Raw genomic sequence first — 72,089 nt, 5'->3', positions numbered from 1 at the left:
GAAAGTTTCCTAATCCAGACTTATTACTTTGGAGGCAAGAAGACGAAGGCACAGATCAGAGAAGTAACCGGTCTTGAAGAAAAACATTATAAGCTGTGGATTTTGTTTTCATTTGTTTAAATAAATTTTATTGTGTATATGTGAGGTTTACAGCATGGTGCTATGGGTTTTGAGTGGCTTGAACTCTCATTTTTCATATGGTTTATTATAGTGCATCTAAGAGTGACGACATTGAGTATGAACACAGGAATAGACTACAAGTGGGGAGAAGGAGTTCTGGGTCCTGTCCATCCACCTGCTGCTTGGCACTTCATGCCTTTGACATTCGCTTAGCTCCTCTGGAACACAAAGAACAATGGCTACTGTTTAGGTAATTATAAAGGCCTTCCTTCACGATCTATAATATCCAGTCTTGGTTATTCTGTTTATTGAGGTTGGGACTATATTCTACAAAGTAAAGTACCTGGCATAGACGACATTGTCTTTACTTTTAAGAAGTTTCATAAAGAGTTCCATGCTGAACACACAAATGTACACACATGCACGGACACACAAACACACACTTCATGAAACCAAAGACAGCACACTGATTTTATGCTGAAATTCATGAAAATGATAACTTATGTTGTACAAATTCAGAGGTAGAGACATACTTACAGGTGGCATTATCAGGTCAGTCCTCACCATAAAGCCAAAATTTAAAGTAGACTTTGATGGACCATGTTGAAAAGCGTGGGAGAGTGGGGACCGTGGCCCAAACAGAATGACCAGTACAGGCAAATGCACAGAAGTGAGAATGAGCACAGGTAGGATAGGTGTATTAGTCCATTACTGTTGCTTATAACAGAATACCTGGAACTAGTTAATTTATAAAGAAATACAGCAGTTATTGCTTATGGGTCCAGAGGCTAGGAAGTCAAAAGTCCAAGGAACACATCTGGTGAGGACTTTGTTCATGGTGATTCTATGCAGCAATGCAGGGTGCTACATGGCAGATGGCAGAGCAGAGAGAGAAAGCTTCTCACATGCTGTCCTTTTAAAGCCAACAGAACCATGCCCATGACCACCATTAAACCATCAATCCACTCACTAGGGCATGCTCCTAACAGTATAATCACCTCTTTAAGGTCCTACCTTTCAATTACCATAATAGGATTTCCCACCTTCTTAATACTGTCACAGTGAGGATTAAGTTTGTAATACATGGACTTTGGGGGACATAACGCAATCCATCACAAAAGAGATAAATAAGATACCATATGACTGTTATAAAAGCCAATTTGGATGACAGAGATTAAAGTTTTTGGGAAGGAATATTAACGTTGATTATTTTATTTAATAAATATTTATAGAGTTCTTACTATATGTGGGGTCCTGTGATAAGCTGCAAGATACAGGGCTTGCACAGCAGATGTAGTCCTTGTCTGTACAGATCTGCCACTCCAGAAGGGGGACCACTAACTATATAAATGATTAAAAATTAGATGAGATAATCATCACAAAGGGAAATCCCCAAAGACTGGGAGCAAAAACAGGGGATCCAATCATGCTGTTCTCTGGAATATCTGCCACATGACCCATCCCTCTTATCTTCTCCACAGTGTTTAAGGCTCAGAGATGGCCACTGCCCTGCAGTCCTGCACAGCTCTTAAAATATAGCTGCGAAATCACGTCTTTCTACTCTACTGTATTTGAATTCATGGAGACCAGGGATAATGCTCTACTTATCCTTGTACCCTGAGTGCCTAATCCAGAGCTTGACATATACTAGGTAAAGTAAGGAAGTGAAGTATCATCTTTCTTCCTTTGTGAAGATCGCATCACCATCCACAGCTTTATTCTAAATAGACCCCACCATAACGGTTTCAGTGGTTTTGTAAAGTTTCAAGCTAGAATGAATTCATATAGGGGCCAGCCTTCTCTGTCCTGATACTATATGTATATTGTTGCTCAGCAATTCTGTGCTGGAAATGTTACTCGATCTTCAGGCAAACACAAGCTTGGTTTGAAAAAAGAGCACAGATGTTTAAGTTGCACATGGACATTGGGGCCTGCATCACACAGCAGCATCAGTAACTGCAAATGGGCATGTAAAGTGGCATCAGTAACTGCAAAGGGGCATGTCTCCGATTCTTATTTTGGAATGTTGCATTGTAATTCCTCCTTTTTCTTACTTGAATCTTAGGTTTGCAATGATGAGTGGATGGGATTTCGGAGGAGGATTAAGTAAACAAGTCATATTAAAATTTTAAAAAATGGGTAAATAGAATATAAAATAGAACGAAATGTAAATTGGATTTAGACGAACACTTTTATACAGCCTTGCCATCCAACCCTATCCTACTGCTTCAGATTCCTATGGTGGCTTCCACGCACGGTTCTATTACATGTTCCCACTCAAGGGCATTTGATGTTTTCTCTCTCTGGAAATTCATTTGCATTTAAATGATTTGAAATAATCATAAAAGCCAAGTGCTATGAAGTTTGAAATTAGTTACTGTCTATAAATTGCGATGCCATTAAAAAATGATTGTGGAGAGCTTTGCTGTCTCAAATGTAGGCAGATTAAAATCTAACAAAGTACACCTTGTTACAAACCTGTAAAGAATGATAGGATACAGAGTTAAATTGATTTATTCTCCTACCAGTGCGTATAAACTTGATGCACTTGAGTTTATTCTCAGAGTAACAAAGTTTTTTTATCTGGTCTATATCTATCCTCTTTAGATCTATGGCTGTTTTATAGAACTTACTAGATTTCAATCTTATCCTTTATGAAAAAATGAAAGGAGGGGAACTGGGTTGCATTTTCCTTTTGAACTAGAGAATCTGGGCAGCATATTTCGGAAGAGAAGCTCAGAAACTAGCAGGTGCCTGTGTGAAGACCTCGGGTCGTAGAAACTCCTACTCTGCCCATCCTGAAAGACCCACGGAGCAGTATCACACTGGCTAAAAGCGAAGGCTCAAATTTCAGGCATTTTGGTTTCAAATGAAAGTTTTGATGATTAATTAGCTGTGTGATTTTGGGCAAGTTGCTTAATCTTTCTGATTCCAAACTGAGGATAACAATATCTCTATTATAGGATTATGATGAGAGTAGAAAGAAATAAGGCACTGAACCATTTAGCGGAGTGCCTAAAGCATGGGAAGTGCTCAACAAGGGTCAGCTGTTACCTTTTGTAAGTTATATCCAAAATGCTCCATGCTTGACTCTGTCTGCTACCCTTCATGCTTGGGATGGTTTTTGCACATGGCCTCAAAATTGTTTGATATTCCTTCCATCAAAAAATAAGGTTCATTTTCCCTCCCTTTAAAACTGGCCTCTTGGTTTTTGACCAAGAACTCAGAGGAAATGACACGATGCTGGTTTTCAGGCCCAAGTTGGAAGAAACTGGTGGTTTCCACTTTCTTGTTCTTGGAATGCTCATCCTTGGTACACAGCCACCCATGCTATGAGAAAGCCCAAGTCACCCCAGGGAGTGGCCGATGTGAATACAAACTAGTAGTAGCTGTATTTATTTGCTAGGACTGCTGTAACAAAGTACAACAAACTGGGTGGATGAAATGACAGAAATTTGTCTCACAGTTCTGGAGGCTACAAGTCTGAGATCAGGGTGTGAGCAGAGTTGTTTCCTCGTGAGGGCTCTGAGGGAAGTCCCTGATCCAGGACCTTCTCCTTGTCTTGTAGACGGCCGTCTTCTCCCTCTGTCTTCACATGGTCTTCCCTCTGTGCATGCCTGTGTCTAAATTTTCCTTTCTTAAAAGGACAGCAGTCATATTGCATTAGGGCCCACCCAAATGACTTCATTTTAACTTGATTACCTTTATAAAGACTCTATCTCCAAAGAAGGTCTCCTTCTGATGTAGTGGGGGATAGGACTTCAACAAATACATTTTGGGGAAGAAACAGCTGAAACTCATAACACTAACACTAGCTTGCCAGTCATGTGAGATCTTGAAAGTGGATACTCTACCTCCCATTTTACTACACAAGCCCTATACAGATCGCTGATCCATGAGGAAAATAAGTGACCGCTGGTGTCTTAAGCCACTGAATTTTGTGTAGGTTGGTATGCAGTAATGTATAACCCAAAGCATGCTGTTCTTTGGACTGGACACCTGTCACTAATTTTTGTGACATAATCAAGAATTTTGTCTCCAACTGACCCTTTGTTTCATTTTATTACTGACTGCCTTAAGTAAAAATTATAATCCAGTTGTGGCCCACAAACTCCAACTCTGTATGACATACAGATAGCAAAAATGACATGACCTGCTCCCTCTTCCTCTTCACACCCAAAATTAGAGTTTAGATACCTGTCCATAAGACAGAAAGTACCCTTAACGTCACTTAATGGTGCAAGTTGTCTTGTGACAGGAGATGGCAATGAAAGAAGTCATGAAGAAGGTATAGGGTATCAGGGAAGAAGTGGGATTAAGAAGAGTTTTGCAAAACGAGTTGCTGCTGCTGCTGACCTTTGCTCTCCCAATGTCTACAAAAGCCTGTTCACACAACTGGCCTGACCAATCCCCTCCCATGGAGGTGACCTCCAGTGACATCAACGTGAAGCCTCTTCAGCTCCATTCTTGGTAATGTTCTATCATCTTTCTTATTTCTTACCAATTCCACTTCTACTTAAATGTCTGCCTCTGGGGGGGATCAGGCTATGTTTTTGTTCCCAAACAAGAGTGAAGATGGGTTCTCATACATAAGGCAACCAAGAGTGGGAGCATCCCATGGGAAATCATTCCAGGCTTTAGAGAGTGCCAGGGTGGAAGGGAGGAGATCGAGATCACATATCGAGACCAAAGGATGGGGCCAGAGTTACACTGCAAGAAAAAGGGCTAGAGACTGATTGCTTCTCCACTCTTTCTTTGGTTTTCACTGTCACCCTTTCAATTTCCCTTCCTCACACAGACACTGAAGTAAGATGGGAAAATCTAATTAACTTGGAGGGCCTGGACTGGGACTCCATGCAGGGGAAATTCTGGCACCTCCAGATACAGAGACTTTTATCGTTGATCCCCTGTGGTCTTCAAGTGCCAGCTCAGATGCAGGAAATGTCACAGAGACTGTAAGATTGATAACTGCAGACGAGGTTAATGCGCTTTGCAGAGTGGCTGAAACTACAGTTACTGATTAGAAGATACACCTTTGAAACTATGGAAGATGTTTTTGCAAAAATATGTATTCTTAATCTCAAAGGCTGGAGCCATTGCAGGTAAAAAATAATTAAGTGATTCACAGGAATCGGGTATGTGTGATTACCAGCATGACAGAAATTAAGGGAGAAAAAGGTGATTTTCTGGTTATGTTGATCACTTTAAGACTGTTGACCAGCTCCTCCAAACCTAAAACCTTCCTCTTTACAATGAGCAAGTTGACTATATAATGTAAGAATCCCCAACTTAATCTCTGTTTCAAATATATAAGTTCAGACCCCGATTAACCATGTAGAGTATTTGTATACCTTTTTTCTTCCTAGCATTTTGTTTTATTTAGCTCATCTGTCCCCAATTGAAGATATAGCAATTGCTCCTGAACCTGAACAGCAAAAAAGCTCTCCATTTTAATCTGATAGGTTGGAGTTGAAAAGTTCATTATGAGAGCCAAACTCAAGGGATTTGCTTGCTGACAGATGGCATGATTATACTCAGCATTTACATACCTATAGACTTTTCTTAAACTCAGACACATCAACTTATGTGTGATGGAATAAACCACAGGATACAACAGAAAGAACCAGTGGTCATGTGCCCTTTCTTTAAGAATTAACAGAATAAAATGTGTATTTCTGATAAGAGGCTATACAATGCCTGTTTCCATTCACCACAGAGCCAGTGCTGTATAAACATGCAGAAGGATAAAGGGGATGGTTTGGAGATGAACTTGTGTCACCGACTTCAGAGGGAAATAAAACAAGAGCCGAAATGCCAATTGTTTACTGAGTAGTTAGCCTTTCCTTTATTAAATATTTGCTTATGATATTTGTAGACGTGTGGTCAGGGCCAGGAGATTAAATCATCTGATCAGAGTTACAATCAGGGCTGCAATTATATGTAGATATATACAAAATATACGTGATCGTACCATTTGAATTCCTAGCCTCACAATCAAATAATTTGGAATAAAAGCAATGGCCTTTACTCCAAGACAGCTTCATTCTTCTCCTGTGGGGACAGGGCAGGGGTGGGGTGAGGGTGGGCAGGTATTTATTTAATGTCAACGCTAGACAAATTATAATATGTGCTATAAAAGAGGTATTAAAAATTCATGAAAAATGAAATCAATCTGGGAGGGCCTTATAAGATGTAGAGGAATTCTACCACAGCCTGGAAGGATGAGATTGCTTCTAACACTTAGTATCCAGACTGTAAACTCTTCCAAAAGATGACAGGGAGCAGGGCCTATGATGAGCTCGCTTTGGTTTCTAACCCACAGCACTGTGCCTGGCTCATGGTAATTGTTTATACCAGTTACAGTGATTTTGGCTGCAACTAACAGAGGACTCACTTTAATTGGTTTAAATAATAAGGGACAAGTTGTCATAGCTCATGTTGATGGACAGAGTAGTTCTATGGTTGGTCATTCAATACTTCAGCAATTTTATCAAATACCCAGTTTGTTTCATCTTTCAATTTTGGCATCTTCGTTAATTTGAATTTGCTTTTCGTGAGATCCCCATATGATCATTTTCAGTGCAAGAAGATGTACTGTTTCTTCCTACTGTTTATGTAGGTTTTGGATATTTCATGAAGGATCCTCCAGCAAACCTGATGCCCATGACTCATTGATGATAACTGGGTCACAGGCCTCCCTCAACCTATCATTGTCAATGGGAAAATCATTGCCATGTTTGAGTGAAATAAATCGGAATTGCCACTGAGCCATGTGGGAAGGGGGGAAACAAGAACCCCATATACTTTTTCCTATACGTACACACTTATGTTAAAGTTTAATTTATAAATTAGGCAAAGTAAGAGATTAAAAACTAATAATAGAATAGAATAAATATGACAATAACTGTAATAAAAGTTATTTGAATGTGAAAAAAATAAAAGAAGGGGTGAAACAAAATCAGATGTTCTTGTTGGGTAGGCAACCAACAGTGCCTGACCCATTGGTCAATGTACATTAAATTGAAATAAGATGGAGCAGTAAATTCTAGCAAAGGGATCAGCATTAGCAAAGATAAAAGAAACTCCCATCTCATCCTTTCTGGACTATTTCCATTTCTCCCTCACTGTCTTTAGTTTCTTCCTCTCCGATCTCTTCTCCAAATGACGTCCAGAGTTCTCTTTCTAGAATGCTGAAGCTGTCTGCCTGCTTTTAATCATATAACTAAATAGTAAAAAAGGATTTGAATTTAGGTTTTAAATTCTAGTCCAGTGTTCTTTCCTACAAACTATGATGTCTCCTTTATTTATTTTTGTATTTTCACAGGGGAACTATAGCATGCCAAAGTTCATAAAGGAAGGAACATGAGTTTTGGCAGGACACTGTAGTGTCATGTACACAGAATTAGAGCTTATATAAACAGTAATACACTGCGCTGTTACTTCCAAGGGGAGTCTTTAATGGTGTCACATGGAAGGGGCATACATTAAAAAGATGGAGCATTTGCTTTTGTTTTAGAGTCCAAACTAAAGAGACTACTCTCCAAGGTGATTTTAGAACCTGTCTCGTCAGCCTAGTAGGAAGAGATGGTGGCTGCTGAAGGACGGCAGTACTGATCTCTACTGAACAAAGGGAGATGTGGCAGGCTTCGTGAGGAGAGAGCCGCAGGATCACACAGCCATTGCCATGATCAAGATTCAAAGATGGTTCAATAAATCAGGATTTAATGATTAGTTCTTTTTAAAGCTCTTTATTTTGAAATAATGGTAGATTCACAGGAAGTTAAGTTACAAAGGTTGTAGAGAGAAGACCTGTGTACTTCTCATTTAGTTTTTCCATTGCTTACATCACACATAATTACAGCCCAATACTGAAACCAAGAACTTGACCTTGGTACTACATACACGTATAGGTCTATGAAATTTTAAGACGTGTCTATTTGTGTAACCGTGACCACAGTCAAGATACAGGCTACGTCATCCCGACAAAGATCTCCTGTGCTGCCCCTATTTAGTTATATCCACCCTTTTCCCTCCCCCTGAGATCTCTAACCCCTGGCAATGAATAATCTGTTTTTCCACCCCTACATATTTATGATTTCAAGAATGTTATATAAAGTAAATTACACACCGTGTGATCTTTTGTGATTGCTTTTGTTTTCATTCAGATCAGTGCCCTTGAGAATCATCCAAGTAGCTGCACATATCAGTAGTTGTTCATGCTGAGTGGTATTCATGGTGTGGACATACCATACTTTGTTTGGCTCTTCACCTATTGAGATAAACTTTGGTGGCTTCCAGTGTAGGACTATTACAAATAAAGTTACTATGGCTATTGTTTGTGTATAGGTTTTTGTTTGGATATCTTTTTATTTCTCTAAAATAAATGCCCAGGAATACAATTACTAGATCATATCGTTGTATACATTTATTATTTTTTGGCTTTTTTGTTTTAGGAACAGCAAACTGCTTTCAAGAGTTGCTCTACCATTTTACATTCACACCAGAAATTTAAGAAAAGTCTAGTTTTTCCACATTCTCACCAGCATTTGGTGATGTCACTATTTTTTGTTTTAGCTATGCTAATAGGTGTGTAGTAATATCTCATTATGCTCTTAATTTGGATGTTGAACTTTTTTGGATGTTGAAGAACTTTATGTACTTATTTTTCATATATATCCTCTTTGATAAAATGTATTTTCATGTATTTCACCCATTTTCTAATTGGATAGTTTGTTTTCTCACAGTTGAATTTTGAAAGTTATTTATATATTGTAGATATGAGTCCTTTTGTCAGATATATGGTTTGCAGATACGAGTATTTTTTCCTGGTCTGGAGTTTTTGCTTTTTCATTCTCTTAACAGAGAATTTCACAGAGATAACATTTGCAATTTTGATGAAGTTCAATTTACCAATTTTTTAAAATGGACTTCTGCTTTTGGTGTTATGTTTAAGAACTCTTCACCAAACCCTAGGTTCCAGATTTTCTTCCACATTATTTTCCAAATTAAAAAAAAAAAAAAAATTCATTTTTTGGTGGCTGGCTAGTGTGGGGATCTGAATCCTTGACCTTGGTGTTACAAGGCTGTGCTCTAACCAACTGAGCTAACTGGCCAGCCTCTTCTAAAATGTTTAGAGTTGTATGTTTTATATTTAAATCTATAGTTCATTTTGAATTAATTTTCATAAAAGGTACGAGATTTGGGTCAAAGTTCCCTTTGTTTTTTGTTTGGTTGTTTGCCTACATAAATCCAATTGTCCCAGCTGTTGAAAAGGCTGTCTTTCCTAAATTGAATTGCTCTTGTGTCTTAAATTTGTAAGTACGCTTCACGTATTAAGAATGTTGATGCTTAGTCCATTATACAGAACGAATACTGAGGATTAGTTGGCTCTACCTCTGTGAGGCTATTTCTAGGTTCTCCATTCTGTTCTATTGATCTATGTGTCTATCCCTCCAAAAATACCAGTTTTGATTACCTTAGCTATATAATAAATCTAGGAATTGAATAGAATTATTTATCCTATTTCATTTATTTTTCCTCAAACATTTTAGCTGCCCTTGTTCCTCTGCCTTTCTATATAAATTTTAAAATAATCTTGTTTATATGTATAAAACAATCTTGCTGATATTTAAGATTTTAAGAATTATGTTAAACTTGTGAATCAATTTGGGGAAAACTGACATCCTTATTGTATTTTCTTTCAATCATGAACACAGTATGCCTCTCTATTTATTTAGAACTTCTTTTATTTCTTTCATCAGCATTCTTAAGTTTCTAGCATACAAGTCTTGCATATATTTTGCTTGGATTTATACACAATATTTTATTTTTGACTGTATTTAGCAGGAGAAATAGGGAAAATTATACATACTTCAGCTTCCCAGAAGCACAAGTCCCCATATATTTTTGTTTTAGAAACATATAGGCAACATATAATACTAAAAAAAAAAAAATGTATTGAAGCAATAAGTGAACTTCCAGTATGAATGACACTAAACTGTGGGGGACAACAGAAGCCTGGGATATTTCAGAGATAATCTCAGCTGTTCAAGCCCACACAAGATTGTGTGTGTGTGTGTGTGTGTGTGTGTGTGTGTGTGTGTGTGTGTGTGTGTGAGTGTGTGTGTGTGAGACAGAGAGAGAGACAGACAGAGTAAATGCAATGTATCATTCCTTCATTACATAGTGTAACACAGTAACAGAGAGATTGTCCCGAATTATTTACTTCTATCTGCAATGTGACTTTTCAGCTTCTCCATTCAAGCAAGGGGAACTATTTCTCTTCCTTTTGAATCTTGGCAGGATTTGTGACATATTTTGACCAATAAAACGTGGCAGTAGCGATGTTATGCTAGTTTTAAAACCAAGCTTCAAGAAACCTTGATTATTTCTGATATTTCTGTTGGATCTCTGTGACCACTGTGTGAAGAAGATTAGCTGGGGTCATCTTAGTCCAGCCAACCCCCAGTTAAACCAACAGATGAATGCTCTCACATGAGCAATATCAGCCACAATTAGCGTAGGCCAACCAAGACCAGATGAGTGGCCCAGCTGACCCACAGACTGGTGAGTAATAAATACTTATTGTTTTAAGCCACTGAGCTTTAGGGTGATTTGTTATGCAGCAATACCTAAATAACATATATAGTGCAGAGGAATTAGATGTAAATGAGCTTACTGCAGATATTTTATGATTTTATATAAATAGATATTTTCTCACTATAAAATACCCATTTTTTCCAGGATGTGTCATAAATAAGCCCATAAAAGAGATACATGTTTTAAAAGTTTATTCAAGACAGAAAATAGAAGTACATGGTACTAAAAATTAAAAATTGGGCATAATATATATGAACAGAAAGTTTATGAATTACAAAGGATTTACATTTACAATTTTCTGCTAACAAATTTGAATATCAACACAATGAATGATTTTCTAGGAAAATGTATATGACAAAAATATTTAAAAAATAAAAAATGAAAAGGGCTAGGCCATTTGGACTGTTCACTAATCACAAAGGATAACAAGAAAATGAACCTACTGGTGTATTAAAAAAAGGTAATATAATATGTCCAATCAGGATTATCTTAGGGACTCGATGATGGTTTAACTTTAAGAACTTATTAATGCCTTTTATTGCAATATGAGATAAAAGGACAAATTAGATTTGAACTTCCTGATAACTTTCTAGATGTTATTAACACAATTAAATATTTATTCTTGATGTTAAAAATCTTTTACTAAATTAATCTTGGGAAGAAATAAAAAGAACTCTATAGGACAATAACTATGTATCAAAATCTAACAGCAAACGTCATGCTTAATAATAACTCTTAGCACTTAGCATCTTCTACATCCAGGGACTGTTGTAAGTACTTCTACATATATTGGCTCATTTAATATTTAAAACACCTCTAAGGAGGTAGCATTATTTTTATGTTTTGCAGATAAGAAAACTGAAGAACAAAGAGGTTACTCAACTTTGCTAAGATCATACATTATCAAACAGTAGAGCTGTCACTTAAACTCAAGCAAGCTGACTCATAAGTAAGATTTAAAGCTATAAAATAAGCCTTTTTAAGTACTATAAACACTGCAACTAAAATCCTGTGCAAGACAAACATGCTTGATATCAAAGTTAATATTTGACATTTTGAGAAGGTTATATACAGTGTATTATATACCGTGAAGATCTTAGTGTATATATAGTATGTAAACTATTTATTGTGCATATATATAATATATACTATATATATTATATAGAATATAATATATACCATATATATTATATAGTATATAATATATACCATATATTTGTAGTATATGTACACGTACACACACATACATAGCAATGAGTTTCCCTTGTATTATATATATATATATATATAATATGTATATATATATATCACATTCAAAATAGCAGTAAAAATGTAAAATATCTAGTTATCAATTTAGAAGAAAGATACAAGACTTTGATGATGAGAACTACAAAAGTGTGCCCAGGTGCATGAAAGGAGATTTAATGGATTTATCTCCTTACTATTTTACTAGATAAGAGTACTCAGTATCTATGTTAATTTTTTTCAAAAATAAATTTAATCCTGGTGCAATCAAAATTCCTACTTCAAAATTATTTATCTGTGGAAGTAACTTGATAAAATATTCAATAAAACTCTGTAAAAGAATATAATGGTTTGGGAGCTGTGTAGGATGACTTCGGGTGTTGCTTTACCAGAGATATAGCAAATAGAATAGAGCGGTACTGCCTTAGATAAAGATAGAGTCACATATCTTGCCAAGAAAGGAGAGAATATACAGAAGACCTGTGAGTATATGAAAAACTGGTATATAATAACAGCAAGCATTTGAAATTCATGGGGAAAAGGGTACAATTTAGAAAAGTGGTGATGAGATAAATGACTACCCATTTAGAAAACAAAGCCAAATCCACCTATCACACTATTCATTAAAATGAATTCCAGATGAATTTAAAGTACGAATTAAAAAACTGGTGGACTACTAATGTGCACAAAACTATGATACCTACTCTAAGTCAATCATTGTGCAGTATGTGCATGTATTGAAACAGCACACTTTAACTCACAAACACGTACAAGTAAATGTTAAAATAAAAAAAAAATTAAAAGGCATTAAAAACTACATGATTGAGACATGGAGATATAGGTGTATGTGTGTGTGTGTGTGTGTGTGTGTGTGTGTGTATACACACACACACACACACACACACACACACACACATACCTATATCTATATATATATATGAGGGTACCTCAAAAAGTTTGTGGAAAAATAGAATTAAAAGATAATATGAATCTTTCCATAAACTTTTTGAAGCACCCTCATGTGACAAGTGCAGATTATCGAACTGTACAACATGGTCTATCATTTGAAATGAATTATACTTAAATATTAAAGTAGTGATGTTTAGATGGTGGAATTATGAACAATTTCATTTTCTTCTTTTTACTTACATGAATTTTCTTTTTTTTTTAATTTCTATTTTTTAAATTTTTTTTTAAATTTTATTTTGTCAATATACATTGTGGCTGATTATTGCTCTCCATCACCAAAACCTCCCTCCCTTCTCCCTCCCCCCCTCCCCCCCAACAATGTCCTTTCTGTTTGCTTGTCGTATCAACTTCAAGTAATTGTGGTTGTTATATCTTCTTCCCCCGCCCCGATTTTTCTTTGTGTGTGTGTGTGTGTGAATTTATATATTAATTTTTAGCTCCCACCAATAAGTGAGAACATGTGGTATTTCTCTTTCTGTGCCTGACTTGTTTCACTTAATATAATTCTCTCAAGGTCCATCCATGTTGTTGCAAATGGCAGTATTTCATTCGTTTTTATAGCTGAGTAGTATTCCATTGTGTAGATACACCACATTTTCCATATCCACTCGTCTGATGATGGACATTTGGGCTGGTTCCAACTCTTGGCTATTGTAAAGAGTGCTGCGATGAACATTGGGGAACAGGTACACCTTCGACTTGATTTGCATTCCTCTGGGTATATTCCCAACAGTGGGATAGCTGGGTCGTATGGTAGATCTATCTGTAATTGTTTGAGGAACTTCCATACAATTTTCCATAGAGGCTGCACCATTTTGCAGTCCCACCAACAATGTATGAGAGTTCCTTTTTCTCCGCAGCCTCGCCAGCATTTATCGTTCAGAGTCTTTTGGATTTTAGCCATCCTAACTGGGGTTATATGGTATCTCAATGTGGTTTTGATTTGCATTTCCCAGATGCTGAGTGATGTTGAGCATTTTTTCATATGTCTGTTGGCCATTTGTATATCTTCCTTAGAGAAATGCCTACTTAGCTCTTTGGCCCATTTTTTAATTGGGTTGCTTGTTTTCTTGTAAAGTTGTTTGAGTTCCTTATATATTCTGGATATTAATCCTTTGTCAGATGTATATTTTGCAAATATTTTCTCCCACTCTGTTGGTTGTCTTTTAACTCTGTTAATTGTTTCTTTTGCTGTGCAGAAGCTTTTTAGTTTGATATAATCCCATTTGTTTATTTTTCCTTTGGTTGCCCGTGCTTTTGGGGTCGTATTCATGAAGTCTGTGCCCAGTCCTATTTCCTGAAGGATTTCTCCTATGTTTTCTTTAAGAAATTTTATTGTTTCAGGGTGTATATTTAAATCCTTAATCCATTTTGAGTTGATTTTAGTATACAGTGAGAGGTATGGATCTAGTTTCATTCTCTTGCATATGGATATCCACTTATCCCAGCACCATTTGCTGAAGAGGCAGTCCCTTCTCCAGTGAATAGGCTTGGTGCCTTTGTCAAAGATCAGATGGAAGTAAGTGTGTGGGTTGATTTCTGGATTCTCTATACTATTCCATTGGTCAGTGTGTCTGTTTTTATGCCAGTACCATACTGTTTTGGTTATTATAGCTTTGTAGTATAGCTTAAAGTCAGGTAGCGTTATGCCTCCACCTTTATTTTTTTTGCTCAGCATTGCTTTGGCTCTGCGTGGTCTTTCATTGTTCCATATAAATGTCTGGATAGTTTTTTCCATTTCTGAGAAAAAATGTCTTTGGAATTTTGATGGGGATTGCATTGAATTTGTATATCACTTTGGATAGTATGGACATTTTCACTATGTTGGTTCTTCCAATCTAAGAGCATGGGATATCTTTCCATCTTCTTGTATCCTCTCTAATTTCTCTCAGCAGTGGTTTGTAGTTCTCATTATAGAGATTTTTCACCTCCTTGGTTAACTCAATTCCTAAGTATTTTATTTTTTTGGTGGCTATTGTAAATGGGCAGGCTTTCTTGATTTCTCCTTCTGCATGTTCACTATTGGAGAAAAGAAATGCTACTGATTTTTGTGTGTTGATTTTGTATCCTGCTACTGTGCTGAAATCATTTATCAATTCCAATAGTTTTTTTGTAGAGGTTTTAGGCTGTTTGATATATAGGATCATGTCATCTGCAAACAGGGACAGTTTGACTTCATCTTTTCCAATCTGGATGCCCTTTATTTCCTTCTCTTCTCTGATTGCTCTGGCTAGTACTTCCAACACTATGTTGAATAGGAGTGGTGAGAGTGGGCATCCTTGTCTAGTTCCTGTTCTTAAAGGAAAAGCTTTCAGCTTTTGCCCATTCAGGATGATATTGGCAGTGGGTTTGGCATATATGGCTTTAAATATGTTGAGATACTTTCCCTCTATACCTAACTTATAGAGGGTCTTTGTCATGAATGAGTGCTGAACTTTATCAAATGCTTTTTCAGCATCTATAGAGATGATCATATGGTCCTTGTGTTTGAGTTTATTAATATGGGGTATCACATTTATTGATTTGTGTATGTTGAACCAACCTTGCATCCCTGGGATGAATCCCACCTGATCGTGATGAATAATTTTACATATGTGTTGCTGTATTCTGTTTGCTAGTATTTTAGTGAGTATTTTTGCATCTATATTCATCAAGGATATCGGCCTGTAGTTTTCTTTTTTGGTTATATCTTTACCTGTTTTTGGTATCAGGATGATGTTTGCTTCATAGAATGAGTTTGGGAGATTTGCGTCCATTTCAATCTTTTGGAATAGTTTGTAAAGAATCAGTGTCAATTCCTCTTTGAATGTTTGGTAAAATTCTGCTGTGAATCCATCTGGTCCTGGGCTTTTCTTTGTTGGGAGCCTTCTGATAACAGCTTCAATCTCCTGTATTGTTATTGGTCTGTTCAAATTTTCTACGTCTTCGTGGTTCAGTTTTGGGAGCTTGTGTGTGTCCAGAAATTTATCCATTTCCTCCAGATTTTCAAATTTGTTGGCGTATAGTTGTTTATAGTAGTCTCGAATGATTCCTTGTATTTCAGATGAATCAGTTGTAATATCGCCTTTTTCATTTCTAATTTTTGTCATTTGAGTCTTCTCTCTTCTTTTTTTTTGTTAGCCATGCTAATGGTTTGTCAATTTTATTTATCTTTTCAAAAAACCAACTTTTTGATTCGTTGATCTTTTGAATTGTTTTTTGGTTTTCAATTTCATTCAGTTCAGCTCTGATCTTAATGATTTCTTTCCGTCTGCTAACTTTAGGTTTGGATTGTTCTTGTTTTTCTAGTTCTTTAAGGTGAAGTGTTAGGTTGTTCACTTGCCATCTTTCTGTTCTTCTGAAGTGAGCGTTTAATGCAATAAATTTTCCCCACAATACTGCTTTTGCAGTATCCCACAGGTTTTGGTATGATGTATCATTGTTTTCATTAGTTTCAATAAATTTTCTGATTTCCTGCTTGATTTCTTCTTGGACCCATATGTCATTAAGTAGAATGCTGTTTAATTTCCATGTGTTTGTATAGTTTCCAGAGTTTCGTTTGTTATTAATTTCTAGTTTTAATCCATTGTGGTCTGAGAAGATACATGGGATAATTCCAATTTTTTGAATTTATTGAGACTTGATTTGTGACCTAATATGTGATCTATCCTGGAGAATGATCCACGTGCTGATGAGAAAAATGAATATTCTGAGGTTGTTGGGTGGAATGTTCTGTAGATATCTGCCAATTCCAATTGGTCTAGAGTCTTGTTTAGATCATGTGTTTCTCTAGTGATTCTTTGGCTAGATGATCTGTCTAATATTGACAGTGGGGTGTTCAGGTCCCCTGCTATTATGGTATTAGTGTCTATTTCCTTATTTAGGTCTAATAGAGTCTGTTTTATAAATCTGGCTGCTCCAACATTGGGTGCGTACATATTTATGATTGTTATGTCTTCTTGATGGATCAGTCCTTTTATCATTAAGTAATGTCCCTCATTGTCTCTTTTTATGGTTTTTAGTTTAACGTCTATTTTGTCAGATATAAGAATAGCTACTCCAGCTCGTTTTTCTTTTCTGTTTGCATGGTAAATCTTTTTCCATCCTTTCACTCTTAGTCTGTGTGAATCTTTATGGGTGAGGTGGGTCTCTTGTAGGCAGCATATAGTTGGGTCCTCCTTTTTGATCCAGTCAGCCAGTCTGTATCTTTTGATTGGGGAATTTAAGCCTTTTACATTAAGAGTTGTTATTGAAAGGTGTTGATTTATTCCTAGCATTTTGTTGGTTGTTTGGTTGTCTTAGGTGTCTTTTGTTCCTTGCTTTCTGATTTACTGTTTGGTTTCTGTGTTTGTTGGTTCCTTAGGTTGTAGATAGTGTTTTTGTTTACTTGTTTTCTCTTCATGAATGCCATTTTTATTATACTAGTGGGTATTGATTTTTCGTGGGTTTTTATGGCAGTGGTAGTTATTTTTCAGGAACCAAACCCAGTACTCCGTTGAGGATTTCTTGTAAGGGTGGTCGTGTGGTAGTGAACTCCCACATTTTTTGTTTGTCTGAGAAATATACTATTTGCCCTTCATTTCGGAAGGATAGCCTTGCAGGGTAAAGTATTCTTGGCTGGCAATCTTTGTATTTTAGTATTTTGAAAATATCATCCCATTCCTTTCTAGCTTTTAGGGTTTGTGATGAAAAGTCTGATGTTAGCCTGATTGGGGCTCCCTTATAGGTGTTTTGACGCTTCTCTCTTGCAGCTTTTAAGATTCTCTTTTTGTCTCTGAGTTTGGCCAGTTTGACTATGACATGTCTTGGAGAAGGCCTTTTTTGGTTGAATACGTTTGGAGATTGTTGAGCTTCCTGGATCTGAAGATCTGTGACTTTTCCTATACCTGGGAAGTTTTCTGCCACTATTTCGTTGAATATGTTTTCAATGGAATCTCCATTTTCCTCCCCTTCTGGAATACCCATGACTCGGATATTTGAGCGCTTAAGGTTGTCTGATATCTCTCTCAGATTTTCTTCCATGTCCTTGATTCTTTTTTCTTTCTTTTTGTCTGCTTGTGTTATTTCAAACAGCCCATCTTCAAGTTCAGATGTTCTCTCTTCAACTTCGACAAGCCTGCTGGTTAAACTCTCCGTTGTGTTTTTTATTTCGCTGAATAACTTCTTCAGTTCAGCAAGTTCTGCTACATTTTTTTTCAGGACATTGATTTCCTTGTACATTTCGTCTTTCAGATCCTGTATACTTTTCCTCATTTCATCATGATGTCTAGCTGAGTTTTCTTGTATCTCATTCAGTTTCCTTAGAATTATCACTCGAAATTCCTTGTCAGTCATTTCAAGGGCTTCTTGTTCTATAGGATCTAGAGTTTGAGATTTATTAACTTTTGGTGGTGTACTTTCTTGATTTTTTGTATTTCTGGTATCTTTTTCTTGGTGTTAATTCTTTGTGGCAGGGGGTTTCACAGTCCACCGGTTTGAGACTAATGACTAACTAGGATGTTGCTGTGGTTGCCAATTTCGTATGGCTCCCTCCGTGACTGCTCAGTTGGCCTCTAGTGCCTTGTGTATGTGGTTGCCTCGGGTCTTGGGCTTCTCCGGGGAGCCACCTTTCTGGTCAGCTTGGACTCTGCTGGGCTGGTGGATCACGTACCACAGGGTGTGTGATCTCTGTTGAGCTTTCACTTCCTGTGCAGGACTTCTCCCTGTTCCGTGTGCTCTGGCCCAGGCTGTTGGATTGTGCAGTGGTGACCCCACTGGGTGTGTGGTTTCTGTCGAGTCTCCACCTCCCTGGCCGCACGTCTCCCCACTCTGTGCGCACTGTGCTGGCCTGGGGCATGTCTTCTGCAACCCTCGTCTGTCAGCTGGGCCTTCAAGACCCTGCTCGGCACTGCCTCGCCCAGGAAGTCTACCAGGTTTCTGCTAGGCACAGATGACCAGTCGCTCTGGGTGCCTTTGTAGCACTGTGTAGATCTTTCTCGGGTCTTGTTCACCTTTGTATCCCCCCGGTATAAACCGAGTCTTGTGTCCGCCTGCAGCCTGCTCTCCGGCAGGTTCAAGCGGACCTGGGAACTCTCCTACCACACTATTCCCAACCAGAAATTGTTTAGGCTTTTTTCCGAACTGGTGGCCGCAGAGATGGTATCTGCCTCCCAGTAACAGGAAGTTTACTGGGGGCCGGAGTCCAGGGTGTGGTGGAGTGACAGTCAGCCCGCCCATACTTCCTTGCCCTCCTGACACTGGCCGGGGACGCCCCATGCCACCATCCCCACCAGAGAACCGCGGAGGGAGTGGGAGGGGAGGCCGGCCGGCAGGCTCCGGAAAGCCCCGTGCCGGGCCAAGCAAGTGGGAAGGCTCAGTGAGGGCCTAGCCGGGCGGAGCTGCCAGCACCTGGGAAAATGGAGGCAGCCCCAGGGCAGTGAGTGAATGGGTGATGCAGGCGGGAGCCGGGTGGGCGTCAGCCTCCTGAACAGAGCTGGGCCAGGGGTCACTCACAGTGCTGTGCCAGGTCGGGTGCTCACTCTCTGCCTCTGGTTTGTCGCCTTCCCCGTTCTCGGCTGCTGCCGCCTCGGGCTGTTCAGTCACGGCACGGCTCGGGCGCTCCCAGGAATCTTCTTTAATGCCAGCCTGAAACCTCGAATCCTGAATAGGGCAGCTGACCACCTTCAGCGCGGCCCTGGCCTCCGGGATCCTGTCTGCATCCACAGCAGCCCTGGTGCTGTGTTTCCTGTTTTGAGACTCACTTTTGCAGTTAAGAAACAGTTCTTTTCCTGCTCCACACTTCAAAGCTGTTGCCTGTAAATGAGGCAGCCTCTCCTGCCAGGGGCAATGTGGCGGTCAGCCCCCCACGACTGGCCAGCAGCAGCGGTCCTCCCTTAAGAGATGGCAAGAGAAGGTCCACAAGTTTCCCGGTTGCCTGAGGCCCAGTGGCCACCTTTTCCACCTCAGCTACTCCGTGCCAGCCGCCACAGCCACCGCCATCTTGAAACCCCATGAATTTTCTATATTAAAAATAATTACCTGTGTTAGATATCAAAGTGAAAACTTAATTCCACTAAAATTACTCTCATGTAATAAATCACCGACTTTTTTTCTGTAACGTAATGGTTTCCTTTTAGAAATACTCCAGGCACTTGGCAGGCAGTGTATGATGGATATTGTAGTAGTCCGTTTTGTGTTGCTGTAACAGAATACCTGAGGCTGGGTAATTTATAAAGCACAGAGGTTTATTTGGCTTACGATTCTGGGACAGCTGCATCTGGCACGGGCCTCAGGCTGCTTCTGCTCATGGCAGAAAGTGCAAGCAGCCGGTGGGTACAAGCAGATCACATGGCAAGAGGGAGCAAGAGAGAGGGAGGGGAGGTGCCAAGGTCTTTTAAACAACCAGCTCTAACGGGAACTAACAGAGCGAGAACTCACTCAGGCCTCCCTCCCTTGCCAGAGTGTTAATCTATTCATGAGGTATCTGCTCACATAACCCAAATGGCTCCCCATGTTGCTAAGTTGAGGATCAGATTTCCACTTGAATTTTGGGGTGACAACATATCCAAACTCCATCAGATACGGCTATAATAAAGAAATAGAGCATGGTCCCACCAGATCTCAGATTCAATGCCTGACATAGGTGTTGTGGCTGGCACAAAAGGGCTGATATTGGAGTAGGGCAAAATTTCAAGGAAGATGAAAAAAATCTGTCACCCAAGGGGTAGAGATTTCTGGTTCTTGAATGACAATGCCAAAATTCAGCAGTTTGCATGCCTGGAACATTCTATATTTTTAGGCTGGAAAGGACTTTGGCAAGGAATTATCTCAATCTATTTATTGACTCTATCACTAAGGAACCCGAGGCTGTGTGAAGGGGAGGGTGAAAAGGGTATGGGAGTAACAGTTATCATGAATTAGTGTCATGAACTTTATGTGAATTGCTGTATTTCACGTCCCCCTGAAAATAGTCATGCCATTATTACTTTCAACTTATACAGGAAAGAAAACTCAAGAGTAGGTAGGAGTGTTGTGAGAGGTCACAAAGAAAGCAAGGGACCATGGCAGGATTTGATCCCTAGCTTATATGACCCAAAACTGGGGTTCTGCAATCCACCCCGCACCACCCAGCTCATTAGGGAAAGAGCTGGAAGGAGATGACAACTCTGACTCCAAAGCAGGGCTTCTCAGAAATCTGAGTGCTTTTACCATGGGATCTCCAGAACTTTGTTGTTGTCTCTGCTTTCTCTCGACACTATTTATTAAAATTACCCCTCACCCCCAACTCCAGGAGCTTCCATCTCAGTACTGGATGGTGGGTCACACTCTTCCTGACACAATGATTCCTTAGGGACACAGATCCTCAGGGGATGCTTCAGCCAGGCTGCTGGGGAAAGAGCCTTGTCCTCAGCTCCATCTGCTTTTCTCTTCTCTGGAGAGACTGGCTTAGGCAAGTCGTGGGCTCAGCCACTATCAGAGACCCAACAGACTCCTCCAGCTGTGATTCTGGTTTTATCACTTTAGGAGAGGGTTTCTCAAATTTGCCACCATTGACATTTTGGGGTGGGTAACTCCTTGTTGTTGGGGGATGTCCTGTGCATTGTAGAATATTTGGCAGCACCCCTGGCCTTTACCCATTAGACGACAGTAGCTTCTTCCCCATGTCAAACATGTCTACAAACATTTGTTCTGGGGGCAAATCTCCCCCAGTTGAAAACCACAGGTTGAGAGAAATGTCCTCATTTTTTCCTCTTCCTAAATACCCTGGGAAAACCAGATGGAACCCTAGAAAGGAGAATCTTGTAGACAGTCTTTACATTGGACTCATTAGTAAATGCTTCTCAGACCTGTGTCTGCCTCGTGTGTGCATGCAGAGACACACAAAGGTGAAGGATTTATCTAATTCCATGAGATGGTCCACCATCCTTTCCACTTTTAAGGCTGTTTTTACTCATCCTAGCCATTCATCTGCCCCTTGTTTTTTGAGTTTCTGAGATTTTACAAGCAGGCATCCTCTCTGATTCTTTTAGTTCCTCTCTTCCTAGGTTCTTTAAAATCCCCATTTTCCAGTTTTCCTCTCCTCTGTTATCCTACAGTCATTCACATTCTTTTTCATAAAGGCAGAATGCTGTCTTGACTCTACGAGGTGGAAGGGCTGAGTGTCCTCACCGGGTTTGTTCCCCACCTTTGTCACCCTTTAACTGTTATGGAATCTTGAACAATGAATACACCCTCCCTGAGATTCGGTGTCTGATCTGTAAAGCTGGAAGAGTCTTGCCTGTCTTTCTTACCTTGCCAGGTTGTATTTAGAGTGAAATGACATAAGATATGTGAAAGTGCTTTGCAAAGAATAAAATGACATATTTTATTAATATTATCATTATTATGATTGATTGCTCGCATCATTTAAACAACAGATGGGACAGTTGAGCTTTTTATCATATGGTTCCAGCCTGTCTCTTCAGCCTTACATGGCATTGGGAAGACACACTGGCTGGGAGTTTGGGGGGTTGCCTTTATGACTTGCTTTGTGTCAGCTGCTTTCGTTCTTTGAGCTCCAGGTTTCTGGTCTGCCTCAACCAGAAGATTTGGCTGGATGCCCCGATGTCCTCTCCTCTCCCTTGTGGACTGATTTGTGGGACAGAGTGTTAGAGTATTACTGCCCTCAGGAGCTTCTTTCCAGGGACACCATGGTGAGTTTACAGTGACTGACCCCTTCAAGACCACCTCAGTTTTTTAAAATGATTATCATATTTATTATTAATAATAATAGTGAGGTTTATTTAGGAGGTTGCATTTTAAATTTTTTAAAAAAACCTATGTTTTTAATTTTTTTTAATTTTAATATTTACTTGTACGTATTTTTGGAGTACGGTGTGTTGTTTCAATACATACATAAACTGCACAATGATTCACTTAGAGTATATAGCAGTTTTGTCAATTTTTGCTTTCTCTTTCCAAAAGCATCTGCGCCTGTAGCACTCTGAATACCAGTGAGCAGTTTTCCAGGAGACCCTTAAAGGGGAGAAGGATCACATCAGAATTCCCTTGGGAGTGCTTTTCAAGCCACCCAAATCTGCAGCCCCTTCTGACTTAATGAATGACAGCATACTTTAGTTTCCATTAAACTAGGACCATGTTTGGTGAGATATGAAAGCAAGGTAAGAAGACTATCCACTTGGCACAAGATTTCAGGAATTTCTGCAGGATCACCTGTGAAGTAAGTGGAAGCCTACCTGGAGAAAGGTGGAAGGTGTGCCCACGGTTAACCCACTAATACTCTCAGGATGTAAGAGCAGGAACTAGAGGCTGGCTGGGCTGAGGTCAGGTGGGTGGCAGAGGTCAAGACTATCCTATAGCCTAGTGCAGTGCAGCATAACTTTCTGAGATGATAGGAGTGTTCTAATGTACACTTTCCAATAAGGTAGTACTAGCCACAGATGAAGATGAACATTCGAAATGTGGCTGGCATGACCGAGGAACTGGATTTTCAGTTATCTTTAATTTTAGTTAACTTAAATTTAAACAGTCATGTGGTGGGCAGATATTCTATTGCTCCACAATGAACTTGCCTTTCCAGTACATACTGAGGATGCCGAAGACCAAAGTTAGCAGGTTACAGTGCTCAGTGCAGGGGGAGGATACTGTCAATGCTGGCACCAAAGGCTGGTCCTCATGCCAGTAAGAGAAAGTTGGGGGAGCCAGCTGACACAGAGCTCCTAAAGTATTCACAGAAAAGATAATTTCTACCAAAAAGTATGTATTTCCCTACCACAGTAACATTTACTTGTGTCTTCCTGTGTCTATTCCCTATAATATGTTTTATCTATGAATAAAAGCAATAGAAGAAAATCAAACTCATCATCCTACAGATCAATCTGGAAGGAAGGAAGAAGGGACACTGGGGCATCTAGGCACATCCTCTAGTTGAGCTGGAAGAGAAACCAGGAGCTCAAAGAAGGGAAGCAACCCACCCCAGACAGGTCTAAGTCACAAAGTCAGGCCTCTAAAGTCCTAACCAGTGTTTTCCCTTGTCACCTCTAACTTCAAGTGACAGGACCAGTGATAAGAGCCATCTTTGAGAGAAACAAAGGAGTATTAGTAGTGACTCTCTCTCTGCAGTGGGATTAATGCTATTTCTTCCTCTTTGCTTTTTCCTATTTTCTAAATTTCTATAATGAACATATGTTACATCTGTGATAAAAATGGTATTTTTACCAAAACCACATGGTTCAACTTTCATGATGATCTGCATTTTTTTTACCATTATTATTCGCCTATTTCTAAGAAATTGATCTCCAGCCATGGTATAGATGGAAAATGAGACTTGTGAGGCTTCCAACACAACTGTGTTTAGTTAGACAACTGTACCATGCCAATTCCCTTTCCTTTATCCCTGTGTACTTTCATAGCGCTGTCTGTGAGGCTGCAACTTAACCTCCTATAAAATCCACAATCTTTGTTATTATGAATGTAATCTCTAGGTCATGCACGTATCACATGTACAGCAAAGCACTGTGCTATATGTTAGGGAGATAGAAGATTAATGGATAATGGAGCACAAATACACACTAATCTGGGTTATCAATTGATATGTCCTATTAGAAGCCTAATGAATTTGCTTGAGATTGCAAAGGAAATACCTATATTAATTTTTCTGGAAGAATTCTCAAAGTGGCTGCTACTGAGCTGAATCATAAAACAAGCCATTTTTGAGAATGGTAGGATAAGGCAGTCTGAGAAGATGGAGTAGCACAGCGAAAAGTGGGGGAGCTGCTGGGAAGCCTGAAGAAGCAGCTGTGTGGGCAAAGTGGTGGCAAGTGATGCTGAAATACAGACTAGGTCCCAAGGACAGAAGGGCCTGCAGCCAGACTGAGGAGCTGGAAGTTGTTCCCGAGTTCCCTAGATGGACTGCCAAGGGAGGACATGACTATGTGACAGGCACCAGCTCTGTCAGTTCCCCACAGTACACCACCTGGCAATATTTCTATTTTAAACATACACTTTCTGAATTCAAGGTAATAAATTCTTATTGAAAATATTTTCATTTAATTTGCATTCTCAGCAAATTTGAAAGAAGATATGTGTCCCATGAGGTTTAAATAGAAGGGACAGCATGGGATCTAAGTCTGGGTTTTCATCCCTTCATGTCCAGGAGGATAGAGTAGCTGTGCTCTGATCCTTCTCTGGGGGCCCCTGAGGAATCTAATATACTTCCTCCTACAACAAGTTTAAAAAAAAAAATCACACTGAATTGCAATTCTTGGTGTTGCCTCCCCCCCACTGGCTGTAAGCACTGTGAAACTCAGCAAGGACTATTGTTTTAGTTAGTGAGAGTATTCAGTTTTGTGCTTGGTCTGTAGTAGATGCTTAAAGCAAGCTAATTAACATATGCTATGGAGAAGCAAGAGTAGGAGGAGCATCCTTGGAGCACCAGTCCTGGAGAAGTGACGCAGGCCACCTGAGTGATTGCATCAGTTACCTATGGGTGTCTCTGGCATAGGGGATGCCAGCCTATGGGTCAGCAGGGCAGTTAACCGTGAGAACTGGTTTAGCCTTTAAGTGGAGAAGACCAAACTATAAGGTTTCTACTTTGTCAGGAGCTCTTTTTCCCTGAAGGCTAGCAGGGAGGAAGGGGAGGCCTGTGACCAACCATGAAGAATACTTGTGGGAAGTGCATTCTTAATTTCTGTCTTTCAAGACCCACAGACAAGGTCTTTGAATAGGGGGAAAGAGAGAGAAACTACTAGAGCTCCTCACAGTTATAGTCTCCCCCTCTCCAACTGCACAGGTTTATTCAATGCCTCAGAAGCAAATGGCTGCTTAAAAAAGAAGCTTTCCTTCTTATCTCAACACAATAAGAGCTATATATGACAAGCCCACTATCAACATTCGAATGGAGAAAAACTGAAAGCTTTTCCTTTAAGAACAGGAACAAGACATGGATGCCCACTATCACCACTCCTATTCAACATAGTATTGGAAGTATTAGAGCAATTAGACAAGAGAAAGAAATAAAGAACATCCAAACTGGAAAAGACAAAGCCAAATTTTCACTGTTCATAGACAACATCGTCCTATAGATATAAACAAAAACAAAAACAAAAAAACCATAAACTCTATCAAAAAACTCCTAGAGCTGATAAATGAATTCAGTAAAATTGCAGGATATGAAATCAATACACAAAATTCAGTAGTGCTCTTATACACCAACAGTGAAGAAGGAGAAGAAGAAACAAAAAAGCAAGCCCATTTACAATACCAAAAGAATAAAGTACCTAGGAATAAATTTAACAAAAGATATGAAGATCTCTACAATGAAAACTGCAAAATTCTGCTGAAAGAAATTAATGAGGAGACCAAAAGAAGGAAACACATTTCTTGTACATGGATTGGAAGAACTAACGTGGTGGAAATGTTCATACTACCCAACATGATCTACAGAATCAATGCAATCACCATCACAATACCAATGATGGTCTTCACAGAAATAGAAAAAAAACAATCTTAACATTCATATGGAACAACAAAAGACCCTGTGTAGCCAAAATAATCCTGAGCAAAATAAATAAATAAATAAATAAATAAATAAATAAAACCAGAGGCACTACATTACTTCATTTCAAATTATACTACAAAGCTATAGTAACTAAAATGACATGGAACCAGCATAAAAACAGATGCATGGATCAATGGAACAGAACAGAGAACCCAGAAACCAATCCAGGTACTTAAAGCCAACTGGTCTTTGACAAAGGCACCAAGAACATACATTGGAGAAAAGACAGCTTTTCCAGTAAATGGTGATGGGAAAACTGTATATCTATGAGCAGAAGAATGACACTAGACTCATACCTCTCTCCATATGCCAAAATCAACTCAAAGTGGATTAAATATTGAAGTATAAGACCTGAAACTATAAAACTCCTAGAAGAAAATATAGGGGAAACACTTCAGGATGTAAGAATGGGCAAAGACTATAAATAAGACCCCAAAAGCACAAGCAACAAAAGAAAAAATAAATAAATGGGATTATGTCAAACTAAAAATCTTCTGCACAGCAAAGGAAACAACCAACAGAATGAAAAGAAAACTACTGAATGGAAGAAAATATTTGTAAACCATATATCTGACAAGGGATTAATATCCAGAATATACAAGGAACTCAAACAACTGTACAGTAAAAACAAACAAACAAACAAAAAAAACCAAATAATCAGTCCAACTAAGAAATGGGCAGAGGGCTGAATGGACAGTTTGCAAAGGAAGACATACCAATGGCTAACAGGTACATGAAAAAAATGCTCAACAAAACTAATCATCAGGGAGCACAAATCAAAACTAAATTGAGATATCATCTCACCCCCACTAGACTGGCTATTATCAAAATGACTGAGAATAACAAATCCTGGTGAGGATGTGGAGAAAGGAGAACTCTTCTACACTGTCGGTGGGACTGTAGATTAGTACAGCCATTGTTGAAAATAATATGGGGGTTTCTCAAACAACTACAGATAGAACTACCATGCGACCCATCACTGAATCCATCACTGAATCACTGGATCATCTCTGAATTCTCCCCTCTGCTCATGGTGACTAGTTCGAGGATGGATCCCCGACCCAAATAGACAGTGTAGCCTAATGAAACTCAATTCTGGGCTGTAAAATAGTTTCTGGGGAAGTATCTTACTCTTTCTTGTGGACAAAAGTCAAGAAAGAGGGGCTGAAGCTGAAGTAGCCTTCTCATAGTGAAGAGAAAGGGAAATGTATGTTTGTATTTTGGGGTGGGGGGTGTGCATGTGTGTTACATGTGTTCCTCCTTCATGATCATCATTTAAGCACCTGGATCAATCTCTATGTGAACTAGACTTTAATGCAGTGTCAATACATTTCTTTTGCTTTTCCAGGTTGAGATGGGTTTTCTGTTGTTCTGCAAAAATCAACAAGATAGATACACTCATTTAGTGCTTGTCTTTCTTACTAGACTAAAAGCTTTATGAGGGAAGGAATTAGGTCTCATTTTTAATCATACCGCTAATGGCTAGTATAGTATTAGTTATAGAATGAGTTCTTAGTAAGCATTTCTTGAATCAATATATATGGTTTGGTGTCAGAATTCAAGGGGCCATGGTCTTCTCCAGATGTGGTCTCAGTTACCAGACTGTTTGGAGAGTTGGAAAGGCCAGGAAATGTCTTGGCTCTCTTTCACAATGGTGACATGCAGCACATACAGAATGCCAGCATTAGCTTGCAGTCTCTTTCTCTCTCTCTCTCTCCTTCTCTCTCTCTCTCTCTCTTTCTCCTTCTCTCTCTCTCTCTCCCTCTCCCTCCCTCTCTCTCTCTCTCTCTCTGTGTGTGTGTGTGTGTGTGTGTGTGTGTGTGTGTGTGTAAAGATTTGTGTGTCTGGATGGAGCTACATGAAAACCATGTGATGAGACAGATGTTGAGCTCCCAGGGTAGGAGAAGAACGTTCTTCTTCACAGGAAGTCCTGCCTTTTCCTGCTGCTAAAATCACTTTGCGGCTGCTGACACTGAGTCATAGAATAAGAATGATCAAATTAGACTGTGCCAGAAGAATTCTTCAGAATTAATTTTAATGATGCAGAAACTTATGTTCAGGTAGTGGAAAAATTGCTTAGGACTCTCAACTTGTTCACAAGAGAAGAATCAGGACTAGAATGGACCTCCAGTCCACTACACTTTAATCTTTTTTTTTAATTGAAACATAATTGATTGTACATATCTGTGGGGTACCATGTTGAATATCAAAACCTGTGTGCAATATATAATGCTCAAATTAGGATAATCAGTATATTCAACATTACACAATGGCATCATTTTTTGTGGCCCTTTACCAATTTCTTGCTAACCTCCCTCCCACTCCTCCTTTCCCACATCTGATAACCTCAGTTCTGTTCCTCTTTTTGAAAATTCAATGTATTATTGTGATTGTTGTATCTTTCTTTCTTTTTTCATTTGCTTTATTTTGTTTCTTGGTTCCCATTTGTGAGTGAGGACAAGCGGTGTTTCTCTTTCTGGCTTATTTCACTTAACACCATTTTCTCTAAGTTAATCCACGTTGCTGCAAATGGCAGAATTTCATTCTTTGGTACAGAAGAGTAGTGTTCCTTTGAGTACATATATAATACATTTTCCCTATCCAGTTGTCTGTCAGTGGACATTTATGTTGGTTCCAACTCTTGGCTATTGTAAATAGAGCTGCAATAAACATAGGAGTGCAGATATCCCTTCAACATAATGATTTCCATTCCTTTGTGAATATACCCAGCAATGGGATTGCTGGGTCATATGGCAGTTCTATCTGCAGTTGTTTGAGGAAACTCCATACTGTTTTCCATAATGGCTGCACTAATTTACACTACTACCAACAGTGAGGGAGGGCTCCCCTCTCTCCATACCGTTGCCAGCATTTGTTACTCTCTGTCCTTTTGAAAATGGCCAGTCTAGCTGGAGTGAGATGATATCTCAGTGTGTGGTTTTGATTTGCATCGCCCTGATGCTTAGTGATGCTGAGCATTTTTTTCATATACCCGTTGGCCATTTGTATATCTTCCTTTGAGAAATGTCTATTCAGCTCCTTTCTCCACTTTTTGATTGAATTACTTGTGTTTATTTTTACTTGTTTTTTTAAAAAGTTTTTTGAGTTCCTTCTATATTTTGCATATTAATCTTTTATTGGATGCATGGTTTGCAAATATTTTCTCCCATTCAGTAGGTTGCCTTTTCATTCTATTGGTTGTTTCTTTTGCTGTGCAGAAGATTTTCATTTGATATAATCCAATTTGTTTATTTTTTCTTTTGTTGCCTGTTCTTTTGGGGTCTTACTCATAAAGTCTTTGCTCATTCCTACTTGGAGTACTCTAGAAGATTTCCCCTATGTTTTCTTTTAGTAGTTTTATAGTTTAAGGTCTTATATTTAAGTCTATAATCTATTTTGAGTTGATTTTGGCATATGGCAAGAGGTATGGGTCTAGTTTCATTCTTCTACATATGGATGCCAGTTTTCCCAGCACCATTTATTGAAGAGGCACCAAAATAGAATGGCAGGCACTAGCATAAAAACAGACTCTTAGACTAATAACAGAATACAGAACCCAGAAATCAAACCACATGCTTACAACTGATCTTAGGCAAAGGCTCTGGAATGGATTGAATTATGTCCCCCCAGAACTCCCTAAAGCTTGAATTGTGTCCCCAAGTTTTATGTATTAGAAACTTTCATGTACTAGAAACTGTGGGTGTTAAGAGGGTGGGAAATCCTATTATGATAATTGAAAGGTGGAGCCTTGAAGAGGTGATTGGATTGTAGGACCATGCAGTAGTGAAAGGATTAAAAATTGTGGTCAGGGGAGTAGTTCTGAGGGCTTTAAAAGAAGAGAAGAGTCTGTCTTTCTCTCTCTGCTCTCTCTGCTTCCACCAGCTTGCAATGTGAGACCCCTGGGTCACTATAGCCACCACCGGATGGACTTTGGACTTCCCAGCCTCAGAAACTGTAAGCCATAGATTTTGTTTTCTTTATAAATCACCTAGTTTCAGGTATTCTGTTATAGCAACACAAAATGGACTAATACAGGCATCCAGAACATACATTGGGGAAAATACACTTTAATCTTCACCATGATTCTTTATCATCCTCTTCCTTCCTCCTTCCTTCCTTCTTTCTTTCACTTCAAATACCTTTATAGATGACATTTCTTACCCTGCCAGCCACATCTGTGACATTGGGACTACACTTACCCTGGCAAATATAGCATGATCTTTGCTCTTGTTATATGTAAGTATCTGAAACTCTATCAGAAGATGAAAAAAAAAGACAAAAGACAGTAATAATGTGAGATAACTATTGAAACTTGTTAAAACCCATTTGCAGGGTGCCATTTTTAGTCTGTTGGCTGACGTGTCTGAATGATGGTGATTGGGGTCAGAGAGAAGGTTATGGAGGACTTAGAAGAGGTAAAACATCAACTGAGTCCTGAACTTTGCCTTAGGTAGAAGTTACCAAAACAATAAGACTAGGGTTAAGGTGACTTCAAATAATTGAACATGGTGGGAGTATATTTATCAGACATATGATGATGAGAGATGATGCTGAAGAGCATGTGGGAGATGGGTGGGAAGGACCTTGCTGGGCGTGCAGGGACTCCTGACATCACAGGCATAGGAAGCATTTGAGAGATTACGGCAGGGAAGAAGCATGGTCGGATGGGCATTATACAGTGTGTGTTCTCACTACACATATTGATGGGTGGACAGGGCTGGTGACACGGGATGAGTTAAGAGGCTCCATCAGTAATACAAGGCCAGGTTGGGGGGCTGGCGAGGGCTGGGGAGGATGTGACAGCACAGGCTGCTATGATAAGACAACCTGACACTTGGATGCTACAGCACCCTCCCTTCTCCCTCCTTCCCTCACCTTTAATGACTCCTGGATGTTCTGAAGTGGAACCTGGCAGATGGCATTTTAAGAAAGAATGACTTCACAGCCCCAGGTTCCAATCTGATTTATATTTTTTTTCTACCGGAATGAGATGAGGAAGCAGTACCTTCTAAGGTAATTAATGATTCAACACGGTCCCTTTGCAAAGTGAAATTGAAACGGCTGGAAGCCTCATTTGCAGCCGTAAGAATTCAAAGGACACAAGAAGGCTGATTTGTGATTGTTGCTTTTCTTCAATAAAAATCAAACTGATTACAAAGAGCTGACAATGAGACACTGTCTTGTGGAAGTAATGCTTCTGACATTTTCGCTGAATGTTTACCACGAATATTCAAATTTATCATTCTTGTCCTTTAGAAAAATGGGGATGAATTATTATTTTGGTCCCGTAATATTTACTTGTATGCACATTTATATTCATGCATAATTGACTAAAAATTAAAATAATTCTGAGCTCCCCATTATATTCATGTTTTAAATTAAGGGTTCTGGTGAGAGATTATGGAATTAAACCTAAAGAGCTTTTACTCTGGATACAAAAAGCATTTGAAGTTGTTAGTGTGTCTTTTATAAAGAGAGAATGTGCCCATCATTAAAATCCTGGAGCCATTTGGTGAATTCAATCTTTAGAGAATAATTACTGCCAAATTACTACTAAAAACATTCATATGACTCTTAAAAGCTCCTGGAAATGCTTTTATTTAAATATTTCAATAATCATGTTGACATAGTTACTGTCCCATTCACAGATGGGAAGGGAATTATACTCACTGTTTGGTCTCAGAGACGTTATTGACATCTCTGAGTTTCAGTTTCCTCACCCATAGTTGGAGCTGATTGTCCCTGTGTCATAGGGCTACTGTGAGGATTACAGAATCCAAATAAAGCACTTGGCATGGCCAGCTATTAGTACGTTTACACCAGTTTTTAATTCTGACTTTCTTTTTTTCTGTTTTATAACCTTGGAGTCATCTTAAATTTCATTACTCCCTTGTTATCTAGGTTCTTCTTTAACAATAAGCCCCACCTGTTTTTTGTTTGTTTGTTTGGTTTTACTCTTTCCATTCCTCCTACCCCTGATCTTGTGCAAATTTTTATAAAGATTGTCTAATGCTGCTTATCTGTTCTGTACTTCACCATCCTTTCCATCCACGGAATCTGTCACAATGAAACTATGTAGATCTTCCAAAATATGAACTTTGGTTGTATTACTTTCCTGATGACTTCTCAATTTCTTCAGAATGAAGAAGCTATCTCATTCCTGCCACTGCAGGATTCTTGTATACAGTTACCTCCTAATTTCCCCCTATATATGTTTCTTATGAATGCTAACGCAAAAACATCACTTACTTATATAGTATTTTAAAAGTTACAAAGTATCTGTGAAACCCATATGACATTTGGTGTGAAAACATTAGCCTGCTCTGCCGTAGCTATTGGAGGGATGTTGAACTGTGTTACCCTGGAAGCGTCATGGTTCTGCCCTACAGGGAAGTGCATTTTATCCCATACTGTTCAAAGAACATGACTTGTTTAATAGGACGTACACATCGCTTAGAATGTCAGAATTAAAAAAATACACACACACACACACACACACACACACACACACACACACACACACCAAACGCTGTTAAAGAGACAGCTACTTGATATCTCAGACATTGCTGATGAGAATGCAAAATGGGACACCATGTCAGGAAAAGTTTGCCAGTGTTTTATAAAGTTAAAAGTTCATTTTTTATATTGAAACATAATTTATTGTATATTTTGTGAGATACAACATTGAATACTAATACCTCTATGCAATATGTGGTATATGTGGTGCTCAAATCAGGATAGTCACTATATTCAACATGATACAATGTATCATTTTTGTGACCTTTAACCAATTTCTTGCTAGCCCCTTTTCCTCCCCTTCTCCCTTTCCCACCTCTGGTGCCCTCAGTTCTGTTCTCTGCTTTTGAAAGTTCAGCTAGTTATTATGTTTGTTGTATTTTTCTTTCTTTTTTTCTTTCTTTCCTTCCTTCTTTCCTTCCTTCTTTCCTCCCTTCTTTCCTCTCTTTCATTCCCACTTATGAGTGAGGACATGCAGTATTTCTCTTTCTGTGCCAGGCTTATTTCCCTTAACAACATTTTCTCTAAGTTCATCTGCATTGCTGTGAATGGCAGAATTTCATTGTTTTCTATGGCTGACTATATTCCACTGTGTATGTGTTGGGGTGTGTGTGTGTGTGTGTGTGTGTGTGTGTGTGTGTGTGATATTTTCCTTTTCCATTCGTCCATAGATGGGCATTTAGGTTGGTCCAACTCTTGGCTGTTGTAAATAGAGCTGCAATAAACATAGGACTTCAGGTATCCCTTTGACATGCTGATTTCTATTCCTTTGGGTATATATCCAGCAGTGGGTTTGCTGCATCATATGGCAGTTCTATCTATAGTTGTTTGAGGAACCTCTATACTGTTTTCTAAAATAGCTGCACTAATTTACAGTCCCATGAACAGTGTAGGAGGGTTTCCCTTTCTCCACACGCTTGTCAGCATTTATTATTCTCTCTCTTTTTGATAATAGCCAGTCTAACTGGTGTGAGATGACATCTCTATGGGATTTTGATTTGCATTTCCCTGATGCTTAGTGATGCTGAGCATTTTTTCATTTCTCTGTTGGCCATTTGTATGTCTTCTTTTGAGAAATGCCTATTCAGCTCCTTTGCCCATTTTTTAATTGGGTTACTTGTTTTTTACTGTTATTTGAATTCCTTGTATATTCTGGATATTAACCCATTGTTGAATTCATAGTTTGAAAGTATTTTCTCCCATTCTATAGGCTGCCATTTCACTCAATTGATTGTTTCTTTTGCTGTGCAGAACCTTTTTAGTTTCATATAATTATATAAATATAAATATATATATATATTTTAATTTTGTTGCCTATGCTTTTGTAGTCTTATTCATAAGTTTTGCCCAGAAATACTTCCTGAAGTGTTTTCTCTATGTTTTCTTTAAGGAGTTATATAGATTCATGTCTTGTATTTAAATCTTTAATCCATTGTCAGTTGATTTTGGTGTATGGCAAGAAGTATGGGTCTAGTTTCATTCTTCTACATACAGATGTCCAGTTTTCCAAATACCATTCATGGAAGAGGCAGTCTTTTGCCCAATGTATGTTCTTGTTGCCTTTGTCAAAGACTGGTTGGTTGTAAGTATGTGGGTTGATGTCTTGGTTCACTATTCTGTTCTGTTGGACTGAGTGCCTGATTTTATGTCAGAACCATGCTGTTTTGTTTATTATAGCTTTGTAGTATAATTGGAAGTCAGATAGTGTAATGCATCTGGCTTTATTTATTTATTTATTTATTTTTTGTTCAGTATTTCTTTGACTATTTGAGGTCTTTTGATGTTCCATAGGAATGTGAGGATATTTTTTCCATTTCTGTGAAGAATATCAGTGGTATTTTGATGGTGATTGTATTGAATCTGTAGATCACTTTGGGTAGTATGAACATGTTCACAAGTTAATGAGTCCAATCTATGAGCATGGAATGTCTTTCCATCTTTTTGTGTCTTCTTTAATTTCTTTTAGCAGTGATTTGTAGTTCTCATTGCAGAAATCTTTCACAACCTTGGTTCAATTGTTTCCTAGGTATTTTATTTTAGTTTTTAGTAACTATTGTAAATAGGCTTGCTTTCTTGATTTCTTTTACTGTTAGTTCATTATTGGAGTATATTAAAATGCTACTGATTTTTGTATGTTGATTTTGTATATTGAAATTTTACTGAAATCGTTTAGCAGCTCTAAGAGGTTTTTTTTTTGGTAGAGTCTTTAGGTTTTTCTCTATATAGGATCATGTCATCTGCAAACAGGAAGTTTGTTTGATTTTGGTATCAGGGTGTTGCTGAACTTATAGAATGAGTTTGGGAGAATGGCCTTTGTTTCAATTTTTTGGAATAGTTAAAGAGAATTGGTATTAACTCATCTTTAAAGGTTTGGTAGAATTCAACAGCAAAGCCATCCAATCCTGGACTTTTCATTGTTCAGAGACTGCTAATTACTGCTTCAATCTCATTGCTCATTATTGGTCTGTTCAGGTTTTCTGTGTCTTCTTGGTTCAGTCTTGGTAGTTTGTATGTTTCCAGAAATGTATGCATTTCCTCTGGGTTTTCAAATTTGTTGGTAGATAGTTGTTTATAGCAATCTCTAATGATTCTTTGTATTTCTGTGATATTTATTACATGTAGGATGTCTCCTTTTTCATTTCTCATTTTTGTTATTTGGGTCTTCTCTCTTCTTTTTTAAGTTAGCTTAGGTAATGGTTTGTCTTTTTGTTCATCTTCTCAAAAAAACAAATTTTTGCTTAGTTGATCTTTTTTTTTATCATTTTTGAGTCTCTATTTCATTTAGTTCTGCTCTGATCTTAATTATTTCTATTTGTTTACTAATTTGGGGGTTGGATTGTTCTTGTTTTTCTAGTATTCTGTGGGAGAAGTGCCTGGGAATCTGTTATTGATTGGCTGGGGTGGGTGACCCTGAGCCAGCTTGTTCGCACCTTGGCCAGCATCCTGTGACCCTGATGGGTACACTGGGGTATACTGGGGCTCCTCAGTTTGAATGGGTGATGCTGGGTGGGGTTTCTTTTTCCTCTTTCCTATGGGTAGAGGCTCCTCCTGTGTCCTAGCTTACCCTGTCTGCAGGATGAGTTGCTGGTAGTTGAGAATTTTCTTCCTTACTCTATTTTGATATCATTGGTTTCTGCACTGTCTGGGATTCTACATGTGTCTCTCTCTGGATAAAGTCAGTTATGTGGGCTGTGCATGTACCTCCCATCCCCACGTGCACTATTGTGGGGGTCAGCATAATTCCCCCTGTGGGTTGGACCACTAAGTTATGGGTCTGTGTTTGCTCCTCTCTTTACCTGGGCTCCACTGGTGACCCTCTTTGTGTCAATACAGTTGAGTGGTTAGTGGGCCACCCTGGCAGCAGTGGTGGAAGGCCACCCTTGTGGTGGTGGTGGCTATGGCAGTGGCTGTGATGGGCCACCCACATGGTTGTGGTGTCTGTGACAGTGGCGGGTCACCCATATAATGGTACCTTGCACTCCTGCTGTCTGCCAGCAGTAGTTGTCCTTGGCTCCTGAGGTCCCAATGCTCCTGCCAGCTGTTGGTGGAGGTTGCCTGCAGCTCCTCAAAAATTCATTTTTTATATGAACTAGCAATTCTACTCCTAAGAATTAACCATAGAAAAATAAAATTTTTCACATAAACATTGTTCCAAAGAGTTCAGCTTCATTCATAAAAATTAAAAACAGCAGTTTCACTCATAATAGCCCCAGACTTGAAACAATATAAATGTTCTTCGAAGAATAAAAAATTAAACAAATTTGTGCATCCATACAGTGGAATACTACTCATCAGTGAAAAGGAACAAATTATTGATATGTAAAACAGCTTGGATAATTCTCAAGGGGAATAAACTCAGTACAGAAAGCCAGTCTTAAAAGGTTGCATATTGCATGATTTAACATTCTAAAAATAACAAAATTGTAGACATGGAGAACAGATGAGTGGTTTTTAGGTGTTAGAAGAGGGCATAACTATAAAGAGGCAATATGAGGGAATTTTACCTGTTGAAAGAAGAGTGCTATGTCGTGATTGTGCTGATGGTTTGCACATATATATAGGTGATGAAATGTTGGAACTATATACGCACAGATTAGTGAACATAGAAACTGGTGAATTCTGAATACGCTCTGTAGTGCAGTTATAAGTATGATGCCAATCGTTACCATGGTCATGGAAGATGTGATCATTGAAAAAAACTGAATGAAGGGGAAACAGGAATCTGCTGAACTATTTTCGCAACTTTTATGTGAATCTAAAATTATTTCAAAATAAAAAAAGTTTTTAAAATATGAAGGAGGTGCTCTTCTGGGTATATATCTGGAGGAATCAAAATCATTATGTCGAAGAGATACCTGCACTCCTGTGTTTATGGCAGCTCTGTTTACAATAGCCAAGATATGGAACCAACCTAAATGTCCATAAATAGATAAGGAAACTGGTATATATACACTATGGAATACTACTGTGCCGTAAAAAAGAATGAAATTCTCCCATTTGCAACAACATGGATGAGCTTGGAGAAACTTATGTTGAGTGAAATAAGCAAAGCACAGAGGGATAAATACCGCATGTGCTCACTCATATGTGGGATCTAAGAGAGAAAGGAACACAGGAAAGAAAGACCACAGTGGTGCCATAATCCAACAGAGGGTGGGAACATTCCTAGGGCTACAAATTGGAGTTGAGGGGAGAAGGGGAAGGGGAGGGAGGTCGGAGGATAATTGGGAGGGGACAAAGGGTACAAAAGTAATTTCTGGTAATGGATAGCCCCCCAGTATGAATCTGGCCCCCACATCATGGACAGGAGGGGAGACAATCAGCTTTGTATCTCATAAATATTTGTAATACGTAAATAAGTAAGTAAAAAAAAATAAAATATGAGGGAGGTAGTTAAAATACACAGACACTATATATTTAATTATGCATACAATTCAGATACAAAACTGTCTGACCAGCACAGCAGAGAGCTGTAGCAACATCATCACTTTTATTAACAGATAGAGCAACAGCCAGCATGTTGGAAGGAAGCAAAGCTTTTTTAAAGAGATCACTCAATAGAGACAGTCTTTAAAACCTGTATTTTAAGTAACTTCATACGTCTAGCCTAAAAACTTTCTAAAACTAGAAGTAGTTGTTTCCACGCAAAGTGTGGGACAAATTCAACATGTGACCCAGAATAGAAACTCAGCTAGGCAAAGCCAGAAAGATGGCAAGCCTATCTTCTATTCAAAGTCAATTTTCAAGTTGATTTAGAGGACCTATTCTAGAAACTGCTTCCAAACTTGTAAATTTAGAGAGGAAAAAAAAAGAAAAAAAAAAAGACACTCCTATTGTTCAATAGATTGAATAATCCCTAGCCACTATTAGGGTGATACATGTCACAGCCAGATCATTTTTACAGAAAAGAAACTGGAGGATGTCAGGACACACTGCACATCCTCTAGAATTCATAGTGCATGGCTTAGCCATAAGTTATGCAGAAGCAGAGATTTCCTATTCCAAAGTGTGAATTTAATCTCATTCAGTAAATCCTCTGGCATTCATTCATTAATTGATTTTTTCATTTGTTGAAAAAATATGAGTGACTTCTGTATTGTGTGCCACGATCTATGTCAATGGTGAGGGACACAACAGTAAAGAAGACTGTGAGACTTCATGAAGCCACGAAAGTGAGGGGAAATCATTGTCCTATAATTACAAAAATAATTAAAATTGTGACAAGTGCAGCAAAAGAAATGTACATGAAGCTATGAAAATATACAGGAGAGCTGATCAATTCTAGAGTTAATGACAGCAATGGTTAATGGGGTAGACATGGTACCCAAGAAGTGTCTCAATCCTAGAATCAAGATGATAGGGGTTCATGATGTGGGGTACAAGAGATGGTGGCTAGAGCCTAGTGATAGGGAATCAGCTTAGATAAATTCACTTGGAAATATAGAGAGATAGGTCACAGGTTCCTGTGAAGTCCTTTTAGGGTAGCATCTGTAACGATTTAGCTGGTCATGGAGAACACTCAATTGCCTTATGAGAAGAGAGAACTGGGAAACAGCAGGGCTGGTACTTGGAAACACAGCACACATCAGTGAACTGAGCAGAGGACAGTTATGTATTCTCAGGAGTCTGGTATCTGAGCGGGAAAACTGACTGGATGGTGAAACCTCCTACCTAAGGCTAAACTTGGAGCCTCTAGGTAAACACCAGACAGTGCATATGTCTTTCCCAACTCTGTGGACTCCTTCAGCTGCCTGCCTTATTTCTTTCACTTTTTCCTCCCCTGGTCCACCTGTAGAGAGCTCTTAACCAATCCTGACTTGAGGCAGAAATGGCTTAAGTTGTGTGGGCTGTTTTGACCAGCTTTTGAGGGTAAGGTTGATAAGAAACTGCTTCTTTACAGACCCCAAAGGCAAACTAGTCCTTCCAGTGTGATGTCCTATCCTTAAGAAATAAGAACAAGTTCCTCAGAGAACATTAAGTGGCAACACCTTATGCATCACTTGAAAATGCTTTTCCTGAACAATCCTGACCACTGGGCAAAGATGGGCACATCTGCCTTTGCTTGGCCACCTGCAGTCCATTTGCTTACTCAGCACACTAACAACAGTGGGTGTTAAGATGACACTAAAAGCACTTCTATTGTCTCTACCAAAGTTGTCATCACATTTTCACTATAAAAGCAAGAGGTGTCCAGATGTCATTGTGAGTTCTGATATCTGAGAATTACCAATATGAGCATGCAGGTCAGAGTCCCCCAAATTCATCAGGAACCTTGTCATTCATCAACAATTAAACTGAAATTCAAAGTTATATAAGAAGAGGAAAAGCACAAGATGAAAGTGCCAACAGTTTTAGAGGAAGAAGTTACTGCCAAGTGGGGTGAATGGTCAGTGATTCAAGGAGGAGGTGGCAAATGAACGAAGTGTTAAAGAACTGGTACTATAGAGGCCATGGAGTTGCACCACTCAAAGCTCCCTTCAAGACAGCCACTGCAAAAAGACAGTGGATTGGCAGCTTCCAGCCAACATACTCTACCTTTGAATTTGCTACAACACTCACCTGAGGCCGTGGTTCCCCTAGGCTGTTCCCAGGCACTTTGATCATAGTGGGGTTACTAGGGAATGACTATTTCTGCCCAGTTAGAAACTCCTCTAATGAGCAAGCTTTGCTCAAGAACTCCCCGTTGACCTGGCTGAGACTTTCTCAGAGTTGTGCTGTGGTTTGAATCTCTTTATACACAACTTTCTTCCTTCCTTCTTCCTTTTCATAGTTGCAAGACCTACATTGTAGTCTGAAGGCTCTTCCTAGTTCTTCCTGCTCACTCTCTCCTTTAACCTTCACAGGTGTTCCTGTGAAGAGATTTATTTCCCCAATAAATCTTTTGTACATCTAATCTTGTCTTGGTATCTGCTTCATGGAAGACTTGATACAGACAGGCTTTTGAGTGATTGATTGATAGATATATTAATCAACATGATCCCAGCTTTGCTTAATTTGATGAAAATATTCACATTCAGTTATCCGTCATGGGTGTGATCTCCCTTGGTTCCTTAAGAATTGAGACTGAAAATCATAGAAAGTGCAAGGTGGCAAGAACGGTCACACTGAAATCATCCCATTGTCTGTCTGACCTGTGGTCCTTGAGACTCCTGTCTTGCTTACACTCATACTTCCCACAGAACCTTCCCCACTCGCCGCCTGCTGGTGCCAAATCCCATCTACCTAAGGAAAAGAGTGCCTCCTTTCTCTATGGACAGTTACTGCTCTTAGAATTTTTCATATTTTTTTCTCTCAGGTTTGGTTTTGTCTTAGCTACTGGACTTCACAAGATATTATCCTGGCCCATCATGAAGTCATTCATTCATTCACTCATTCATTCACTCATCCATCCATCCATCCATTTAATAAATCCTAAAAGCTTGTAGATGGAACAGTTATTTAAAGGCATTTGAGAGTATGCTTTAGAGCCCAAATGCCTTTCTTCAGATTTCAGCCTGAACACTTACATCAGTAGGACTTACATTCTTAGTGACTCAGTTTCCTCATCTGTAAAAAAGAATAGTAAAATATCTATCTTGTAAAGTTATTGTGAGAATTTAAACATGAAACATATAAACAGAACAGAATCAGAATCTGCTACAGTAGAAAGTCTTCCAAAAAAACTATTACTAGTCAGTAATTCTATTTGCCTGTTCTAGGATTTGAAGATACAATATTTAATAAAAGAGAAGTGGCGCATGCTTTTAAAGAGCTTCCGTTTTATAAGAAGAGTCAAGAAAGCAAGTCAATACAAATTAAATGTTTTTATATGGTACTGAGTGCTAAAAATGGAAAAGGGGATGCTGAGGTAGTATGGTGCTACTTAATTTGAGTGATCAGGGAAAGCCTTTCTTGGGAAGAACATTCCAGGAGGAGATAACAGCATGTGCAAAGGCCCTGTGACAGGAAGAAGCTTAGGGTGTTGGAGAAATAAAAAAGAACAAGTAGTTCTTGACAAGTGTAAATGTATTCCAGGACTGTATGCTCATATGCACATTCTAGGCATGCTCTAGGTAGCTCCTCAGGGACACCTGTATTGTTTGGCCCAGCTTTCTGCTGGGGTTTTATAAACTTAAAGCCTACCAGGCTTTTTACATACTGCAGCCCCAACTTTTTTTTTTTTTTTTTTTTTTTTGTGGCAGCTGGCCAGAACAGGGATATGAACCTGTGACCTTGCTGTTTCAAGGTTGTGCTCTAACCAACTGAGCTGACCAGCCAGCACATTGCAGCCCCAACTTTACTACCGCAGTATACCAGAGTATTTTTGTAGCAATCATCTTGAGCATTCCCGTCTATGTGCCAACTGCTACTTCATACTCATCCCTGGGTTTATCCAATCCATGACTCTGAGAAGCATCCAACTTAGAAAATAAGAGTAAAGACTCTAGAGCCAGTTCCCAAAGTTGCAAACTCCACTTCACCTTGGGCTAGTTATTTACCTCCTTGTGCTTCAGATAACTCACCTGTAAAGTGGGAATTTAAAATGTTTTTTAACTCATAAGGCTATTGTGAGTATTCCATGGATTAGCACAAACAAAACTAGAACTGTACTCAATAGTATATAAATGTTAACTATTATGACTGTGAGGAAAATAGAGTAGTTTAGTCAGGCCCCTTCACCTCAGTCTGGCTGGGTGTGGTGCAGCACACTGTTTGTAAATGAGTTGTGTGGGAGTAGAGTTAGTGCACATGTGTGCCCATGTATCTTTCTGCTTGTTGCTATTTTTGTGTGCTCTTCAGTGTGTGAGACAGCGGTTCTGAACTGCTGGTCAGCAGAGCATACTTCTAAAAATAAAGCCTATTATTCCTTCATCCATGGCTCCAGGCATCTTTTCCTGTTACTTAGCTCATAGACCTGTGTGTGAAGAGTTTGTGAATGGGCTCAAGGGGTCTGTGAGACCCAGCCCCAGCTCTATAATGACCATCATTATCATCGTCATCATCTTTGTTATTAGACTCCTGGTATTGCTTTGGGACCTTACCTTTGGGGATGCTGTTGGTGTTTCACTGTGTCTTACTGCATCTCTTCTTCCTTTCCTCCCGTGGAAAGTCTCCCACTGTTTTCTTCAGCCTGGGTTCTGGGCTGACAACTAGCTCTCCTAGTCAAGAAAGGGAAATTCAAAGTGGCATTGGGAATGCTTAAGTGTTCACATCCAAACACACACCCTCCCCACTTGGAGCCATCAGTGCTGTCTAAAGTGGTGCATCTTCCTTCACTGTATGATTTGCAGAAGATGCTCAGTCTCTTGCTGTGTTGACGTTCCTTGCTATATTCCACCATAAATGATAGTTTAAGGGAAAGCAACCGACATTTTAAATCATCATGATCTCCAGTAAAATGGCATCTAACTTAAAGGTTTTCCATTGCTGCTCTTTTTCAAGGCACAAAGCAGCTAGAATTCCTTTTCACTGAAGAGATTGCTAATGTGATAATACCCAAGCTATCAACTGCCCCCGACATGTGCACTGACAGCTGGGATTTTTTCAGCTTTCTCTGGTTATTGTCCCCTCTCCATTTGCCTTTCTCACAGATTAGACTGAAATGGTAGCATTTCACTGGAGTTGAGACGAGGGGTTCTGCAGATTGACAGATATAATTATCACATTTGCTTCCTGGCATGTGGTATCTAAGAAATAGTCTCCACGTTTACCCATCATTAATTAGGAAAGATTTCAATCAGTTGGAGAGGGATTTTTCAAATAAGGCCCTTGATAGAGTTTGGATGTGTTGTCCCCCACCAAACTCATGTGGGAATCTGACCCCCAATGTGGCAGTGTTTTGGGAGCTGTTTGAGTCATGGGGGTGGATCCCTCATAAATGAAGTAATGCTGTCCCTGGGGTGGGATAGTGAGTGAGTTTTCCCTGTATTAGTTCCTGTGAGAGCTGTTTGTTTAAAAGACACTGGCATGCCTCCCCCGTCTCTCTCTCTCTCTTTCTCTCTCTTTCTCTCTCACCCTCTCACCATGTGATCTGCTTATGCCCTGTTTAGTCCATTTCTGTTGCTATAACAGAAATACCTGAGACTGGGTGATTAATAAAGAAGAGAGGTTTATTTGGCTTACTATTCTGGGATAGTTGCATCTGGCACGGGCTTCAGGCTGCTTCTACTCATGGAGGAAAAGTGGCAGGCAGCTGGCAGGTACAAGCAGATCACATGGCAAGAGGAAGCAAGAGAGAGAGAGACATTGGAGGTGCCAGGGTCTTTTAAACAACCAGCTCTAACGGGAACTAATAGAGTGAGAACTCACTCATTAATCCCCCCACCCACAGAGAGCATTAATCCATTCATGAGAGATCTGCCTCCATGACTCAATCAGTTTCCAACACTGCCACATTGGAGATCAAATTTCCACATGAGTTTTGGAGGGAACAACACATCCGAACTCCATCATACCCACCGGCTGTCTGCCGCTTTCTGCTATGAGTAGAAGCAGCCTGAAGCCCACACCAGATGCAACTGTCCCAGAATCATAAACAAATAAACCTCTGTTCTTTATAAATTACCCAGTCTCAGGTATTCTCTTATAGCAACACAAAATGGACTAATACAGCCCTGCCTAGGGAACTCATCCAATAACGACAGTCTTCAGTTCTTATATGAGGTCAGAGTCTTGCCCCAGCTCTGTCTGAGAGCAACAGTTGTTGTCCAAGGATCCCAGCCTTCATGGGGGCATTTGAAGGACACAGAGATGGGCCCGCAGAGTCCTAGCTCCATTCATTCTACAGGAACGGGGCAATTCTAAAGCCATGTCATGAAGGGAACAATCAGAGAATAATGGAAAATGAAAAAAATCACATTTTGGGAGTTCAGTAGGTTAAATCAGTAAAAAGAGTACACTGACACATTATCTTGTTGCTGCTGCTTTGTTGTGGCAAGGGAATGAGGATCACATTCTCCACTGAATTTTAGGGATGATCTAATCTGCCTTCCGTCTCCCCTTTTATGATGGGAAAATATCAGGCTTTTTTCCACTAGCTTAGAATCAGTTGATTAGTCAGGGGCATCTTAGAATTTGCATAGAGGAAAAAACCATGACATGATGCAGATTTATTAATGATTGCTGCACTTATTACAGTTTAGAATTATGTTTTTCTTTAGTTACAGAAGTGGAGGAGGCCTTCAAACATGTGTGGTCCAACTTGCATTGTCCAATCTCCCCAAGAAGCATGGTCCAGTCTTTCTCTGCATGTCTTTCATGAAGTGTGACCATCCAGTTGTTGGGAAGAGTCAGAGACTGGGGAGCTGAGTGGCAAGGCTGGACTGAGTGGAGCGCCCACCTAGGCACTGCTGCTAATAATGTTAACGACACTAGTGATAGTAATATTAATGACTCCGGGGGCAGAAGGCAGCAATCTAATACTAAACCATTGCTTATTTCAGACCAGGCTTTACACAGATCACCTATGTAAACCTTTTCACAATTCTACTTGCTGGGAGACATTACTTTCCTAGTTTACAGGCTTAACAGATTAAGAAAATCTCTCTCGGCCAGGCAGTGGTCAAGAGACAGAGCTAGAAGTGTCTGATGGCAGCTTTTTTTTTTTTAGCTACAGTTCCACCCTGCCTTGTACCACCCCTTCATCTGCTCAGATCACAAGCTCAAGGAGAACACGAGACAGGGGTTGGTGAGGAAAAGGGGAGGCTGGGCCTGGTGCTTCTTCAGGGAGAAGTCCATGATAAACAGCGCAAGATAGCCTGTGAGCAGGCAAAGAGGAAAACTCAACCCAGATTGGAGTTAAGAGTGAATAAAGACAGTTAATTTTGATTCCCCAACTGCCGTGAGCCTTCTGAGAAGGTTTATCAAATGCCCACTGCCTCCCTTGTCTGTTTATTTTATTTTGTTTGTGAGCTCACCAAGCAGAAACCGACCTCTTCTCTGTGGCACTCCCATAAAAGTTAACTAACGCTTCTATTAAAAGATGTGGAAGAGGCTCGTTCCCATTTTCTTTGGAGAGCTATTTACCACTATCCTTTCTCTAGTGTGACTATCTTAGAAAGGAATAATTTTATTTTCTCAACAGGTATGACAAGTCTGTTCCAAGTACTTGAGATCTTTTTCTAGATGAGAAAAGTGGGGAATCTGAACCACACCACATGTTCTAGGTGCATACCTGGGAAGGGAACTGAATGTGAACCTTTCCTAAAATAATAGCTCATTACGTGCCAAGCATTGTTCTAAGCAGTTTACCTGCACTGACTCTGGATGCTCACAGCAATCTTGAGGGAGTTATTATGACAATACATGGAGGAGACAGCTGCAGCACAGAGAGGTTATGCACATGACCAGGGCAGGGAGCCAGAGTGTGGCAGAGCTGGGAAGCTATGGTCCTCACTTCAGGACCAGTTATGGGAACTACACAGGGACATTGATGTATAAATGTGGATGGGAAGTCCTCCTTGAGAAAGACAAACCTGAGCTGATGCCTGAAGTATTGGGAGGTGCTACAAAAGCATTTTGAGAAAAAAAAAAAAAAAGTACAAAGGCTTCAAATGGGAAAGAACTATCATTTTAAGGAAGCGCAAAGATGCTATGATGTTGAAATAAGTGGCAGAACTGAGACCCCGACTCTTACTGTGTGGCTTCAAGGCCCCCACATAAACTGCTCTGTTATATTGACTCTCTGTACCCTGTTGAGTGCTGCAGAGACTCCTAAATAAGACTACAGCATACAGAACTGCCCATTGAATTTGCAGTCTGGAGAACTTAACAAAAGTAATATCCGTGACGTGGTTGGCAGAAACCAGATAGGAGAGATCAGAAGAATAAATAGGAGATAGGAAGGTGCAGACAGCAAATGTCAACAACTTTTTCAAAAAGTTTCTCCTTTTCCCCTGAGAAGACTGGAGAAAAATGTGGGGTCAAAGAAGGGTTTGAGGAAGGAGACAAAAACAATGTGCAAATGCTGATAGGATTGATCCAGGAAAAAGAGGAAGAATCATGATACACGAGAGAGATATTGATTATGTCTAGAAACATTAGTGCATTATTCGATTCTTAGCCTTCAGCTAAAAGGGATCTATGGACATCTACAAACTGGGGATGAGTGTTCCATCCGTTTATGTCCCTTCCTTACTGTGCCCGACCCTCACTTGGATGAAACCAAGCACCATCAATATACAATATACATGTTGCTTTTATTTGCAGTGGTTTTAATTTTCACTCAAAGGTCAATGATTGGTTTTCTTCTTTGTGATAATTAAATAAGATGACCAGTCAACTGTCTTCTTATCTTATTCTCTCAACAAATATGTTTAACCACCTTCAGTAATGCCACATACCATGCTAAAAGTGAGTGATAGAGAGATGGCTAATACAAGCATGTGGCACCTGTTCCCAAGAAGCTCTCACTCTTGCGGGATGAGATGCAATATTCTGAAGTGCACTTCCCAGTCCTTTGAGTAGTGGTATTGCTAAGTACATGTATGTTTTCTTTTTATACCTGTGGGGTTGGAAAAAGACTCGTATTTAAATCAATGAGTCAAAATTTCAATATTTTTTAGAGCTTTCTTCTTAATCTGCACTCCCTATCCTTTCACCTCTTTTTTTCTTGAATGTCCATTTATATATATTCAATTATATAATATATATTATTAATATATAATAGACTCATTATATCTGATGAAGGATGCTGTATTAGTCTGTTTCTGTTGCTTATAACAAAATACACAGAACTGGATAATTTATAAAGAAAATGAAATTTATTGCTTACAGTTTCAGAGGCTGGGAAGTCCAAAGTCGAGGGAACACATTTGGTGAAGTCTTTGGTGGTGACAACAGTGACAGCAGGGTATCACATTGTGAAAATGACAGAGCAAAGAGAGAGAGACTCTTCATGCTCACCTTTTAAAGCCCTCCAAACCACACCCATGAAGACCATTTTTAATCTGTTCACTACAGTGTGGTCCTATAATCTAATCATGTCTTCAAGGCTCCACATTCCAATTACCGAAATAGGCTTTCTCACTCTCAATAGTTACACTGGGGATTAAGCCTTAATGATGTATGGGGGCATCCAATCTACAGCAGACATTATCCAGAATATGTAACAAACCTGAGCAAATCAATAACAATACTAATTTCTTAATAAAAATGGGCAAATGATTTGTACAGACACTTCACAAGAGGAGATATATTAATGAACAATGAATATATTAAAAGGTGCTTAGTATTACTGTCCGTCAGGGAAATACAAATGGGGATACAGCATTCTGCTTACCAGGGAACTCAAAAACTTGGGATCGCACTTGCATGGAGCAGTGAGCTTACCCTGGGATTGGAGACCCTCGTCTTAAACTGAGGCTGAGATCCTGAGATTCTGCAAGTGGTGAACTGAGTTGTAAAGCAAGATGAGGAAGGAGAGGGAACATTCTACAAAAGCATCATAAAGGAAAGGATGCTGCTGCTTCAACTTTAGGAATTGCTGCCTTTTCCCTGCTCCCTATGGTTCCTAATCATTGCTTAGATTAATTTAATGTCCTCATCCATGCTGAAAAGTTAACAACTAGCATGGTAGCGCATTTGCATGAAAATCAATTTTTAGCACAATTTGTTTCTTTTAAAATAATAAAAGCTTAACATAAAGAAGTTGGAAGATAATTTAAATATACAAAAATCTAAAAGAATAGGGGAGAAAAGAAAGAGAAACTGTTAATTCCCCTATTCAGAACTACCCACTGTTAATACTTTGAGGTGTGTGTATACAGGTGATATTTTATCATGATCATTATTTCATGTCATCAAAGTTTTGAAAACCATTGCATAGTATCCTATTTTATGTCAGTGTTGTTAACTTTTAGATACTTTCTAGTTTTTATCATTGGTTTTGGTAATATCCACTTGACTGGTCAGTGTGAGGATGGAAGGAGGTATTATTCACTCGACAAATATTTATGAGATGTTTTCTATGTTTCGGACATTGTAATAGGTGCTGTGTATAAGGGAAGAATAAAATAGGATTTCTGATTTCATGGTGGATGAAATAGCAGTGGTGGGAGATATGTGGGCAGAGAACAGGTGTAAAGATGGTACCAGCTTCCAAGGAGGTTACTGGGAATTGCCTACTTTGGTGGTGAAAACAGTAAATAATAGCATTTGTAGTACCCTCCTTCTAATCCAGAAACTTCTCACTTTCACTGCATCCCACTTTTTATTTCGTTGAAGGGTATGTGGGCCTCTAAATCACTGTACTGAAAACTTTTCTACTTGGGCAATGTATTCGTCTGCTGGGGCTGCCACCGACTAGGTGGCATAAACAACAGGACTTTCATATTTGCTTTTTTGTTTTTTTTCCCTTAAAATTCTGGAGGCTGGATGTCCAAAGTCAAGATTCCAGTCAATTTGGTTCCTGGTTAAGGTATCTTCCTGTCTTGCAGATGCTCTTCTTCTTGCTGTATCCTCTTATGGTGAGGTGACGGTGGGGGGGAAGAGGAAGAGGAAGAGAGAGAGAGAGAGAGAGAGAGAGAGAGAGAGAGTACTCTGGTGTCTCTTCTTATAAGGGCACTAATGTTATCATGATGGTCCCACCCTCATGACATTATCTAACCCTAATTGCCTTCCCAAAGCCCCATCTTCAAATGCGATGACACTGGGGCTAGGGCTTTAATATATGAATGTTGAGGGGATACAATTTAGTTCATATCAGGTAATCTAGAGTGGCTTCTGTTTTCTTGGCCAAACATTGATGACACAATTCCTTTTATGACCACAAAAGAAATGTGAACTTATTTTTATCACCTTTAAAAATTTTTTCTGCACAGTGGAGACAATCTGCTAAATGATTTAGTGTATATCTTCCCTGTTTTTTCTTGTATGTATAGGGTCATGACATATATATCATATCTAATATATTACATATTAACATGAATTTACATCTTCATTCCATAAACATTTACAAGTTCCTCTTCTATGCCAGTCACTGTGGCTGATGGTGGAGAGAAAGTGGCAAAAAGTAAACAAAAGGGATCTGGTGTCTGACCTTACAGACCTCTGAGTCCACCAAAATCTATATAGATAGATTTATATAAATTTATATAAATAGATAGATTTACATAAATCTATATAGTCTGACATAAATAAGTCTATGGTACTTCCTTTTAGCATCATTGAATGTCTGCTATCTATACATGGGACCCTGTGATAGTTGCAGGGCATATAATGACATGTATATATACATACGTACATACATATATATATATATACACACGTGTGTGTGTGTGTGTGTGTATAAAATATTTTGGCCAATAAAATGTTACTAGAACTTCAGATATATAAAATAAATAAAAAGTAGAATTGTAGAAGACAGACTCTCCTTTGCCACCTTTAGAAATACCCACAGCTTTGGAAATATCTCTAAGAAACCCCAGGATTTCTTGGAACATAGTTAACAAACTACTGAGGCAGTTCACTCTCCTATTCAGTTGAAAAACTAAGACTGAGAAAGGCAAAAACTTACGTGTTGAAGGTTACACAGCAGGGCCAGGAGTGCAGCACTGATCTCTGGATTCCTAATCCAATGCTTCTTCTCATACACTGGCTTTGAAATATTTTTAAAAATCATCTGTGACTTTGAGGCGCCAGACTCTTCTGGAATCACAACTGAATTATGTAGGGCACGTGAGGTCTTCTGAAAATCCTAAAGAAAACAAAGGGAAATTGAAAAAGCACTGTGGGATTGACTGCAAACAATTGAAATTCTTCTCAGTTAAATGCCAAGATAAAAAGGCCAAGACAAGCACAGTTCTGCAAAGAGGAGAAAGGAAAAGTTAAGTCTGAGAGCTTTACAGATGTCGACATTCTGCTGAGAAGACTTAGTTCCAGAAGAAACGAGAAGCCATGGTTACTGAGCACATACCAGGCTTTAGTTCCAGCGTAAATGTCCACTCTGCCTCTGACTCAACCTGGTATGTGTATAATGAATATTTCAGAGGTTCCTCCAGGGCGGAAGGACTTTGGAGGCCAGTGTGGACCATCTTCCACTTCATGCAGGCATCCTCTCCACGGCAGCTAACATTCTGTTGAGCCAACTTTCATACCTTCTTGGTCAGCTGAGACCGGAAAGATCGTATTTGTACAAAGCTAAAAAAGAAAAGAGAAAGAAAAATCATGCAACACTTTCTGTGAAGTTTAAATCGCCTCATTTAACTTTTCCAACATGCCTTTGAGGAAGATATGATTGTCACATTTCACACATGAGAAAAATGAAACTCAGAAAGGTTGGACAATCAGTGCCATGACACACAGCGAGTGATGGCACAGTAGGTTTCTGACTCTAGGTCTGCCTAAAGTCTTTCCATTGTGTGACAGAGGCCACTGGTGAGTGCAAATATTGATGTTCTCCTTTCCCTCATGGGAAAACAGTCAAAATACATTTTTCAGACTATCTTACTCAGCTCAGGTGAGCCCAAGGGAATGACTTTGTCCAGTGAAATGAGGACAGAAGTGTCCTTAAGATCACCTGTTTCCTTCCACTCATAGATAAAAGAAAGCTCTGAGGATTTTGAATAGGATGAAGCCACAGATGGAAGGAGTTTGGGCTTGTGAGTGACTATGGAGCTAAGCCTCTTCTACAAGCTGTATTTCATCGTGCCCCTCACTGAACTCTGCATCAGATTATCAAACACACATTTTCTCAAGTTATGGAGTAACAGACCCTATAGTGTCACAGTATGGAAATGTTGGGGGAAAACCTCCTTCAGCGCCTTCCATCAAACACCAGCAGAAGGTGACTGTAACCACAGCTCCAGGGCTATTTTAGCCAACACTGTGGCCCTGCTCTCCAAGGTATAAGTTTCACCAGATCACTTGATGCATAATTATGACCCGAAGCACACATTTGGACTCAGTCACACCTGGCTGTGATTGGTAAAGAACTTCAATGGTGGTGATGGAAGAAAGGTGCAGAGCTACCAGTTCCTCCACTCCTATTCAGGACTGAAAAGCTCATTTGCTCAAGCTGTACAGAGTATTGATGGCTCATGGCTTGCATTGGATGGCTTGTACCTCTTCCAGAGAAGGCTCTTGGCTGAAGTAATCCTCACTTGAGATCATAACTCCTTCCCAGTGCATTACGTATTTAATGACTTGTCCGATGTTGGGTTACAAATGCTCTGTACCCTTCTCAAATTCAGGACAATTTTGTAGGGCTATTCTATCTCCAGAACCATCTGCCACCACCGTGGTAGTAGCTAAAACATATGTTATCACTGCATCAAATCCCATTTTATTCCTTTTCTCAACTCTGGTGCAAATGCCAAACGTATTCAAATCTGTAATTTTTAATAAAATGTTATTTTAGATGACTGTACATTTCTAAAACCATACATTTAATGATAATTGCAGAATATTTTGCCTTAGAAAGAGAGGAAGATAATGGTCTGATCCATGGGCTATAAATGACCGGTTGGAGGTAAAATTGCAACCCAAAGAGCAAGGGATAAACAGAGTGTTGTGAGTTTACCAGAACATTGTAAGATCTACACAAAGCGTAGTTACTATATATATATAAATTATATATATTTACTTATATATAAATGTAAGACAGATATATGCCAGGTGAGCTGGTTCACCACCATCCTAATCTATACTACAAAAAAAGTCATCCTAAATGCTATCTATCTGTGATGGTCAATTAATTTTATGTGTCCAAATTGACTAAGCCACAAGGTGCCCATTTATTTGGTCACACATTATTCTGAATGTGTCTATGAGGGTGTCTTTGGATGAGATTAACGTTTGTTTCAGCAGATTGAGTAAAGCAGGTTGTTTTTCTTAATGTGAGTGACCTCATCAAATCAGTTAAAAGACCTAAATAGAGCAAAAGACAGACCTTCTCCCAAGTAAGAGAGAATTCCTCCTGCCTGATGGCTTTTGAACTGAAACATTGGCTTTATTCCTGCCTTTGTACTGAAATGTCAGCTCTTACTGGGTCTCCTGCCTGCTGGTGTTCAGAATGGAGCATTGTTGGCTTTCCTGGTTCTTAGTCCTTCAGGTTCAGACTGGAACCATCAACTGTTCTGGTTCTCAGGCCTTCGAACTTGGACTGGAACTAAAGCATCAGCTCTCCAGGGTCTCCAACTTGCCAGCTCACCCTGCAGATCTTGGAACTTGTCAGCCTCCATAATCACATAAGCCAATTCCTTATAATACACACACACACACACACACACACACACACACACACACACACACACACACACACAGCAAGGGTACATATAAAAGTTCATGGAAAGATTTGTATTATCTTCTAATTCTGTTTCCCATGAACTTTTGAAGTACCCTTGTGTGTGTGTGTGTGTGTGTGTACATATGTACTGAGAATGGTTCTAGAGGAACAGAATACCCCCTCCCACACACACACACAGATATATATAGGTACCAGGTACTGAGAATGGTTATACAGGAACAGAATATGTATACACACATACACCCAAGAGTACTTCAAAAGTTCATGGGAAAATAGCGTAAGAAGATGATACAAATCTTTCTATGAGCTTTTCTAAGTACCCTCCTGTGTGGTGTGTGTGTGTGTGTGTGTGTGTGTGTGTGTGTGTGTGTGTGTGTGTGTGTGTGTACACATACATGCATATACACACACACATACATATACATATACACAGACTTTGGTACTGAAAGTTGGTTCTAGAGGAACCAAATTTTAAGAACGAATTTTCTGAATTGGTTCTGTAGTTTCTGAAATTGGCTAGCTAATGTAATTAGATTTAAAGACACTAATGATTCTATTTTAAGTAGTAAATGGAGCACTGATAATTCATGGCATAATCTGCCAAAAGAAGTATACAAAACATCACCATTGAACAGTCCTAATCAACCACTTATAAGAAGCAAGGATACGAATGACTGTAAATAATAGTTTTGAACTTTTTTATCAAATTAACAACTATGATAGCACTGTCTGTTGCTCTTAATATTGTTGGGCAAAGTAGAGAAAGAAAAAGAATGAGCTCAGGGATTCAACAAATTCCCAACTCAAGTGGTGCATAAATGACCTGAAAGCTCCTATACGTACTCTGAAGAAAACTCTTTTGTTCCTGTAGCTGTATGGCTGAGGCTGCAGTAAACCAAACCCAGAATCTCATTCTGTGACTGGCTAAAGTGCAGTTCAAGTTGAACTCCCAGCCTCACAGGCTATCTGCTGTTAAAGCGAGGGCATGAACGGGTAAGAGCGGAGTACTGAAAGATTGAATAGGGACATGTGGGAAGACCCCATTCAAGCTGGCGACACTGAGCTCCTAAATTCTGATGAATCTTCTTTGCCAGTGACAGCAGCCGCTCCAGCTCCAATGGAAGAGGCCTCTCTTCTCCTGTCTGAGGGAATGAACAATACCTTGCTTGAGAGCATTTTAATGGCCTCTCCTAAGGTTGTTGCCTTGTAGTCCAACACTGATTACCTTTAGGACCCAACCCTACCATTACCCTTTGATTCTAGATCTATAACTAGACTCAAGTCCCAGCAGGCTGTTTATGTTGATCAACATGGTGACACCAAATCAGGGTCTGGGAAATGCTTTTCTGTTTCCTGTTTTCCCCGTCTTGCCAATCATTGCCATTGCAGACTCAGTTAATCAAGATAGCTTTCAAAGACATGCCAAAAGCCATGTGCCTCCAGTGTATTTCAAAACTACCTCAATTTCCCTTGTGATAGCCAGCCCACCAACACAAGTTCTGCCTGGTAATGATGTGTTCAGATTTAGTACGCAAACCAAGGCTCTGTCTCAAATATTGGGTAACTTGTGACCTCATTACTTCTCTTCTCTATCATCAGAATCTTCCAATCTCTCTATGAGAACTTTTCTGCATCTGGTGCATACTTTCAGTCATTGTTCCCACCATATCATTGTGATTATCTATTTGCATGTCCTTCTCCAATAATATAAAAATTCCTTGAAGACGAATAATGACAGTGGCTTATTTCTTAATTCCCCAGTCCCTCACATTAGGTCCTCCTCAAAAATGATTTCTTTAATGTCCATAGGATAAATTCATGCTACACCACTGGATACACAAAGTCCAATTGCAGTGGCTTTGTTTACCACTATTCACTTGCTACCTCATTAAAAATAAACATATGTTGTGGGCTGGTTGAATTGTGTCCCCCAAATTACATATATTGAAACCTTAATCCCCGTTGTAATTGTTGAGGGTGGGAAATCCTAGTACAATAATTGAAAGGTGGGGCCTTGAAGAGGTGATTAGGTTGTAGGACCATGTTGTAGTGAATGGATTAAAAGTGATGGTCAAGGGAGTGGTTTGGATGGCTTTAAAAGGAGAGTGAATGAGGAGGCTAGTGTCTCTCTCTTGCACTCTCTGCTCTGCCATTCTGCAATGTGAGATCCCTGTGCCACCACCAAGACCCCCAACAGATGTGCTCCCTGGACTTTGGAATTGCCAGCCTCAGAAATTGTAAGCAATAAATACTGTATTTTTTTTTTTTTTTTATAAATCACTTGGTTCAGGTTTTGTTATAAGCAACAGAAATAGACTAATGCAACACACAAAATGGAAAGCTTTATAATTTTCAACTTGGTCATAAAGGCAAGCAAGGTGATATGAGTGTAAAAATACACTCTGCTCATCTCTAGAAAAGAAAAAGGCATTCCAAAATTATAGAAGTCAGCCTGGAGGAGGAGTTTGAAGAAGGCCTTTTCCCCTCCAATTTTGTCTTGGACAGGTCTATTTCTTTCCATTTCCATCATTCCCATCCAAGCAGGGGCCATCATTATCGCACCCTTTGCCTGGGGCTCTATCCTAACTTGTTCACTCACATCTACCTTTGCCTTTCTTCAACCTGCTCTTCACTCTGTAGCCACAATAGTATTTCCAATACACCAATCTAGTCATTGCAAACATACCCCTTCCTCTCTCATCTACTGGCTAACCTTTCAGGACTCATCTCTTACCATAGACTCTCAATCCTGATCCCCCAGCCACACCTCCTACACTTATAGTCTTTCCACAGGAACTCTGCTTTCACTGATGCCTGCCAGGAACCCTCTTTCTCCCAGCTCTATTGCACTTATTTGTACTTATTCAGCCAATCTCAGTGTTGTATGCGACACTCGTCTGATGTTTCTGGATAGGTGTCCCCCCCAGGAGAGGGATGTAAACATCTCATATTCTAAGTTTATAGAATCCATAGTAGGGAATACGTGGTTTTCCTCCTGCTGCAAACACATAGCAGGCACACAGTGCAAATGCGTGTAAGGGAAGAAAGAAAGAGAAGGAAAGAAAGGAAAAGAAGGAGGAAAGGAAGAAAAGATGGAAGGAAGACCTTAAAATCAGTAAACTGAGGGTTAGTGAGTAGCTATCTATCTTTGTGGCAACAAAACTGACAGACTTCTATTACACCACACTACAACCCTGATGAATTGAATCTCTTTTCATGGTATAACACACATTAAGCAGCTAAATTCAATTGAGCTTGCAATCCAAAGATTCTCCCAGAGACACGCTTGGTGTTTCAGACTTCCTAGAACCTGTGGCCTTCCCTTGATCTATGCTCTGATTCTCACTCTTAAGAGTTGGCTCCGTGATGGAACTGGAGATAAATCTGGATATTATTTTTTTAAAAATAAGCAGAAAAAGAACAAAAGGCCCATATGATGGGTGTGCAAACCAAACCAAACCCTAAAAGAAAAGATATTTTGAATCCAAGTAAAATAGGGCAGTATCTGCTATAGCTGAGAGAACAGGCATATTAGTTAATCCTGACAGCAGGGACACACTGACGTATGAAATCTGATATCTCCAGAAAAAGCTTTGAAGGTCAAAGTCCTGCAAAAAGGCAACTCTATAAAAAATGGAAAATGTCATGACTTGGTGCTTGTGTCATTAATTGCTGCTGGACTGTAATTGCTGAACTCTTGGTTACCTTAGTGAAAGACTATATAATGTTTGCTTTAGGCATGGATGTGATAATGTCTTAAAATAAACAAGACAGCAAATTAGAATAACTCTGTTAAAAAATTACTCTGCCAAGACAAGTTGTAAGAAGTAGAAACAAAAATAAAAGTGTTGAGGAATAGGGAATATATTTCTGGGTCCAACAATCATCTCTCATCTAGTAATTCATAAGGTCTAGTTGCTAATATACCGATCCATCCATCTCTCTGTCTGTCTAGTCTGGATTCCCCTGTTTCTGGAGGATTGGTAAGATAAGCTAGGACACTGGCCACTGGATTGGGACTTAGTCCCAAAGTTCTGAATAAGAAATGTGAATGGCTCAAGATGGCTTAAGCAAGAGAAGCCAAGTGTAAAAGCAAGGAGATGAATAAAACACCAATCGCAAAGGAGAAAATGGTAATGAAGTCCCATAGAAAATGTATCCAAATACCTGTGGGCATTTGGCTTCTCTTCAAGAGTTATCACATGTACATTACATGGAATCAGGTGGCTTTGACTGCCTTAAATTCATGCACATTAAGATGGATCTATCTATGCATCTACTACCCAACCATCCATCTACTCTTTCATATATCCAAGCACCCATATAACCACTTTGTTGGATTAAGAGAAATGAATCAGGGGCAGAGCAAAATGGCTGTTAACCCAACCCTGTTTATCTATATTCATGCAACATATGCCACCAAAAATTAGAAAAAGATCAGCCAATTCATACTGTAGTATTAGCTCCATTCTTATCTGCTGTCTAAGACATCATTCTGGATGTAGAAAATCTTTTCATGGCAATTACATAGACTAGTTGGTATAATTCCATAATGACAACACTTTGGCTTCCATAGAACTGTACAATACAAAGATGTAAAAGTAAGCTAATAACAATATATCAATGTTGATTCATAATTGTGACAAACGTACCACACCAATATAACATGTCAGTAACAAGAGAAACCATATATATAGGTGGGAGTGGTATGCGATCTATCTGTACTTTCTGCTTAATTTCTCTGTAAAACTAAAACGGCTATAAAAATATAGAAAAAAAAAAACCAAACAAAAAAACAATACTTTGCTTTTTTCATGTGTAAAATAGAGCTAGAACCTACCTCATAGGGCTATTGTGAGAGTAAAACAAATTAACATATGTAAAGAATAGTGCCTGGTGTTATTATTACTTTTAAGAATACCTATAATAAATACTAATTTATATTTTTAAAAGTACTGTCATAGATAGTATTTGTCTTCCAAACTACTTGCAAATAGAGTGCATTTCTTCTCATTTTGTCAACACAAAACATCTGATTTTTTTCACTCTCCCTAAAGTAATTGAGCTCCTCAATGACATTGGATTATTCCTATCTAGTCTGCCTACTATTCCTAGTACATAGTAAATAACCAGTATAAGTCAGCTGAGCAACTGAGGTTGCAGAATCCTCCTGGAAGCTTCTGTAATCTGTCTTCTCTCCACCTCAATTCTGCCACTGCCCTGGTCTAGGTCTCACCTTTTCTCCTCTGGATTGTTGCCACATCCACCTAACTGGACTCCCTGCTGCTAGACCCATTTTTCTCTAGTGCATTCAGAGTCATCTTTTCAAGTTTAAATTTACAAGCCATCAGCAACTCACCATCGCAAGCAGGCTGAAGCCCTTGATCCTTAGCGTTGTTCACAAGGCTCTTTGTCAGCAGCACTGCCCCCTTCTCAGCTTGCTTTCCCACTGCTCCTTCTTTAGGGTCCCCTGCCCTGGAAGATTTCAAGCCCTCAAATGATGAGCCTGATCCACTTTTATTTTTAAAGTTTTTTCCTCTTTTAAACAGGATATACAGATAGATGCAAAATTGTCCATTTCCTGTCCCCAGTGAGCTTTAAGCCTACCATGAGAAGAAGACTTGTGTCAAATAACTATAATACAGCGTAAGAAGTGTTATAAGAGGAAAGTATATAATCTACCACATCACTGGATAATCGTTGTTATTTATTTTACATCCCAGACAAACCATATTGGGAGCCAAAGCATGCTGGGAAGGAGTAATGGTAACAGCCAGCATCATGTGGAGCATTTTTGCTGCACTGTATATCTCAGTCCTTGCAGTAACATGTGAGGGTGGAGATTCCAAAAAAGTGGAATCACTATCTTCTTGAGCAGTGCCTCGCCAAAGTGTCATAATAATGTGGGATCTGACAACTACAGCTCTGTACACCCTCATTTCAGATCATTCCCACTGATTTCACTCAATGACTTCCACTTCTTGTTAATTTTCAGATAAAATCCTTCTCTGAGTTAGCTTTCATTCTACACAATCTCAGAGAATAGTGTATTTCTTCAGAGCACTTACAAAATTGTAAACTAAACACGTAGCGATTTCTTGGTCACTTCTGCCTCTTGGACTAGACTGAATTTTCCATGATGTCAGGAGATTGTCTAGTCAGCTGTAGTATTCTCAGAGCTTTACCCAGTGGCAAAGACATAATAAGCACTTATTACTTGTTAAATAAATGAGTTTAAGTAAGTTAAGCATGAGAAATTATAATATCCATTGTGATGTTGTTGACCCTGCATCTATGGCCATCATGACTAAAATAAAGATTATCTAAAACAGTGAGGATTTGGTGGAGAAGAAAAGGGAGGGATTGTTAGTGATATGTACTAGCCAGAATAGGCATTGCTTTCTGTTTAATCAAAAATTTACTATAATAACGTGACAAGGTATTTTCTGCAAGATCTAATATGTGAGTAAAGAACTAAAAAGCTTCTGCACAGCAAAAGAAACAATCAAGAAAATGAAAAGACAATCTATAGAATTAGAAGAAAGTATTTTTAAACTATATATTTGATAAGGGGTTAATACCAAAATACACAAGGAACATCTATGACTCAAATTATATGTGTATATGTACATGAATACACATACATGTATATGTGTGTGTGTGTATTTTAATAACAGCCATCCTAAAAAATATGAGGTGATATCTCTCTATGCTTTTGATTTGTGTTTTTTGATGAGTATGATGTTGAGAATCTTTTCAAATACTCGTTAGTCATTTCTATAATTTTTTTGGAGAAATGTCTCATAATGTCTCGTGGTCCAAAATAACCACTTTCACCATTGTGGTTTAGTTAAGACTTCACATCTGCTCCTTTGTATTTTGCCATGGGTGGGTAGCTCAAATAGAAAATAGCAGAGTGGGAAACTGCAAAAGAAACCAATCTTATCATCTTTGGTCAACACTAGCTTCTTCTTAGTATGTAGGTAGATCATTCATTCAGTTACTTATGCATTCATTTTTTCTTTTAATCGTTCATTTTATTGTTGATTTATTTATTCATAAAATAATTGAAAAAATGTGACTAATTTTCAGCTGTCTTTCTTGATTTCATTTATGAGATGACCCCAAGGCTTAAACAGAAAAATATAAATAAATTCATCTGGTTTATGGGCTTCTTCTTTTGTTTGTTTATTTTTGGTTAAAGTACAGGAGGTGAAAGAACTAAATATTTAACCTATTGAGATCATTCTGCAGGTACTTTATGTAGGACAAAAGTCATTATTTTCTCCATTAGAACATATTAGAACTAGGAACGAGCAGGCCTTATAGTCTGTGCTGTTATACATCTCCTCTTTGAATTATCCACGCTTTCTGAAAAGTTAAAATTTTTATCAGCAAGGTTTATGGATGTGCCCTGTTTATCAGCCAGTTTCAAACATAGATCAGGTTGACTTCACAGTCCCCATGGACTTCCAGTTATACTCTGCTTCCTTCCAGAAAGGACCCAGAATAGAAGGGCCAGTGAGAAGAGAGATGAATTGTGCTCACTTTAAAACTTTGCTGAGCATCAATATGAATTAATTGTGAGGTAGAAAGTTTGTCTCAGAGTCTTGTGCAGATGGTAAGCTCTGGGGAGGCAGGAAACATGCTTCTAATTCAGAAACATGTCCTAATCACCTGGCTTAGTACCTGATGCAAATAACATTTTTTGAGTAAATGAGATTTGTGATTGAATATAATATCAGCTATTGATTAAGAGAGCAAAAAAGTAAGAATGTAAAATTGTTCTCACTTGAATCTCTGCTGATACCCATGTGGTGAAACCCTATGGTGAAATGCTTATGAGGAGTCCCTAGAATCAAATCGTCTGTTTGCACACAAAAGCTGAGTGACTGTGATGAACAGACCCTAAAGTAACCCCAGTGATTCCTACTTTCTGGTATTCATGCACTTTTGTAATCTTCTCCCTTGAGTGTGGGTAAAACCTGTCACTTTCTTCCAACCAACAAAATATAGAAAAGGTTATGAATCGCCACTCCCATGATTACATTATATTACATAAGACTCTGTCTTGCTAGCAGACTCACTCTTGAATTCTTTTAGCAGGTATGATGAAGCAAACGGCCATGCTGAGGAATCCCACATGGCAAGGAACTGTAGACAGCCTTTAGAAAGTACCTACAGCCAACAACCATTAAGAAACCGAGTGAGCTTAAAAGCAGTGTTTTCCATTAGAGCCTCTAGATGAGAACACAGCCCTGCCTAAACTTTGATTACAGCCTTGTGAAGCTCTAAGCAGATGACTCAGCTAAGCTTTGGCTGGACACCTGATCCACAAAAACTGTGAGATAATAAATGTGTGTTTTGCTTGAGCTGCTAAGTTTGTAGCAGTATTGCTGTACAGGATAGAAAACTAATACAGTGGCTTTGGGTGCCAATCTTTCTAATCCTTAGCCCCCTATTCTGTAAAATGGGAATAACAAAAGTATCCAGTTTGTGGCACTGTCGTGAGTTATGTGATAATAATATATAAAGCATACAATAGTGCCGGCACATAAAGAGAGTCATGTAAGCTTAGCTATTACAGTTACCTATGATATACTGCTTTAAAATTATTTAATATCTTCTCCCTTAAAGTCTTTTCTTCCTTGTTTTTTGTAATATATTTTCTTGTTTTCCCTCCCAGTTTGGTTCATATTTTCCAGTTTCATTTACAAACTTCTCTTCTTCTTTGTCCCTCCTTTAGAATCCTGCCTCCTTGTCTGCCTGCTGTCAACATCTCTCTAACAGCATGTCTCTTTTCTAGGGAAAAAGAATTATTTTCTCTTGCTCCATAGTATTCTAAGCACATGTAGAGGACTCATTCCCTGTTTCCACTGAAAGGAAATGGGAAACTCCAAAAACAAAATGATGAATTCAAGTGAAAATAATGTTCTGGGCCCTTAATATTCCTAAGGCTTTGTGCCAGGCACATTCACGTTTTGTAATTAATCCACACAGACATCCCATGAGATTTGCATTATTGGCACCAAAGAAAGGATCAGGGAAGCTCAAAGAGGTAAGTAGCAGTGTGAATAATGCAAAAGGTTCTAGCTTTGGAGACAAACCTGGGTTCAAATCTTTCTCTTGCCTTTTGATAGCTGTGTGGCCTTGGATAAGCTGCTTAAGCTTTCTGAGCTTCTGATTCTTCATGGCAATATGAGAATAGTAATATTCATCGCAGAGAGTTGTGAGAATCAGCCAACACATGTGCCTGGAAGGAGTTCAATACCTTGTGACTCTATTTGTCTCAAACTGCATTACTATTGTTGGGATTCATTTTTGGGTTTCCCAACCCAAGTAGATGATAGACAGATAGTTAGAGACATGGATAGAGAGACAGATTGACAAACACTGAAAATTTAACAACAACAACAACAAAAAAATGATCACTAAGTCTTCATTGAATAAATAAGACGATGCTTGATGGTTTTTGATGATTTTCAGGGAAAATGTCATGGCAGAGTTAAGGGAGCTTTTAGAGGCCTCCTTGGTTTATGGCGAGGAACATTACTTACAGAAAATAACAGTATTCCAGAAAATCTCAAGAGATTTTGTAATTGATTACACTACAGATAAAGATGCTTTAATTTAAAGACTCAAAGTGAATTTTTAAAGCAAACATCTTGGTGTTCCAGTTTTTCCAAGGCTTAAAGAGTGTTAAGATCCATGTGTCTACCCCAACAGTTGAGATATCAATGATTCTACTTGCCATAGTGTTCTATGGTGCCTTGCTACAAAACTCCATTTATTCTAGGATTCAGCCATCTCTTCACTTGATGGAGGGACAGTGGCAAGTCCTGCTAGAAGTCTACATATAGGAGTCATCTGAGATTTGTACGGAAAGAGCTTATCCTAAGGAAAGAGAAGCTGGAATGCAAAAGTGGGGTCTAGCAATAGAAGATAAATAAACAAAGGATAAGAGACTCCATGATTCTTATCCACCCTCTGCTTTCCACCTTTGGATCTGGGAACAAGATGTGGTAAAAAGCAAGGACCAATCTCACTAAAACCTCTCTAGGTCCTTAAGGAGGAAAAATGTCTTGTGCTACTTCAGAGTGAGAGATGGGGGGCCCAGGAGTCTGGTCTAAGGAAAAATGTTGTTGAATGTCTCCTGTAATGACTGAACACAGAACTGAGATGAAAAAGGATCTCAAGCACCCCTTGAAGACATTCTGAAGTGGGTGTGAGAAATGTGAAGATATCTGTACTCCCAGCAATTCTGCAGGTGGGAGTGAAAATGGGGGAATTGTGTTTTGTTTCTAAAACCATTTTTTTTAAAAAAATCCCTGGGCTAGGGACAATCACAAAGCACACTGGCATGTGAATTTGTGGACTATTTGCAGATATGAGAGCAATTATATCAGTCAATTAAGTAGCAACTCTGTAGTGGTGGCTGCTCACTTTGCAAAATGGCTAGTTAAGACAAGTTGTTGGCAGTTGAGTCATGAATCAGAGAAAAACCCTCTGGATGAGAAGGCAGTGTCTCTGAAAGAAAGCCCTGGAGAACTAGTCTCAGCCAGCAGATAGCACATTTGGGAGATTACCTGCTGCTTATCTCAGAATCTTGGTGCCTGGCTCTTTAAAGAAATCACTTGCCAGCAGGAACTCTTTTCCTGAATTAAGTTAAACCACTTCTCTCTTTTTTCCATGTCTAGATTGGCTGACTGGCAGTTCCATGCCTCTTTCTTACTTTTTCTTTCTTTCTATTGCCAGATTCAAACCTTGACTCTCTCGCATATCTCCAACTCTATCTTCTGTACTAGATTCTTTGTGGCTTATGTCCCGACACCTAGAAATTGACTTGGCTTCAATTCTTGCCTCTGACCTTGATTCCTAGACTTTGCTATTTACCTACAGCTCAGTTTGAAAGTGCCCCCTGCACCATCCTTTAGTCTTTCCATCTCCGTTTGGAAGCTCATGATTTGCGTGCACACATTCAGACCCAAAACCATCAGTGAAATACCCGGAAGAGACTTTCTCTCCCCACATATACTTCTCTTTAACATGCCCTGCTGTGACTTCTTTTTCCTTTGAGTCTAATAGTCTGTTAACCTGATTTTACAGCACAAAATCAGAAAGAAGTGGGAACAATGTGATTTTCCTTAAAAATAAAATCCCTGAGGGTAATTCTATTAATTAAACCTTATCACCAGACCCTCCAAAAGGGGGAAGATCTGATCAGGTTTCAAGGCAGAAGAAACCCAGCCAGTGTAGAAGAAATTAAAAGGGATGTGGGAGAGCTTGATGTGGTCTAGAGTAAACTACTCTAAGTCTATCCAGGTATCTATCGCAACCAGGGCATTCTGCTCCAAAGGACGGCTCACTGATACACTCAAGTATATATATAGCCCGTGAAACAATGGATGCCCTTTTTGATAAATAGGTGTCATCACTAGCCAGTGAAGAACCAATTTCAGGTGTTTCTAAGACCTTCAGTTTTCCCATGTGAATAACAGTAACAGACATTTATATACACATCTAAAAATCTTAAAACCAAGCAAAGTAGTATTACTAATAGTTATAGTAAGAAAAGGAGTGGGATTTTCAGTGAACCATAGAGCACTTTAGTATATGTGCTGCCGAAGCGAGCACAGAACCATAGAGCACCTTAAAGAACACATAAGAGAGGCTTCAAGGAACTCATATTTCACTTCCAAGTCTCATAGAACCACCAAAAGTCCTCAGTCCATTTCAAGTTATTCCTTAACTATTACTGCACTGTCTATAAAAACACTCTTTCCTCTCTCATCTAATAGACTTATTGGAATTGACTTATGTCTCGACAAATAGATTGGGTTGGGATCTGGCTCAAACAGCCTCACTCTTTCCTTAGGGAAGCCAGTGTCACCTGAGACATTGGACACATGCCAAACGTAAACATTTTCCCATGCTAAACAAACTTTTTTTTTTTTAAGCAAAAGGGATTAATATAGATAGCATTTTTTCAAATGTGCTTTAGAGATTGGGTTGAGGTTTCCAAAGAAGATCCATTCTTTCAGAGGGAAGGAGAGATGCTGTCGAGACTGTTAAAGCCAGAATGAACCAAAGAGACCTTTTACTCAAGTTGATTTCTCTTACTAATGAGAAAATTGAGGCTCACGGACACTGTAGTATGCATACATCATTTGTGTTGCAAAGTGTTTGAAAAAGTAATCTTTCCGATGTCATCATAGAGATAACACAATTATCCCTATTTTTTAGATGGATACTTAGAGTGTTTTGTGATTCCTTTTTCCCCTCTCTGGACTGGCACAGCCTGTAACACATACACATGTGCATATTATCAAATGTAACTTTTATTGATCCCTTATGCATTTGCTCAAAATAAGTCTGGAAGAACAGAATATTCATTTCTGGAGAAGATTTTGTCTCCTTCCAACAGTCCTGTAGTATGCTGGTTGTTCACTTTACTGCCAGGTCAAAGTGACCATCGCTCAAGCCCTCTGTGTGTTCCCAGGGCTTTCCCCTGCCTCTGTGAGTACTTTCCTCAGTGGTATTTAGCATTCTCTGTTCACTCTAACAGAGAGAATGGGGCACTTTAAAACCATTTTGATATAAAAACTTACATCTTTCATGCATTCTGAGATAAGAGTCGATCACTATTTCTCCTTCCTAAATTAGAAAAACAAAAGCGTTACGATGACACTGTCAGTATCCATACCGTAAATAGTTGTCTCCATCACTCACCCACAGCTAATTCAGGATGGATCCAGTGTGTCATATGCTGCCTACTACATGTAAGTTAGACTGATTAGTTAAAGTGATATTATCATAGCGATTGTATGTGGCAGAGAAAAAAGAGGAAGAGAAATGTCATTTATTCAGGTTTCTTTATATGTCAGGTATGTTGGGTTTTTTCCCTGCATATGGGTAGATATTTGGTTTTTCCAACACAAGGTATTGAAAAGACTCCTATTCCTACTTGGCTTCCTACTTAACGTGTTGTCAAAAATCAATTGGCAGTACACATGTGAGTTATTTCTGGAATATCTATTTCTCTCCAATTTTTAGGTCTTCAATATTCTTCTTAGCAATATATATATTACATATATACAATTATATATATACATATTTAATTTTCAGTACATATACTGAGTGCAGAAATCTAAGTTGAGAGTTTACTGCAGCATTTTAGAGATATCTTTTTATCTTCTGTAAAATAGTGATAGTAATGGTACGTCTCTCATGGACATGTGAAGATTAAAGGAGCAAGCAAGTGTAATGCACTTACAAAAGATTCTAGCACATAGGAAGTACTAAACACATATTAACTGTTATTAGTCTTAAGGCTAGTACCTTCACCCCTCTTCTTCATGCGCCTTATTTTCTTGGCTTTTTTTTCCTAAATCATACTTTATCTTCGGTAGCTTCTACTGCTTCCTTGCTTTAACCTTCAGCATGAAGACATACATACAAGCTTCTCAGCTCAGGAAAATAAATAATACATGAAATAAAGCAAAACCTCTCCCTCGACCATGTAGCTCTCTGATCATCTGCACAGTCTCTTTCCTTTTCTGCAGGGAGTTTATCATCTTTCTAAGATTTTGCGTTTCTGTTTCCACCCCATTCTTAACTTCACACCCAATTATTTACCCCTTCATCTGAAGTACCTGGAATCTGGTGATTTGCTGTTGTTGTTTAAAAGTTTCTTAACTTGTGAAGTAGCTATGGTAATATGTTACACTTGTCTGCTTCTTAAAGGTGGGAGAGATGAAATGAGATAACAGTGAAGCACACAGAGTCAGCCTTGATCCGTCTTTTTTCACTTAATCTAAGCTCCAGCTCTGGCCCTTGCCTCACCTTCCAGAAACCGAGGCTGTGTTCCATCTTCACCTTTTTTCCTTGTTTATCCTATGCCAGGAGTTTTTTTTTTTTTTTTTTTTTTTTTTGCCACCTTGGAGGAATGTCATATCCTTCAGGAAGATTTGCTGAGTAGGATGTTCCCCCTTCTGGGCTTATCTATATGTTACTTGTCACAATGTAATATCATTTTCTAATTATGGGTTTATTTTATCCTCTAGTCAATGATTTTCTATGAGTAAGGATTTCAACTTACTCATCTTTGTATTTTGAGCCCTTTGCCTAATTTGTGAACCTAATAAGTATTCAAATAGTGTTTATCAGACTATGCATGTATAGATACCTTAATAATTTATAACAAAGGCCCAGTATGTGTCCAAGTGTGTAGCATCTACATAACCAAAGTTATCCAGCCCTCAAGATATCTATAAGAGATGAATATTATCTTCCTGATGAGAAAATTGAGTCCAAAGAATACAGATAATTCTTTTCAAAGGATAACTAGTGACCAAGGAGTGGATATACAATGTTTAAACCTAACACTCTGCTTGTTCAGAGTTATGCACAGGGCTGTGACAGTAGGCTCTGTCGAAGCAGACTCCCGCTGTTGCTTTCTATCTTTGCATTCTGGTCATTTCTTTAATAGCGATTGACCCAAGGTCAAGGATATGTTTATTTATGTGTTTGCTTAAGCATCTCCTATCTCCAGTACCAGACTTTAAGTATGTCTCATCCATAACTTGATTTAAAGAGCACAGTCGTCATATGTCGTGTCCATTGATTTCCTACCAGAGTAGCCAGCATGTGGCAAATGCTCGAGAGCAAGGCGAGCCCTATTTTCCCCAGCTCTGCACTTCTTTTTTTTTTTTTTTTTCCTTTTTAAACCCAATGCCATTGCTAGGATGAATGGGAACATGACACAAAGGACATGAGCCTTTAAGACAAATTGAGCCCAAATAGCTTTTCCACCAATTTCGCCAACTACTCTGAGCAAGACATTTAATCTTACACTTTTCTTGTATAAAATAGTGCTAACAAAGCCTAATGGCATGGCTAGTGTGAGAAACCCATTCAAGGAATAAATGTAACGTGCTTAACCTGGGCTCTATAAAACTATTTTTCCCCATCCCTTCTAGGAGGTCTCACTCATATCGAACATTCAAAGTGGATAGAAAGTTGATTTAACTTGTGAAAACAAAATTGTTATTTTAAAGAATAAACACAGTGCTGATTAAAATCATCCGAAAAAAGTTCTAACCTTGAAGCTAAATTCGTAAAATGAACCTCTCCACAGCTCTCTGCCTGTGCTCTGGCTAAAATTAGTAAAGAAAATTTAAAAAAATAAAGAAAATATTTTCACTGGCCCAGATTTGTAAGTTAAAGGAAATGCATGCCAAAAATATCTGGCAATTTATTTAGCAAACATGTACAGGGTATCTATAACATGCATGGTGCACATAATCAATGGAAAAAAAAAAGAAAACGTTGCCCCTGATCCAAAGGAGCTTGTCATGCCCTGGAAAAAGACTTCACGTTACATTAACTTCCTACATGATTTGGGGCAAATGTGTACACTCTCTGAACTTTAACTTTTATATTTTGTAAGGGGGAAAAAAAAGAAATTATTTTCAGGTCACCTTCACAAAAGTATGGAAAAATCCAAAGGAGATGTATGTGAAAGAACCATTCATCCATCCATATAATAAACATTAACCAAGTGCATTCTATATTCCAGGTATTGGTAATATAAGTTTTGACCAAGCATACAGGTCTCTGCCTTCACTGAGTTATGTGCTTTGTGAGCTGGAAGGTACCTGACGAATCATGAATGCTTCAACAAAGCTTCAATGTGCTGGAAGAATTTAGCATAGCAGTAGCAGCAGCAGCAACAGCAACAGTCATTATTTGCCTCGTATTATTGAGGGCCTACTGTACAATGACATTGAATGAAATAGCACTTTTAATGAAACGCAGTTCTCTAAGTAAGTAGCATTAACTTCTCAAGTTAGGAATTTAGTTTGTATAGTCAAGGTTCTCATGAGCTGCTCTAATGTCTGCGATGGCTAGAATAAGCTTTTGCAGACTCAAGGTATCATTCAGAATTATCCCAAACTAGTAAGAATGCAAGCACTGACTTGATTTTAGCAGAAAAAGCAACTCTTTGATATTGGCCAAGGTTATCAGAGCATAGCTCTCCAGGCCTAAGGATTATTCCTGTTATTGTCTAATGTGCTTCTGGTTTGGCTCCTAGAACTCAACCCAGGTTGGGATTACTTATCAGTTACATTGTCGATAGATCTTTTCTTCTTAAACTTTGGTTAGTTTTGCACTGTAATAGACAGTTTTATGAATCAGCATACAGCCATTTAACGAAGCCATACTTCCGTGTTTGACATATTTCTATGTTTGACTTCCTTCGCAGGCAAAATTTAATCTCTATCATAGACAGTGTAAGACTGCTGTAAATAGGCCTTTTGTTGAATTTTTCATATTTCTTGAATTCTATGCTCCCACAACAATCTCTCCATAACTATATCTCAAATCTTATCCCACTGCCTTATAATCATCTATTGTCAATGTCTGTCATTCAAATCCTCTCTCCACTACTTACCATCTCTTCAATCTCCCTCTCTTGTAATATGGTGGTAATGATGGTATCTCTCACAGGTGTGTGACAATGAAATGATAATAAAGTGCTTAACAGAATTATCACATAGCCATCTCGTTTCTTGTGTCATTGTTGTTGTTTCACATAAAACTGGCTCTAGCTAAATCTTGTCTTGAATGTCTCCAAGTGGTAGATCTGCTCTCCTGCACTGCACCATCGTCTGCAGTTAGCCGGGGATGCTCATGTGGTCAATTTTTAAACTCAACAATTCTTCACATAAATAGAAGGAGGAGCCAGCAATTTGGAACCACGCCCACCTAGACTGTAAGAGTTTTGAGTAGTGGATTATGTTTGTTTACCTTCGAATTTCAGTTCTAGGATAAAACTGGCATATAGTTGATACTCAATTTATATTAGTTAAAGGGACAAAATAAATAATTGTGTATTATTACAAGATACAACAGATAAAATATAACTCTCATGGTCATTCAGACAAATTTAAGAATGACATATTTGAGAAATTAGGGTATTCTGGTAAACTGTGCTTATTACATAATAATTTATAATTTACCAAAACCAGTCCTTTTAGCTATAAATATTACTACGTAGGACCAAGTTCAAGATTTTTTGCTTGTTTAGTTTTGCAAATGGAATCAATATGTGTTTATTATCATTAAAAATAATAACATTTAAGTTAATTTTATTAATTTAGCAGAAAGAACCCTGGACTTGGCTATAGATCTATGTTTAAAATAATTGATTTTCCAAATGCTTTTTTCTTGACAAGTTATTTGGAAGGAGAGAAATGTAAAGGAGAAACATATTTTGGATTTTGAAAGGCCAAAAATCAAATTTCCCTAAGTGTCAGTTTCTTCATTTGTAAATGTCATTAGTGATTCCTGCCTCACTAGGTTATTAGAAGGATTAAATAAAATGCCTTGCAATATGCAGTAGACACAAAATAATTTATTTCTCTTTCTTAGAGTAATTGTCTGCATTTATAAAATGGAGTTGATATTACTATTATAGCATTATTGGGATTGAAGTAATGTATCTGAAGTGGCTTTTAAATTATAAATTGATATTAACATTCACCATTTTAAAACTGAAATTATAATAAAGCTGAAAATATTTTACTTCAAATATTCTAAAGACTTCATTTAAGGCATGTTTAAAAAAATTAGTCAGACAAAAATGAATTCGTTTTAAAAAATTAAAAATAGTACCAGTCTAAAATGAGACTCTTTGTACTATTTTGAGAGCCCACAAAATATATGCTTTGTCTGACAAGGTCAGTGCCAATTTTCTTCCAGATGGAATTACCATTTCTTACTTTTCAATCATATGTGGGCACAGATTTTACTGCTGAATAAATGACACCTGGTGTGTCAATAGGATATTTTAAAGAAGCAGAAGTCATTTTTTTTCTTCCCTTTCCTACTACACAGATATTATTTAAAAAATTATCTGTCTGGTGCCTAAATTAGTAAGAACCTGAAAGAATTTCCACTTCCCTCAAAGCATGGACTAGCAGCAGTTCAGGTGTGGGTGGCCTCTGTCATATTACATTACACTTGCATCTCCTTCATCCGACATCACTGGAAAATGTGCTGTGTGATAAGAGACAATTTTGCAAACACCTGAAAGCTATCCATTCAATAAAGCAACTAAATTTGTTTAATTGTTTGATTGAGAACTTTATAAATGAATTTTATATTTCTCTACTGTATTAACTAACATAATATCAGTTTTTGTGCTCTGCTGTAATTTCGGATATCCTCATGGGTGTGAAGTGTGAAAGCTTATTTTTTCCAGCACTAAATGGCCCCAGATTTGTTCTGTTGTCCCTTTAACTTGTCATCTCTCAGCAGATCAATTTTCAGCTTGTGCTGTCATTATATCTGCCTCCATCCTCGCTCTGTCTCCTGCCGTCAGTCCTGAAGATGGCCTGTAACAGAGTGACTGGCTTCTGTTTGCCCTGGGCTTCCCTGGTTTTCTTTTGAACATCACATGCCCTGGGAAACATATGATTTTGGGACATTAGGGGCCCTCTACTTGCAAGCTATCATCTGGTAAAATTGAGAGCATAGAATGCTAGAAGTTATTGCAAAGGGTAAGTAAATAGAATTTGAGTAAGAGCCCGAGGACCTCTTTCACAAATATGATTAATGAATTTTGTCACATGCATTGTCATTGTAATTTTAAGGCTAGATGATATTCCCATATACCTCCTCAGCTCACTTCTGGATTACTGAGATTATACAATATAGTTTATTTCTTTCTGTAGGTGGGAAGCTGGAGCCCATACCGGCACAACTAGCTCCAATTTAGTAAGATTCTCCTACTTAGTAAGTGATTGCTTAGATGTGGCCTAGGTAGTGAACCCACAGTAACAAACAACTGGTTAAAGAGTTAAGAAAAAAAGTGAGTAAACTGAAGTGACTGTATCTCTGTGTGTCATCCTGTATAACTCAGAGCTGGTAAGCTGTGCCAGCAGGAAGGAGGTGGAGCTTGCAAGCTATGGTTTCCATAAGTGCTTGTCCTGTGCAAAGTGAGAGAGTGAGTGTTTGCACAGCAGGAGTGGTGTGGAGACCTTGGGGTTTGGCCTGACCCCGTCATGAAGCGATTCTGCGACTGGTTACCTGAGAAGCTGTAGGATGATTACTTAACCTGTCTTAGACTTAGTCTTTAAAACCCCCCCTCCAGGTGATGAGAGCAAAATGCTACACCTTCCCTTTCCACTACTACCATGTCATTGAAGGCTCCAGTCACACCAGTCTCTCTGCTTTCCTTGAGCACATGGAGCACACCTCCTCCTCCAGCTCAGTGTCCCGAGCCTCAGGCTGGCATGTTCTTTCTGCAGAAGCCCACAATTCACTCCCTTGTGTATATCAGAGGTCCACTCAAAATTCACTGAGCACGGCGGTCTTCCCCAAGTGTGTTATTCATAG

This window comes from Cynocephalus volans, chromosome 9 (assembly GCF_027409185.1).
Source record: "Cynocephalus volans isolate mCynVol1 chromosome 9, mCynVol1.pri, whole genome shotgun sequence".
Lineage (NCBI taxonomy): Eukaryota > Metazoa > Chordata > Mammalia > Dermoptera > Cynocephalidae > Cynocephalus > Cynocephalus volans.
The sequence above is the reverse complement of the archived record's forward strand: the minus strand, read 5'-3'. Positions refer to the sequence as shown.